The 68,845-nt window shown below is 50.1% G+C and overlaps 3 protein-coding genes across 6 annotated transcripts in view; 2 read left to right on the top strand and 1 right to left on the bottom strand.

The window, feature by feature from the left end:
• Positions 1–4,402, top strand: part of ACER1 (alkaline ceramidase 1) — a 9,639-nt gene extending 5,237 nt beyond the window's left edge. The window contains exons 2-6 of the mRNA XM_041416727.1: positions 1,017–1,131; positions 1,479–1,617; positions 2,617–2,754; positions 3,445–3,582; positions 4,234–4,402. Coding sequence (XP_041272661.1) covers positions 1,017–1,131; positions 1,479–1,617; positions 2,617–2,754; positions 3,445–3,582; positions 4,234–4,402 — 699 coding nt within the window. The remainder of the gene's footprint in view (positions 1–1,016; positions 1,132–1,478; positions 1,618–2,616; positions 2,755–3,444; positions 3,583–4,233) is intronic.
• A 14,034-nt stretch (positions 4,403–18,436) lies between these two features.
• Positions 18,437–50,085, top strand: MLLT1 (MLLT1 super elongation complex subunit). 2 transcript variants are annotated; one of them, XM_041416032.1, is made up of 12 exons: positions 18,437–18,590; positions 22,183–22,363; positions 25,219–25,301; positions 33,988–34,131; positions 35,627–35,752; positions 36,973–37,518; positions 41,600–41,687; positions 42,396–42,507; positions 43,669–43,768; positions 43,950–44,021; positions 45,314–45,385; positions 46,128–50,085. In XM_041416032.1, the coding sequence occupies exons 1-12, from the start codon at positions 18,579–18,581 to the stop codon at positions 46,254–46,256; spliced, it is 1,665 nt and encodes a 554-aa protein (XP_041271966.1). In that variant the 5' UTR covers positions 18,437–18,578; the 3' UTR covers positions 46,257–50,085. The 2 variants fall into 2 exon arrangements, with proteins under 2 accessions (XP_041271966.1, XP_041271957.1); XM_041416023.1 differs by having other exon boundaries at positions 41,591–41,687.
• A 406-nt stretch (positions 50,086–50,491) lies between these two features.
• On the bottom strand, positions 50,492–68,244 carry ACSBG2 (acyl-CoA synthetase bubblegum family member 2). Of its 3 annotated transcripts, none has more exons than XM_041416770.1 (15): positions 68,191–68,244; positions 63,698–63,827; positions 61,587–61,666; positions 60,812–61,056; positions 59,421–59,509; positions 58,769–58,889; positions 58,236–58,316; positions 57,530–57,679; positions 56,862–57,038; positions 56,123–56,304; positions 55,596–55,829; positions 54,811–55,028; positions 53,515–53,654; positions 52,403–52,649; positions 50,492–51,869 (listed from the first exon to the last, which is right to left on the bottom strand). In XM_041416770.1, exons 2-15 carry the CDS (start codon positions 63,796–63,798, stop codon positions 51,757–51,759), a joined length of 2,178 nt encoding a protein of 725 aa, XP_041272704.1. In that variant the 5' UTR covers positions 63,799–63,827; positions 68,191–68,244; the 3' UTR covers positions 50,492–51,756. The 3 variants fall into 3 exon arrangements, with proteins under 3 accessions (XP_041272704.1, XP_041272688.1, XP_041272696.1); XM_041416754.1 differs by lacking the exon at positions 68,191–68,244 and adding an exon at positions 64,103–64,190; XM_041416762.1 differs by lacking the exon at positions 68,191–68,244 and adding an exon at positions 64,103–64,190 and having other exon boundaries at positions 60,812–61,053.
• Between the last annotated feature and the right edge of the window lie 601 nt (positions 68,245–68,845).

Here is a 68,845-nt window from a genome sequence, read left to right as displayed (position 1 = left end):
AGGAAGCTGTGCTTGCCAGTGATATCCCTTCCCTGAGCTTGCAAAGTCAGGTGAAAAAGGCAAGGTAGGAACCCACAGATGGTAATTAAATTAGTTCAGATTTCCCTCCTCTGTGCTGGAGGGTGGAGCAGGCCTGGCCCAGCAGACAGGTCCAGGCTTTGGGCACTCACTGCTCCTCCCCAGTTCCCTTATTTTGCCCATCAGCATCTCCTCTCTCTGAAGCACTGGCACCTTCAGCCACTCCAGTAAGAGCCCCAGCACCATCCCCTCCTCCCCAGCACCATCCCCTGTTCCCCAGACTAATCAAAGTCCACCAAAGAAGGAATTTTGCAGAGTTGGAAACCAGAGCAAAATAATTCCTCTGTGTTCATTTGCCAGGTGTGTTTAGAGAAGGTTTATGACCTCATGTAATTACCAGTGTCCAGAACAGCTCCCCTCCCTAGGCCAGGTGGCTTCACACCTGACACCACAGGATGTCACCTCAGTCCTGCCTGTTCCCACCTACTGATGTCCTGCTCATCCTTCTGCTCTCCACCACACCCACTCCCAGGTCAGGATGTTTTGCTGACCATGACTTGCTGTGCTGGCTGAGCTCCTCACACCCTTCCAACCCCTCACAGGGGAATCACTGCGGGCTGGAAGGGTCAGGAGCCATCCAGGCAGCTCCAGGAGGGTCTGGGTTGACATGAGAGGGACATGGCTACAGACAGAGTTGTTGGAGACACCAGGCAGCTGAAGATAAACCAGCATCACCCAAACGGGACACAGCAGCTCACCCTGGGCTTGCTGGCCCCAGAGGGAGGACAGAGGTGTCTGCAGCCAGTGCTGGCTGCCACAGCAAGAGCTGCCCTTCCAGTTCCAGCCTAGCTCCTGGAGAAACACCTCTGACCTCTCCCTGTGCCAAGAACAATCCCTGCTTCCTGCTGGAGATCAGGATCCTCCTCACACACAGAGATACTCAGGCAGGTGGTGGGATGGGGCTTGCCCAGGAGCTGAGTGTGCCTCTTGTTTTTCAGATCAGCAATGTGAGCTTCTTTGTGCTGTCTCCTGCGCTGCTGTACCTCAACAGGCAGTACTGCCAGAAGAAGGCTGTGCCCCTCTACTTTGTCTCAGGGCTGCTCCTCCTCGTAGGTGGGTGCCAGCATTGTGGGAAAACCAGGCAGGTTGCCAGACTACTCGACATGAGACCTTTGGAGGGTCTCAGTGGCCAAAGCACAGGGAAAACTCGGGTAGGCAACCAAGCAGCCAGGTGTGTTTGAAGCCTGCAGCCCATGGATCCTGCCAGCTGTGGATATGCAGCTTCCAGCCCTGTAATCCCCATGATGTGACTGGACAGACTCAGTCCAGGCCCCTTGAACACCAAAATCCATACCTTGATCTTCAGGAATGGTGGATCTTCAGGAACCGCCCCCAAGAACCTCCTAGGGCAGGTGGGAGCATGGAACTTTGTCATCTCAAGGTGCCCTTGCTCCTTGCAGGTCTCTTCTCCATGTACTTTCACATGACCCTGAGCTACGTGGGACAGCTCTTGGATGAGCTCTCCATCCTCTGGACACTGGCTGTGGCTTATTCCTTCTGGTACCCACAGGCTTACTTCCCCAAGTGCATCAAGACCAGGTATGACCCGAGGGACACGGTGAGGCTCTGAGGGGAGGGATGGGACACTGACACTGAGCTGTAGTGACCCACAGATCTCCCAGTTCCCCTGCAAGGGGTCAGCTCTGAGGTCACTGACGGGCTTTAGGACCAGGCCCTCCTTCTTATGGTACTGACAGAGGAAAAGTCAAAACCCTCCTGTGCCAGGCTCCTCTCAGCTGGAGCTGTTTGTGTCACTGCAGAGGAAACTTTGCATAGAGAATTTCAAAATTAATTAGGAAATTAAACATTCCTGAACACTAACACTCAATTACTCAGGCTGTCAATCTATTCCAGCATCCTCTATCATCCACAGAGAGCTTTCCCTCAAGGCTGAAGGGATTTCCCATAGGACAAGATGGTTACACCCCTCATTTCAAGGAGGGCTGGCTGGGCTGGAGGAGGCCAGCAGAAAGGATGGGGCCACTGGGAGGGCATGAACCAGCAGAAACGGGGACCCAGCAGGGCTTTACTCAGAGGATGTCCCCTCCTGGCAGGAGCCCTCTGAGCCAGCCCAGCTCCTTGCAAAGACCTGCTCCAAGTCTGCTCTTCCCATGCTGAACAGGAGGTCACCAGGAGTTCACAGAGGAGACACAGCTGGGGGAGAGCAAGGGACTTGGGAAGGGATTTGCATGTGAAAGGCCCCTCTGAGCCCTATTGTTGCTCAGGGAGCCCAAACCGGTGTTTGCACAGTCCTGCCTGGCAGCCCTTCCCTGCTCAGAGCTCCCTGCCTGTGCCTCATCCCTGGCACCACCAGGAAAGTGCAGGAGCTGCCTCCTGGGCTGTGCTCCGGGTCTGTCACAGACCCACTGCGGGCTGCTACCTCAGCCTTCCTGCAGGACCCACAGACACAGAGGTCAGCCACATGCAAACATAAGGGAGCTGCTGGAGAAGCTTTGCCCCTCTCAGGACCTTTCCCATCCTTACCCTCCCCTCCTGTGAGTCCTGGGGGCACTGACACTCTCTCCCAATTCCCCTCAGGAGGCATTTCTTCTGGCTGACTGGTATCACCACTGTGATCAGCACCCTGATGTCTTTTGTCAAGCCCACCCTCAATGCCTACGCTCTCAACTGCATTGCCTTCCACCTGCTGTACCTGACCTGGAAGGAGCTCAAGAAGTAAGGAGGGGGCTCAGGGGTTACCTGCAGGTCCAGCTGTGCTCCTGCTGGGCAGTGACTCTGCCCTCAACAGTGAACTGAGCCCAAGTCTTCACCAGCCACCTGTACTTGGGAGGGACCAGGCAGAAGCCCAGTGGGCAGTGGGGTACAAGAAGGGCACCTGGCCCAGGTGGCCGTGTAGAATGGGGACAACCCATAGGACAGTGGTGGAGTCATCATCCCTGGAAGTTTTCAAAAACCCTGTGGATGTGGCATTTGAGAACAGGGTTTTGTGCTGAGCATGCTGGTGGTGGTGGGTTAACAGTTGGACATGATGATCTTAGAGATCTTTTCCAACATTTACAGTTCTATGAGTCCATGATTCTCCCCCTTGGCTGCCATCTCTGCAGCTCCTTCCTCTTTGTGGGGCATTTGGGAACTAGTGTGGGGCTGGGAGAACTCACCAGGGTCTGGAGAGAAAGACAGGAGTGCTTTGGCATTTCCCAGCATCATCCTCACCCCCAGAAATTCAGAAATCCTCTCCCCAGAGCCACACTTCTCCAGTTCCTGTGGAATTCTGAGGAATACTCTCCAGAAGGAGCTTGCTGGGGTTTGCACTGCTGCATATGCAGGCAGGAACCAGCCCTCTTTAAAACTCCCTTTCCTCCCAACACGATTACTCTGCTCCCTGTCCCTTGCTGTGTCTTCCAGGTGCAATGACAAGCGTGTTCACCGGATGGCCGCGGTCATGGTGATGTGGTGGGCACTGGCCATCACCAGCTGGATCAGTGACCGCTGGCTCTGCTGGCTTTGGCAGGCCATCAACTTCCCCTACTTCCACAGCTTCTGGTAAGGGCTCCAGGAACCCCAGCCCAAACATTTCCTGGGCTGAAAAGTCCACAGCAGAGAAAATAGATGAGATGAGACACTCTTTCCCCACCCTCTCCCCCTCTCCTGTCACTTCCTCACTCAGCCCAACGATTCAGCCCTAACCACTGTTTAATGTCCCTCTTCTCCTCCACACCAGCCAAGCACTGTTTTGCAAGTGAAATGGCTCCAGAAGTCCCTTCAGGTGGGCTCTCAAAGGGCTGTGGCTGCTCCCGGGCTGCGGTGTGAAGTACAGCGTCCTAGGGGTTCTTTTAGCAGTCAAACTGAAAGGCAGGGCTTTGCTTGGACCTGACATTTTAGTGCCTGCCCAGGTGGGGCTGCAAGTGCTGCACACTCAGATCCATCCCCACAAAGCACTGGGATGGCTGGGACAGACAATACAGCCAGGAAATGGGGAATGGTTGGAATGAGTGCCCTGTGCCACCCCAGCCCCGCTGCACCAGGAACTGTCCCCGGCCCAGCTCACAGAGCTCTGCCAGGATTTCCCTTTAGGCACAAACCCTGCAGGACACACACTCCCTGCAGCCCTCGTGGGACCTTTGGGGGGCTGCAGCCTCAGAGTGACCATGCCATGACCCTCTGTCCAACACACATTTTTGGTTTCCTTGGCAGGCACGTGCTGATAGCCATGTCCCTGCTGTACTGCTGCCCCCTGGTCATCTACTTCGACGTCAGCTACGAGATGCCCTCATTCAAGCCAAAGCTGGAATACTGGCCCAGTGACTCGTGGCCTGTTGTGGTGCCCTACGTCACCCTGGAGGAGCCCCACAAGCAGTGCTAGAGCTGGGTGCCCTCAGGCCTCCCTGGGGCATGGGGTGTGTGATGCTCACACGGGGAACATCTCGGTTGTGTTCCTCCTGTTCCTCAGGCAGGGGCAGCGTGGTAGTGGAAGGGGCAGGGAGCAGCTGAGGCCTCGTGATGCTGGGCATGAAGCAAGGTGGGAGGCCACAGGTGCCTCGGAAGGCTCTGCTCAGACTGGTGTTCAGGGAGCTGGAGATTTCGTCCAGCAGATCCCCATGAGAGGGGGAGGGACACGGTGCTGCTTCTGTGTCCTCTGTGTTAGTCAAGCACCAGCACCCCTTGCTGACAAGGGCACAGCGGAGAACACTGAAGCCAAACTGGTGACAGCTGGGTTTGTTGGGGCTGCTCTAATTATTATTATTATTAACTCTATTTATTGATGTTTGTGGTCTTACTCAGGACAGCTGTGCATTAAAGCTGTGGACACTGACTTATACTGAAGCCCTTTTTTTTTTCCTCTGAATGCACCACATCCTCTTATCTGCCAGTCACTCCCATAGATAGGGTGGCCAAAGCTCTTTCTGACCCAGGGAGAGCTGTTTATAAAGAGAAATCCTGGGTGAGAGCCATAAAGCGGCTCTGCTGGTCCAGGTCCCAGGGTACCCTGCCCCAGGCTCTTCCCCTTCCTCAAACCCTAGTGCCCCTTTTTCCTCCCCTGCTCTGAGTTTCCAAAGGCCACAAAGGAAACTTGAAGACTCCTCTGCTTTCTGGAAGGGCTGTCTGGGGGTAGGATGAGGCAAGAAGCCAGGATGGTCAAAGCTGGCTGAAGGAGGGGATTGTCCCACTCTGCTCTGCACTGGGGCAGCCTCACCTCCAGGGCTGGGGGCACTTCGGGCACCACACTGTCAGAAGGATCCAAAGCTGTTGGAGAGTGCCCAAAGGAGGGACACGGAGCTGGGGAAGGCTCTGAGGAGCGGCTAAGGGCACTTGGCTCGTTCAGCTGGAGCACAGGAGACTGAGGGGAGGCTCCTCGGGGGCTGCAGCTCCTCCCCAGGGGAGGCAGAGGGGCAGGGGCTGAGCTCTGCTCTGGGATAGGGACAGGAGGCCAGGAAGGGCTGGAGCTGTGCCAGGGCTTGGCATGGAGCTCAGGGAAAGGTTCTTGCCCCCGAGGGTGCTGGCACTGCCCAGGCTGCCCAGGGAATGGTCCCGGCCCCAAGGCTGCCAGAGCTGCAGGAGCGTTTGGACAGCGCTGCCAGGGGTGCTCAGGGGGGGCTTGTTGGGGTGGCTGGGCAGGGACAGGGGCTGGGCTGAGCATCCCTGAGGGTCCCTCCCAGCTCAGGATATTCTGGGATTCTTTGATTCTATGACATTAGATAAAAATGTCATCACCTTTGCAGGAACAAAGAGATGTAGAGCTTCAGAGAAAGACACTGCTGTGCTTTGCAGGTTGTCCCTGCTGTTGCTCTCACAGCCATGGGACACTCTCCTGTTCCCTAAACCTTGCTGCTCACAGTGGCAAGCTGAGCCTTGTGGTGGGTTTGGGTCCTGGCCCAGCCTGCAGGGACTGTCACTGAGGAGCAACAAGGCTGGCAGGTAGCTAAGGTTGGCTCCCTGCAACGCAGCCACACCAAGGTAATGTCACTCCAGGGACCATTTTTGGGCCCTGGCCAGTAAAGCAACAGCAGAAGCACTCTGGATTTTATCTCTGAGGAGAAGGTGATGGGCAGTGCCTTCTTCCACGGCCACGAACGCCTCGTGGCTCCCTCTGCAATGGTCCCCAGGGCCACTAGATGGCAAATTTGGCTCATGAACCCGGAGTAATATTTCTTCCTGGGAGAGGAATGCCTTGCCATGGACTGGACTCCCAGGCCTGGTCCCTCTGTTCTCTCCATCCCCAGCACTGGGGACAGACACCTCTCCTGCAGCACGGCCACCCCTCAGACACCTGCACAAGGCGCAGGGCACTGGGAACTCGCATCTCCAGCCTGTGCATGCCCCCCTCTGCCCGTCCTGGTGCCATCCCGTCTCTTTGCCTCTTTGTCTTCCCTGCGTGCCACCACTCCCACCTCTCCCCTCATCACCCCGTCTCCCTTTCGCTGACCCTCCCTGCCGCTCTCCCCCCTCCTCACCCTTTCCCCGGCCCATCACATTCTTCCCCAGCCTATTAATAACTTCTGGGCAATTGCACCGGGTCCCCGCTGGGCCCGGCCCCGCCGCCGCCGCTGCCCCGCGCAGCCACTGAACGCGCCGGCAGCCAGTTCAAAAGTGCAGCGGGGCTTTCACAGCCCCGAGCCCCGTCAGGGGGTGGAGGAGGCCGCTTCCAAAGAAAAGGCGGCGTTGCCAGGGAGCCCCTGGCACAGGAAAAGGGGGTCACCTTCACCTCCGGCAGGAGCCGCCGAGATGGACAGGCGCCAGCAGCCCCGCGGCTGGAGGTGCTGAGAGCGGCCGGGGGGATGAAGGGCTGGGCCGGGGGCGAGCGGGGCTAATTGGCCACCTCCGGCCACCGAGCCCCGGTGGGATGCTCGGCCCAGTGGCCAAATCCCCCCGTGCAGTATGGAAATAAGGGAGGTGTCCCCGGCGCTGCTGCCGGGAGAACAATGTTGCTGCAGTTGAGTGACTGTAACAGGCCCCGATGACAGCCGGGGCCGCGTTAAAAATGCCTATTCAAGCAGATCAAGACATTGAGAGGCCTCGTGGGGATCTGAAACCCTCGGGGATTTCTGGATGAGGCCAGAAGCTGAATCCCCAGCCCTGGGAACCTGCGGGAAGGAAAAAAAAAAAAAAGAGAGAGAAAAGAAAAGAAACCCACAAAGCAGCTTTAAAAGGGCGGCAGTGCCTGAGGCTGGGCCTCCTGCTTCGAGCAGAGCTGCAGCCTGAGAAAGCAAAGCAGCCCCAAAACCAGCCTGTGACGGTGGTCTGGGCATCCCCAGGGCTGCACAGGGTTATCTGAGGCTGGGTTTGCACCTCCAAAATGTCCCCGAGCTGCTGGGTGTGCTCTGTCCTTCCTGCCAGGGAGCCACGGCTGCTCTGTGTTTTGAAACAGGGAGTGGATATCCCTGCCAGGGAGCCACGGCTGCTCTGTGGGGCTGAGCTGACAAACACCCCTAAAAGCTGTCAGGGGGATGAAGGAATGGCCAGAACAGTGAGTGGGGAACTCCTCAGGGGGTGAGAGGCTGCAGTGGGCGCTTCTCAACACCCTGGGGAGTTGTGAGGGCTCCTTGTGCCCCGGGCCATGTAGGTGTGACAGGTGTGACACCAGCTGAGCAAAGGACAGGAGGACCTACAAAGCCCCGTGCTCAGGGGCCCGGGCTGGGACTGGCCAAAAAGAAACCTCTCCTTAATTTGGCCACATCATGTCCCTGCTTTCGTTCTCCACTGCAGCATAAGCCACAAAAAAAGAGAGGCAAGAGAAGGAGCAGGAATGAGAAAGAGGATGGAGGCTGCTCCTGTCAGCTGATGCCAGATTAAAGAGGTTGGGAAACAACAGCATCAGTTGAGTCTGTTTGGTGCAATTGCAAAACAAATGAAAGAAAAACGTTGATAAGGCACCAGTCCTGCAGCATCAAGGATTAACATTTACCTGTTCTGCTGCACCAGGTACCTCCCGCTGTTTCAGATTCCCAGGATTTGGCTGGCAAACTGGAAACTTTTCAAGGCAGAGTGATTTATCTGTAAAAGATATTGCACATTCAAGGACCAGCATTAATAATGCAAAAGTAATTAATAATAACTCAGTCCCTGCTCTTAACAGTGCCAGGAAAAGAAATTGCTTCACTGGAGTGTCGCTTATGCCTTTTGGAAAAGATCTTTATTTGTAAAGTGTCTCAGAGAGAAAGGACAGGGTAGTTTTGAAACAGGGAGTGGATGTCACAAAGTCCTGGGATTTTCGTGCCAGCCTGGCAATCTTCAGGATTGACTTAGAGTCAGGTGAAATCAACATTGGTTTTATGTTTAGTTTTAATCTCCCATGTCTGCAGTCAAAAGTTTGAAACCATGAACACAAAGGGTGGTGAAACCCTGGAAGGAAAGAGATAAGCTCCAAGAATTATTACTTTTAAAAGTCTTGTCCTTTCAACTCTCAGTGTAACTTTGGAGGTTTGACACAGGATTTCCAGCTTGGGGTCTGGCAGTCCTGTCCCTCCCACGTCACACTGCTGGGAAAGATACTCCCTTTTTTGTTTTTTTTTCTTTCTCATTGTTTTCCCCACATCTTTGCTGTCCACTCTTCTTAGAAGACAAAATGAAGCATAAATGCCAGGATTTCATAGATACTGCTGGCTGTTCTGGACAGGTGGAAGCTATCAGGTGCTGACTAGCTGACAGGGAATATTGTCACTACATTCCAGGGAAAGCTCTGTCACTGTTTTTGCAGGGTGTCGAGGTCCCTGCCTGTGCCCTTCTGTCTGAGCTGCACCCACAGCCAGAGCTGGGTTTGACCAGGGATCACAGAGATGTGGGGAAGGAGAAGCACAGCCATTACCTGGGAAAATAAACCAGCTGACCAAAAAATGAGGTTTTAATCAAAAGATCAAATAATCTCTTCAGCTGTTTCTATAAACCCCTGTGGTTTGGTTCCACTTGGGAAGACATTCTCACTGCTGCTGGCAGGAGAAAAACAAGCAGCTCCCTTCTGTCTGGCAAAGTGGTTTGAATAACTTCAGCTCTCCACTAATGGCTGCTATCAAAATACCTAAAATGGCAGGATTAATTTTTCTGTGCCTTCCCATTACAGCTCGAAACATGGTTTCAATTAGGGTCGGTCTCCACTTTTTTTTTTTTTTTTTTGTTCACTTTCTGTGAACATTCAGTTGCTTCTGTCCCTATTCCTGCAGAGGTTCTTCACAAATGTGTTCAAACATAAAACTGGACTGTACTGAAATGTCACACTTTGCTTCTTTGGCACCAATATTTAACAAAAGGTAAAGATTTACCTGAAATGATGAAATATTCAACATTAAGTTGTGCATGGGGTTATAAATTTCACAATCTGCTGTAGATGCTGCATTTATTTAGATAGGCCTTCAACAAGGGACCAGCTGTCTCAGCTCCCTGAAATGTTTAAGCATATGTTTAATTTTAAGAATATGAATAATTCCATTGATATCAATGGCATTTACACTTAAGAATATATTTTGATGAGCTGGAGCAAGGAATAGTGCCATGTAATGCCAATAAAGTGCAAATTTCAGTATCTCACTAAGTGCTTTCTGGGACCAATTTAAAAATTAATCAATGAAGATCTGTCATGTGAAAACGCAGGAATTAATATATGTGAGATTTTGCTGTTTGCTATCCTAATATTGCCAAGTATTAACATCCACCAGAGCACTGACAAGTGAAATCAACCCCAAATCTGTGAAACAGAGCAAAAATGGCAACAAGTTGCATGTGTTGTTCACCATGAATCATCCTATCAGGCTTCACGATTTGCCCATGTAACATTAAATAACATTTACCATCCTTACAGGCAGACAAAGATATAGATTAATTCTAATTAAGATTTGGAATCAGATGATCTTTAAGGTGCCTTCCAAGCCAAACTCTCTCAGGGATGCACAGGGCGGGATGGTTGGGGTGTGTGCAGGGCCAGGAGCTGGACTCATGATCCTTGTGGGTCTCTTCCAGTTTGAGACATTCTGTAATTCTATTAATCTTAGTGTTTAAAAGATCACAGAGAAAAGGGTCGAAAATAACATTATTTTCCTCTTTCTGCCTCTTACCCACCACAAAATATTTTTACGAGGATCAAATAAAAATTTCCAGGCACAAACACTTCAGCCATTTGGATTTGCCCTCATAATTTTACTCCTCACAAGTTCAACACCCCTGACATTGCCTGTGACCTACAGAGACCTGGGCCGTGCCCCTCTTCCCCTGGGATGGTGTCACCAAATAAATAACTCCATATCCATATGCAAATGATTGCTGTTTTCAAGCTGTTCCCCAGCGACCTCACACCCTGCTCAGACGGTGCAGGAATATGTTTCCCACATATGTCAGATGTTTTGTGACACATTTCACAGGGATTTAAAATAGATCTCCTGGCCTATAAAAATGCCCAGACACCCAAACCAAGCAGCCTGCACCTGCAGTGTTTGCAGAGTGCACTTCCAAAACTGTGTGAAATGGGTCCAAATGGATTGTATCCTTTATCCAGCTCAAATATTGATGGTTTATAACTTTACAAGTGCAGTGAATCCACTCATGGGAGGGTATTACCTGGCTTATTTGATGGCTGAGTAACAAAGGCAAAGAATTTGTTACAGCTTTGCTTCCACAGTGACAGCTCTGAATCCTCCCTGTGTTGGTCAAAACAGTGTTTGTCACATGTGTTTGTCACTTTATATTCCAGCCTGACTCCCTTGAAACTGCACTGGCTGTGCTTTTATGCAACAAAATCCAGCTCCAGGGTGTTTGAGATGTGCCATGCTGCTAAAAAATGGCTTTGCTGCAATCAGGGGCACTCCTGTCTCACAGGTAACGATGGCACTGATAAAGCTGAAGTTTCAGTGGGCTGAATTTCAGCATGGCAGTGCCAGCCAAGTGCCCTGAGTCACAGCACGTTGGCATAGCCCCCACTGCAGCGTGGGGCACTATCTGAGCTGGTATCGTACCTGAGCCAGGTAGAGCAGGGGTCATTTGCATACATTTGCATATGTGGCAACCCCTCCTGCAGTTGCTGTGTAGACAGGTGAAAGCTCTTTTACACCATTCCAGAAAAACAGTTTAGTGGAATCTATTATGGGAGCAGCTGATCCAGAATCCACTAAAAAAAAATCAGAAATTCTTAATAATTTCATACAATCCCAGAATCAGTCCCAATGGTTCAGATCCTTGAGTTCAGCCACCACCATTTAAACCATGTCCCCAGGGGCCACATCCAAAGTTTTTTGAACACTTCCAGCAATGGTGATTTCACCACTGCCCTGGGCAGCCCATTCCAATGCTTTACAATCCTTTCTACAAGGAAATTTCACAATATCCAACATAAACCTCCCCTGGACCAACTTGAGGCTGGGTGGTGATTTCACCACTGCCCTGGGCAGCCCATTCCAATGCTTTACAACCCTTTCTGTGAGGAAATTTTCACAATATCCAACCTAAACCTCCCCTGGAGCAACTTGAGGCTGGTTTTTGTCCTGTCCCTTGTTCCTGGGAGTAGAGCCCAGCCCCTAGATGGCTGCACTCTCCTGTCAGGGAGTTGTGGAGAACCAAAAGGTCGCTCCTGAACCTTCTTTTCTCCAGGCTGAGGCTTGGAATGCCACAGGCTCTGAAAAACAGCTCCAGGAGCTCTGGTTTTGTCTCACAATGTGCTCTGAGTGCACAGAGCATCACACAGCACCAGGCTGGGGACCCACTACCCTTGGAAAACACCAGTGGCTCTCAACGCCACCAGGCTGAATTACTGGGCTTGGAAATAGCAGAAACACCAGTGCCAAGAGGAAAAGGCTCCACACAAGATGAGGAGAGCTCAGGATGCTCAGAAGTAGGGCAAACATGAGTATGCAGCCACTGCATTGCCACCTTAGAGCCCTAGGAAACTCCCATTACTGGGAGGGCCTTGGGAGGGGTCCTGTCTCAGAGTATTTGTAGAATCATGGAATGGTTGGGGTTGGCAGGGACTTTAAAGCCCATCCAGTGCCACCCCTGTCGGGGGCAGGGACACTTTCCACTATCCCAGGTTTCTCCAAGCCCCACCCAACCTGGATTTGGACACTTCCAGGGATAGGGCAGCCACAGCCACAGCCAATACCTACTCACTTTTTGGGCTCTTCAACCCAGAACACAACTCAGAACAGGCTCTTTGGTGCTGGTTAGACTTCTCTACTGATCTCCTTCTGTCATTTCTATTTTTCAAGCTATTTTTTCCCCTCACCTGGAATCTTTCAGTAGTCTGAAGGTCACCCTGCCGAGGGTGACAGTCCCCAGTCACAAGGTGGCCTCTCTCTCACCTTTCAAAGAGTTTGGCAGCCCTGTGCAGAGCAGACACCGATTTCAGCAGGAAATCTCCCTCCCTCCCATTGTGCCACGATTGTGTTTGCTCCAGTGGCCACATGAGGTGCCCGGGCCCGTCTTCTCCAGCTGTCCTTGTGCCAGCAGTTTGTATTCAGCCTGGGACAAATCCAGCTGGTGAAATTCTCCCCGTGGCAGGTCTGGCCAGCTCGGGCAGCACCAGGCTGTTACATCACTTGGCCAAAGCTGACCCTGTGTGCAGAGCACGAGGGGAAGATGGCCTCACCTCAATAGCCAGCGGGGAGGATTGATGGGTGTCACTTCAGCAGCCCATTATAATGCCAAACTCACCTTTGGTGTTAATGAGGCCCCTTCATTAACAGCCTGGAGCAGAGGGGTCAGGGGCTGAATAGTGACAGGCTCCTTTCTCCCCCAGCAAGCTGGTGCTGCTCATTCAGAACTGGGTCACGTTGGCGGGGCAGTTCGAGGACGCTTGTGCTGCCCATGTTGCATCTGCAAGGGACGTGACATGTTTGGGACTATTCATCTGGCTCTTTTCACCAGCACTAAATACCCAGAAAGAATAAAATAAATTCTCATTGTGTTCCCACTTACTAAGAAAATTTTCCCTCTTCCTTCTGGTTCGGAGGGTTATTGTACATTTAAATCCTTCTGCATTTTTCAGTAGCTATAGCATGCTATAATTTAGATTTTCCTCGGGCACAAAAGAACTTAGTTAAGCTAAACTGTATTACAGTGTGGGTTGGGTTTTTTTTACAAAGTCCTTCATTAATAAGGAACTAAAGAATTTCCAAGCTGTCTGTAATTTTTCCCAGATGCAGCTAGTAGTTGCTAGGAGTATCTTCTTGGCAATCAGAGTTTTTGGTTATTAACAATCTGGGCTTTTGCTACACTCCACCAGTGTTAAATATGTTCTGTGAACACTGCAGTGTGGAGTGTGAACTGCAGAAGGGGAAGGCAGACACCAGGCAAAAAAAAATCATTTTTCAGAAGAATAAACACTGCTGGGGTTCACAGCTGATTGAAACAAGCACAGGATTCCCTGCAGGGATCCCAGTGTTGATTAACAAACCAGGAGCCAGCGTGGCTGCAGCCCTCACTCATAGCTTCTCCCTGTCACCCTGAGGTGACCCTGTGCCAGACACAGATCAGAGCAGCACCCAGGTCCCCCCAGAGGAACCAAATCCTCCCTCAGCTTCAGGTTCAGGACATTTTCAGAGGCTGCACACAAGGATGTGGTGCTGTGGTTGGCAAAGCCTTGGTCCACACCAGGAGAAAGATCTCTGCCCCTTCTTACTTAGATATCGCCAATTCTGGGTTCCAGCTGCACATTTGCTCATCCTGGGAACACCACAGGGCACTTGGCTCATGGGGTGTGCTTTGCAGAAGTGGGTGAAGGCCACTGTAATCATTTTGCAGCTGTCAGAGAAGGCAGTGAAGTCACTGACATCCAGAACCTGAGGATCTTTCCTCAAGCATGTTGCACATGGGCAAGAAGTGGAAGAGTGAATTTTCTCAGAGAAACCCTGCTCAAATGCGAGGTTTGTGTCCTAATCTTTAAATCCTTTAGAGCTATTACAAGATGATAATTTTCCTGCACTGCCTGATTCTTTCCGTGCTGGAATCAGCCTTGCTTGTTCCCTGGCTGGTGTCCAAGCCACTCAGAGCCCAGTCCGACCACAGAAGTCGTGGTCTTCAGTGCAAGAGTGGAAGCAGGGAAGACTGCAACTAAATTAATAATGAGAAAATAATAATGAATGATGAAAAACAGTGAAACACACTTGTTTCTCCAGAGACAGGAAGGGCAAGCCACAAGCACAGACATATGAAACCATGACAGGGACTTGCAGTCAATGTACAGTTGATGTACAGCCCACCTCGCAGTGATGGATGCTAAACCTACAGGAAAGAACTTTTGGAAAAATGAGCACTTCAGGCATCTTGGGCTGCATGAGGATGATCTGGAGGGGCTGCTGGGGATGGTGGGGGCTGTGTGTGAACAGGTCAGTGCTGTGTTCCTGCAGAGAAAAGGAGGCAGGAGAGGGAAGAGGTGCCTCAAGGGGCAGTTTTGTCTGCAGTTGCCTGCTGCTCAGATCATCCCAAGAGCTGGGGTGGGCTCTGCCAGTCTGGTGGCTGGGGAGACACCTGAGCATGGGCTGCTCTGTCAGGACTTCACCCGCTGCAGCACCAGGACTCACCTGACCTCAACGCCCCAGCTGCTGCCTCTGCTCACTCTCCCCAGGAACAGCCACGTTCAAGCATCCGAGTGCGCACAGGCAGCAGAGAGAAAGAACGTGTTGTCCTTTCCCAGGGCTGGAACCTGGGAAAACGCCCCCGAAATCTTTCCCATCCCTGGCCAAGGCAGGGATAAGTGCAGTGCAAAGTCTTTTTTCCACTTTATTTTCCATCATCCCAAACTCTCACGGGAGAGAACCAGCCCTTGGCATGGTCCCCTACCATGGGCCAAGCCAGATTAAACACACACCTTTCAGTCTGAGACAAGGATCTTTGAGGCAAGACTCTGGAAAGAAAAATAAAATAAAAAAAAAACCCCAAACAAAAATGAAGGAGAGCTGTCGTGTCTCATTTGCATATTTGAATATGCAAATGAGGACTGTTTCTTATCCATTGGCACTGGCCCTACTGTAGATGGCAGCAGCACAGCGGATCTCTGCCAGCATCCAGTGCCACAAAGAAAGACGCTAATTGGATTTGCAGACGCTTATTGCAAAGCCCAGAAGTTGCTGGAATAGGTATAAAGAACCAGGAGCTCAGCCCACGGCTGCCTCGGGTGCGAAGGCACTCGGCTGACAGCTCGTTAGCTTGAGATCTCCCTGCAAAATTAGGAGTTTGGAGAAGCCTGGATGGCTGCTGGCTCCGGCATCCCCAGCACCCAAAACTCCCCAAGAGCCTGAGCTTGAAAAGAAAATCAGGGTAGGTTTGATCAGTGGTTGTGCTGGAAACAGTTCAGGCTGGGAACTGCTAGCAGAGGAAAGGCTGGTTCTAGGAATTTCTCTCCTTGAGTGTTTTCACAGTTGAATGTAAAGAGCCACCCCAGCACATTTTAAATTAATCCGTTCACGCCACTGCATCAAATATCCTGAGCTGGAAGGGATCCACAGGGATCAGCAAAGTCCAGCTCCAAACTGCTTGTCCCAGCAGGGAGTGCTTGGAGCACCAGGTGGTGCTCACCCCAAATGGGACACCCCAAATTGTTCAGGAAAAATGTGATTTCATGCCCAGTTATTGGACTGCCAGAGTGCATGTGGAAGCTGAGGCACCTGGCTCTGGGTTTCCCATCTTGGAAGTGTCCAAGTTCTTGCTCTGATCCTGCCACTGAAAGCTGGAGGTGTGACCCGTGTCCAAACCAGAAGTGGGATGGAAGCTGTGTCCTGCACTGGGAGAGCACAAAAACAACAATTAACACCAGGCTGGGCAAAAATAAAAGCATGGGAAATTTGCCATTGAGGGAAATTAAAACAAAAAGCAAATTCTAACGATGTCTCAGAGGAAGAAACAGGGAATTTTTCAAGAAAAAGTTCAGAGTCTAGTGTGTCTGAACAATATCTCTTCCATAAGGTGGAAATTCAGCAGAGCAAGAGCAATCTTGGGAAAGACGAAGACATTCCCAGGAAATATTCAGCCCTGGGAGCACATAACCACCAGGACTGTGATGAGGCTGTGAGTGAATAGCCAAGATGGGGAGGTAGAAAATAAAAAGATTTAGACCCGAGAGTCACGTGCATGGGAATAATGTCCACAATTAAAGATATCAATGAGAACTCCCAGAGAAAGAGGCCCTTTCTCAGTGGAGAAGAAAAGGGACTGTCCAAGGAGATGTCTCTTGGGACTGCATCAGACAGAAACATGGAAAATTAAAACCGGAGCACTTAAAGGAACACAAATCAGGCTCTTTTTTGTTGTTGTTGTTGTTAACTGAAGCGATGAAGCATTTTGCTTCGCTAATATCCTCTATCAGGTTGATGAGGTAAAGTGGCTCTTTAGAACGATTTGGGAGCCGATTAATCCTCGCCTGTGGCGATCAGGCAGCGACACACAGAGTTATTGGCTAACACGGGGGTTTTTCTGCTGCCTCGCAGAGATCAACAAACTATTTCAAACAAGAAAGTTGCACGGAGAAAAATTCTGAGAGGCTTTGCTCGGAAACAGTCACCAATCGCACTTGTAAACATTTTGTTGAGTTATTTTAGGGCTGGCAAAATTGAGAGCTATAACTTGTCACTTAAAATTCTAAAAACAAAAAAAAAAAAAAAAAAGGATAAAACTCTGCCCGGGAGGGAGAAAGAGGAGGGAGAGGGGGAAGGAAGGCGGGAAGGGGAAGGGAACTGCAGAGGAATGAGGGACAAAGGGGAGAAATGAGGGAAGGGAAGGGGAAATGGGAACTGAGAGGAAATGCAGGAGGCTGAGGGGAAGAATGAGGGGAAGAATGAGGGGGAAAAAGAGAGAAAATGAGGGGAAAATGAGCAAGAGTGAGAGGAAAAAGGAGAGAAACTGAGGGCAGAATGAGGGAGAGTGAGGGGAAAAAGGAGAGAAATGGAGGGGAGAATGAGGGACAGTGAGGGGCAAAGTGGAAACTGAGGGGCAAAATGAAGGGGTCTGAGGGGAAAAAATGAGGGGAATGACAGAGTCTGAGAGGAAAATGGAAACTGAGAGGAAATGTGTGAGATTGAGGGGAGAAATGAGGAAGACTGAGAGGCAAAATCTGGGAGACTGAGGGGAAAAAGAATTAGCAAGACCACAGGGAAAAGGAGATAAATGGAGAGAAAAGAGGGAGACTTGGGGAAAAATATGTGAGACAAGGGGAAAATGGAAATTTAAGAGGAAATGTGGGAGATTGTGGGGGGAATGAAAGAAAATGAGGGGGAAAATGAGAAAAATTGAGGAAAAATGAGAGTGGAGGAAAAGGAAAGAAGCTGAAAGAAAATGAGATTGAGGGAGAAAATGAGAGAAAACATGGGATACTGCAGGGTAAATAGAAACTGAGGGGGACATGAGGGAAACTGAGGAGAAAAGGAGAGATAATGAGTGGGGAATGAGAGAAACTGAAAGAAAATGAGGGAGACCAAGTGAAAAAGAGTGTAAGAGGGAAAGGAGCAAAACAGAAAGAAAAAGGAGGAACACCAAGAGTAAAATGGAAACTGAAAGAAAATGTGGGAGATTGATGGGAGAAATGAGGGAGACTGAGAGGAAAAGGAAATAAATGGAAAGAAAATGAGAGTGTGGGCAATTGAAATGAGAGAGAGCAAAGGAAAGATGAGGGAGAACAAGGGAGAATAAAGCAGTGAGGAAAACGGGGGGGGAACGAGAGCAAATGAGAGAAACTGAGGGGAATCGAGAGATAGGCAGGAGGAAAAGGGGAGCGCTGAAGGAAAATGAAAGACAACGAGGGGAAAACTGAGACGGGGGAACGTGAGGGAGAGACGGAGAGAAAAAAGGCGCAAGAAGGAGCGGAGAACGAGGCGAGCCCTGCTCGGCCATCCCGGGCTACCCAGCCCGCCGCAAAACCTGCGGCTTCCCTCGTTTCCCCTTGTTCCCACCTCATTTGTGTCGGGAATTAACACACCGTCGGGGAAACGTGGGCCGAGGGCGGGATGGGAGGAGAAGGGGCGGGATGGCGCGGCCGGCAGCGCACGGCGAGGCCCACACGCCTGGTCCCTGTGTTGGCTGTGCACTAAGAGGAACATCGCGGGGAACAGAAGCGGGGACAGCACCGGGACAGCGGCCGGAGCTGAGCGGCCGCCACATCGCCCCTCACGGGGCTGGGGGGGCGGCCGGACCCCGCTCCCGCCCCCCGCCTGACCCACAGCGCCAGCCCCGCCCACGGGACCGCCCACTCCGCAGCCCGCCCGCCTCTCATTGGTGAATACTCCTGTCCATCACGGACAGGAGGGCGGGGCCGCGCCCCGCGGCGTGCGGCGCGCGGGCATTGGCGGCGCGCGGGGGCCGCTGTGGCGCTGAGGCGGTTTCCGGTTCCGCGGGGCGGGCGCGGGGCTGGCGCTGCCTGTGAGTGACACACAATGAGGCGGGCGGCGGGGCCGTGAGGGGCCGCGACCGAGCAGGCGGCGGCCGAGGCGGGGGTGGGGGGGACGGACAGAGCGGCTTCGCTCGTGGACTGAGCGGGGGAAGAGATTCTCTCCCCCCCCGCCCCGCCGACCGGGCAGCGAAACCGCCGCGGCGGCGGGAGCGAGCGAGCGGGGCCCGCGGCGCTGCTGTGCCCAGCCATGGACAATCAGGTGAGGGGAGCGGCCGCGCCGCGCTGCCGGAGGGGTGGGGCGGTGCCGCCCCCCCCTCAGAATGGGGGGCACGTAGGGGAGGGACCCCCGGGAAGGGACCCTGAATGGGGGGGCCGCCCCTGTCCTCGGGAAGGGGGAGCTGGGCGGCATCGCCCCCCTTTGGGGGGACATATCTGCTCCTCACACCCTCTTTGGGGGCACACCTCCTCCCAACCCCTCATATTGGTGGGGTACATGTCCTCCCCACACCCTTTAAGGGGGACACCTCCTCCCCGTTCTCTATGGGGGGGCACACCTCCTCCCCAGTTGCTTTTGGGGGGCACATCTACTAGTCAGTCCCATTTGGGGGGCACACGTCCTCCTACCCACACCCTGGTGCGGGGGCACATCTCCTTTCCAATCCCGTTTGGGCGGCACACGTCCTCCTCACAGCCCTTTGTGGGGGTACACCTCCTCCCTACAAGCCCCATTTAGGGGGCACGTCTCCTTTTCACACCGTTTTGGGGGAGGCAGATCCCCTCAATCCAGTTTGGGAGGGGTCACACCTCCTTCCCACCCCCAATTTGGGGAGCGTGCACGCCTTTCTTCCTACTCTCCTTTTGGGGGGACACATCTCCTTAACCCCATTTGGGGGGCACACCTCTTCCTTCCCCCACCTTTTGCATAGGCACACCTCCTCCCCCATCCCATTTGGGGGGGGGGCCACACCTCCTCCCCACTCCCCCATTTGGGGGACACACCTCCTCCACACCCCCCATTTGGGGGGTACATCATCTTCCCAGTCCCATTTGGGGGGCACATCCCACCCTTCATTTGATGGGGACTCCTCCTTCCCACCCCGCATTTAGGGGTCACACCCCCTCCCTAATCCCATTGAGGGGGGACACCTCCCCACACCCTTCTGGGGGGGTTTCAGCCCTCTCCCCTCCGTGGGCGGCCGCCGCAGCCTCACCCGCGGCGGGGGGTGTGAGCAGCATTTCCCGCAAATTCCTGCCTGGGATTATTGCCGGGGAGGGACGTGCCAGGGGGCGACCCCCAGCCCCCGAGCCGCGCCCGGAAGGGTTAATGCCACCGGGAAGGGTTAATGCCACCCGGAGAGTCCCTGCAGGCCAGGGGGGTCCCGGGATGCGTGCGGGATGTTTACCTGAGGTGATGTGGATGGGGAGCCTTTTGTGTGCGGGGAGCGGGTAACAGGTACCTCCCGGGCTGAGGTTCGGAACGAGCCCCGCTATCCCGGATAATCACCCGCAGGAGCGGGAATGGGAGCTGCTGATGGCTTTCAGGCAATTAGCACATCAAACAAAAACCAGAGCAGCCTTCAGAATGTTTATTGAGAAGTTGAAAGCAGGCTCCTTTGTATTATTACAAATTGTTTGAATAGGATCCTGATTTCCCTTTGTTGAGAGACACGCTTGGGAAAAAAGGAAAAAACCCTCCATTTTCAGCGGAGCAACTTTGGATGCTGGTTATGTTGGGAGATCTTATTTTCAAATGTGTTTCAACTTCTGGCTTAATTCACAGCGATTGTTAATTGGAGCAGGGTGTGAGGAGTGCAGCAAGTACAACTTTCACTCTCAGTTAAACAGTTCTCTTTTATGTTTAATTTCGGTCTCTTCCACACAGCCCCATCTGGTTCTCAGCTCCAATTTCTCAGCCGTTTCAACTCGGAAAGGCAGATTTTGTAGCCTGACAGTCATTTGCACTTCTCAGGAGAGGGGTAGTAACTGGCAACAGTAGCAGGATTTAAAGGGTAATTACGGAATCGATAACGTGAGGCTGCGGCACAGACTGGCTCAGGGGATGTGAACACTGTGGGAAGCATCCCAGATAAAGCAGGCCTGCAGGCACACTCCAATGTGAGCTGAGGATTTCGGCAGGCTGCTCCATAATGCTTTTGCAGCGTTGGAGGGATTGCTGTGCTGGGAGAGAAGCACACCTTGCCTTTCTTCTCAGCCCTTAATGCGACATGAAAGAGCAGCCGGCCCTGGGCCTTGGTTCTTAGTGCAGGAGCGAGGTGGAGCTGCTGTAGATAAGCCTTAAGAACAGGAAAAAATGGCCTGCCAAGAGAACTTGCAGAGGAAGGTATCCCAAAGAAATGCTGTAGCAATAATGGTGAAGGAATTAATGAGATGAGTTTGTCCCCGAGCCTTAGGATTGATGCGTTGGGTGGCTGGAGGTATTTTGCTGTGAAGATTTAAGCTGCCTGAAAGAGTGTGTTAAGGCTTATGGTTGAAATTGGAACTGGACTGCAATTTGGGAGGTCAGGCTTTGATGCCTGGTGCTCTGCAGACCTCCTGTGAGAGCTTTTTACAAAGACAAGAAGGCTGAGATGGAGTCACTTGTGCTTTTTCAGCAAGTATTCACCACGTTCTGGAAAAAATCTCGGGTTGGAGATGCAAAGTGGTTTTTAAGCATTAATTGTGAACACACTCCTTGCTGCAGTGTGTCAGGGAGAAAATAAGGATGATACTTTCCCTAAACATTTGTCTGGAGCTCAGGAAGCTTTCTCTTTCCCTGCTCATTGTCTAACATGCCCTTGGTTTGGCTCCAGGTCAACATGTAATATAGGTAATGACAAATAATGCTGCCTCTCCCAATGGTAATTGGGACTTGCTAGGAAGTGCAAGACACTTATTTTCAAGCCTGAAGTGAAGAATGGGGTAGGGACTAAAACCAGCCCCTTTTTCTATGAGCCTCCTGGTGCTGAAGCTGGATTTTGGTAGGTTTAGTTTGGAATCACTAATGCTGCTCAGTTTTGTGTAACAAATCTGCACAAAAGTTGGGTACCTTGAGTGTTTTTCTCTGTCTACAAATGTGGCTCTAAAGATTTCCTTGATTTATTTTGTGTCTGATTTCCATTTGCCTTTTCTCTGTTACATCTGTTTAATTCATTTCCTTTCTCCTGGCTGTGAAGTCTGCAATACTAGGTGGATTTTCACCATTAACTTCATTTCGTTTTTAAGGCACTTAATAGGATTTTTCTGCTTTGAGCCTGACATGGAATACACCTTCTCTGTTACTCAGAGGTTGGAGTAGGATTTAGGAGTGCAAATCAGAATTAGGTCAGTTTAGTGTTGGACATTGTACAGGCAGATATGTTAACTTGGTCTTTGAAAGTGAGATAATAAAATATATTTAGAACCATACAGGAAACATAATTTTCGTCTGGTGAGTGATATATTCTAGAGAATATCATAAACCACCAATTCATGATCTGATTTTTCCTGTTTCAAGATGAGTTTTCTGTCAGTGCTGTGAATTCTGTAAGCTGTGAACATCAAGTTCTGTCTCTGACACTTTCTAGAAATAAAGATTCCTCAATTAGGACTTTGCTGACAATTTAACTGATAAGTGAGGCAGAGAAACCGATCCCTCTTTTAGAGCTGCTTTCTCTGCAATGTGAATATTAGGAAGAAAACAGGTATGAAATGGTGCTGGGAGCTTTTTGTGTGGCACTTTGCCGTCCATAACCGCGGTTTGCCGTCTGAGGCCGATCCCCACGTGGGGGCCGTTGTGTTCCCTGGCGGATGCGGTGTCCTCGGCACGGTGTTGTGTTCTCTCTGCTGACGCTCCCGCCTCTGTCCCCACGCAGTGCACGGTGCAGGTGAAGCTGGAGCTGGGGCACCGGGCCCAGCTGCGCAAGAAGCCGACCACGGAGGGGTTCACCCATGACTGGATGGTGTTCGTGCGGGGCCCCGAGCAGTGCGACATCCAGCACTTCGTGGAGCGCGTCGTCTTCCGGCTGCACGAGAGCTTCCCGAAACCCAAGCGAGGTCAGAGGGGCTGGGCACGGTTTATCTCTGTGAAAGAGCATTTTGCAAGTCGAGGTTGCGTTGAACTGTCGCTTTTCTGTGAAATATCTCCTTAAAGAGGAGAGAAATATCCATTGCGTGCGCTCCAGCTTTAACCTTTCCCCACTGTGTTTGAGGAAGGTCAGGGAGAATGGGACCTTTCTTCTGCTGAAAGGGCAGGAGGTGAGCTGCTTTCTCATCTTATTTAAGCATTAGTATGTGCAGGTTCTCGAGACACAAGTGACAGCAGAAGATAATTCATGTTACACAATGGGAAAGATGGGTTTGATTTGTTAGAATTCACCAGCAAAAGCTGTAAGCACATGAGAGATGCTCTAATACTGAGCTCAGATGTGTACTGGGTATGGAGAGTTTCGCAGATTCTTGCAATTTCTAGTCTCAGATGCCAGTTTAGGTAGCCTTAGCCCAGCAGAAATCAATGCTGCCATGGGGTGATGGTGTCTTTGTTGTACATTCCCCCTGCAAGCCCAGTGCAGTCATTGTGGTTGGGTTGGAGTGTTATTTTCTGACTTCGTTTTTTGTCTCTTTAGCAAAATGAACCTTATTCTTGGCATGGGCCAGCAGGAGCTCATGAGGTTGAGGTGGAGGAGCAGGAATTGCCCTTCTCAGGGGCAGTGCAGTTACCTCTGTGTAGGATTGTGTAACTGGAGCTGCAGCATTAGTGCTTTGAGAAATACAAGCTGCCCCTGAGAATTGTTGTAATGTGCATTTTTGGGAAATACTGCTTCAGGAGCAGGACACTCAGGATGCCTCAGGACAATCTGTGACATTGGGTATTTGTGGGAGTCCACAGTGGAAAGGAACTGAGAGGTGCTCACATTCACAAGGGTGTGATTCTGGTCTGTGTGTTGATAAAATCTCCTTCAAACTGTATGACAAGCAGGTGCAGGACTGAGCTGAAAGCTAATTTATAGAATAAAAATACAATTTGTGGGTTACGTTCTTGTCTTCTAGTGTAATTAATTTATTACAAATAACTGTGTTGGAATAGTACATAGAATCCTGGAGTGCTTTGGATTGGAAGGACCCTTAAAGCCCATCCTATTCCACCCCTGCCATGGCGGGGACACCTCCCACTGTCCCAGGCTGCTCCCAGCCCTGTCCAGCCTGGCCTTGGGCACTGCCAGGGATCCAGGGGCAGCCACAGCTGCTCTGCCCACCCTGTGCCAGGGCCTCACTGCCCTCCCAGGGAAGAATTCCTTCCCAATATTCCATCCATCCCTGCCCTCTGGCAATACAAGACCATGGCCTTTGCTCAGGCAGTGCTGTATCATCTGCCTTTTCAGGGGTATTTTCTCCCAGTCCCTGGATTTTTCATGCTTCCTTGAGCTTGTTCCTAATGCCACAAAGTGTGCCTTTGACCAAGGCATGTCTGGGTTGTACCTCAGTACTGTGGCAAATGCCTCTCCTAGTCCTGAGTTTAATTGGAAGGGTTTTTTCAGATGGTGCCCTCTTGGAGCAGACCCTGGTGCTGAAGGTGGGCTCGTGCTGCTGGCAGATTGCTCTTGGAGCCCTTGGAATTTGTCAGAATAGAGTGGCAGAGGAACAAAGGCTGCTTGGCAGATAGGCTTAAGATTCCTGCTGCCATATTGGCACTGCTCTTTGGTTTGGGATTTTTCCCTCTAAATGACAGGGTTCTTATATGAAATTCAAGTTAAAGCAAGTCTAGAGGTTTTTGTTATTTTTAGTGATGCCCTTTTTTCTCAGTTGCATTTGGAGTGCTGCTTTCCAGCGCCTTAATGATGGTAGAAGTGCTTAGAGCTGGGAGGGGATAATACAGCTACATTAAAGAAAAATAATTTGTGTGCTTTTAGGTTTGATGTACTCTTTCCTAATCATATTAATTACTTGGAATTCTTAAGAGAAACTCAAAAGATTTGCACTGAATTCCTCTAATTACCTAATTGACTTTATTTACATATATTGTAGTGCATAAATTATATGCAAGTGCATCCGGTTCCTGAGAGGGAGAATATCTGTGTGGGTCTCATGTTTCTCCTGGCAGCTGCTGTGTGCTGCTACATCATAGCCAAAGAAATGATCCTGGAATCCTTCAAATTGGATATCCTGGAATGGATAATAGGAAGGATTCAGGAGCATGAACCCACACCAGATAGCGGGACAGGGGGAACTGAGGCAGGGACATGCAGATTAATTTCTGAGAAGCAATTAACTTTTCTAATTGCTGTTTCTGCACTAAGCAGCTCTGACCTTAACAGCAAACTGGTTCACCTTCCTCCTCGTGTTTCCTTGTGTGTGAAATAAATAGCAGCGCTCACCTGCCCTTCAGGTTTGTTCACCTGTGGGGGAAGCAGCAGCCTGGAGCGTGGCCGTTACCCAGCTGTGAGCGTGGAGGAGTGCAGGGGAGCGTTTCAAGGAAAAAATCATCACCTGCTTGTGTGTGGTAGTGTTTTGATTCAGAAATAGGGCATCAAAGTAAAGTTTACCTTTCTGTGCTGTTCCACCTTTTGGATCTTGGCCTTTCCTTGCCAGGCACTTGGAACTGATAGTTTGCATTGTTGTGGGCCTGCCCAGAAATGTAATTGTATCTCGGTGCACAGGAGGGGAAGGATCTCACTGAGGCTCGGGCCTGCAGTGTTTTATGTTTCCACTCCATGGGAGGAGCCAAGAACAGATTTCATGTTCTTAGCTAAGCCTGTGGCCACCATCTTATTCTGTGTGGGTTTTTACACAAAGGTCAGTGCTTTAACTGTGCCCTGAGTCGTCAAGAGGCCCAGCTCTCCTCTTGCAGCTCCTTCTTGCCTCTGATAAAGTTGTGCTGAATTCCAAGCTCACATTTATTTGTTCTCTTTCAGTGTGCAAGGAGCCCCCCTACAAGGTGGAGGAGTCTGGCTACGCTGGCTTCATTATGCCCATTGAAGTGCACTTCAAAAACAAGGTAGAATCTGATTTCTGGTCTTTTAATTGTTTTGAGCTGTGCCAGAGCCTGAAACTGCCTGACAGAAAGACTCTAAATTATGTGACTGTTTTATGTGTGTGTTTTTTATTAGTCTAATAAATAGAATTTAACTGGGAGTTGGAAGCTCCTGCCAGACTTCAAAAGAAAGCTTTTGGCAGAAATGGAATTGGATAGAAAGGTGATACCAGGACAGTGGATGGTCCTGGAGATTCTGAGCAGAGATTGTGCCACTTGTAGCTTCTTCAGCATGGAGGCTATTAAAGCAATTTAAAATATTTTATGTACATATGGAAGTAAATAAACATAAAACACTGATGCTATAAATATTTGTAAACACTGTGTTGATTCTCAAAATATTAAAAAATCTGCTTTTGAATTTGCAAGCTTATTAAATTTAACTGTATAGGTATGAAATCTGCAGAGGCCCAAGACAAACATTTGCATGTGTAGCACAAGTATTTAGAGCTGTCTTAAAGATATCCTTGTTCTTACTCAGTGCTCTTCCAGAAAGAAAACACTAAATATTTTAAGTCTTAAGATGCGTTGCCAGCAAGTATATGAAAGTTAAAATTTGGATTTATTGCTTGCTTTAAGTCTACCACAGAGGTCACATGCTGTAGGTTATGAAAACAGGGAATTGGGCACTTGTGTTCATATTACCTCAGTTTCAGTTAAATTGTTTTGTTAAACATGAATAATGGATGTTTCTGGGTTTGATTACTGCTTAAATCATAAAATAAAAACTAATGTTTTGCTTATGATCCCTAAGAGGGAACTGAGATAAACTAAACCAAAAATGTTGAGCCACATCCCTGTAATCTGTGCTCTCCCACCCCCTCAGTTCTCTGAGCACCAGCCCTTACCCCAGGTGTGTTGACAGCAGACCACATGTAACAGCCTCATTCTATTTAGCTTCCCGTCCTCCTTTCCCTGTCCCTCCCACAAACATCTGTCTGCTCTTCCCTTCTGTCCCCACTCCAGCCCAGGATGCTCTCCTGGCAGTGTCACTCTGAATAATCAGCATTTTGGGCTGGGTTCTTGGCCTACCACATTGCCCTGACCCCACTTTATGGGTTGGAGGAATCAGCCATATAATGGAACTGAGCCACAGAAGACTGAGTGCCCTCCTAAACCTGGGAATGTTTTGCCCACAAGTTGGTTTTTGGGTGGGTAAGGTAAACCAAAAGGCTAGGAAGAAGAATGGCAGGCAGGGGCTGGGGGGTGAATGTTGTTGATAAAAGCAGCTTTTTGGGCAAACACTGGAAATTATGACTTGAGTGCAACAAAAACACCTCAAAAGCTTGAAAGTAGTTCTACTTCTCATGGCTTTTCTGAGGTTTTGGATGGGAACCAGTAAAATTCTCCATCTGCACTGTGTTGGCTTAAGTCAGGTTGAAGATCCTTTAGACTCCTGACCAAAAAATGTGAACTTCTCCAGGCTGATTCCTTAAAAGTGGAATCTCTAATGCCTAGGGGGGGTGAACTGTGTTTTAGTTCTACCCTTTCCTTTTATTTTCTCTTCCTTTCTTCACCCAGCCATTCCCCACTCTTCCCTTTTCCCTGCAGCTCTCCAATGGTTTCTTTCACAAATCCTCAGATCTCCCTCATTTCTGTGTCTCTTCAGAGGTGCTCACATTTTCTGTGGCTGCCATCTGCATTCCTGTGTTTTCTTCTCCCTCTGTCCCTCATATTCTTGTGTTCCTCATGGAATATGGAGCTGGCAGCTTTTCTGCCTAGAACTTGCTTTCACACCCACTGGGGTCATCACTCCTCATTGTTTCTCCACGCACGTGACTGCAGAGTTGTTCCCCAGCACTGAGCAGAGAGGTGGCTTTTATAAATAAGGGAAATAGGTGGGCTCTGTTCTCCCTGGAAACAATGGAAGGAGCTGTTAATTTAGGAGAAGGCTCTTTGTTTCTGACATTTTGGTCTTCAGAATCATGACAAATAAATAGGAGAACAGGTTGAGTTGCAGAATTGTTTTCAAATCTACAGATCTTCAAAACACTCATTTTTGCCCTGTTTTTTTTAGCTGCATGTTTTCTGGAGAAGTTCTTTTCCATTTTTAAGCTGATTAACAAATTGCTAATTAAGGAGTTTCAGGCAGCACCTCTCATTATTTAATTGGGCCAAGGGGTAATTGAGGGAAAAGGTTCCATCTTCCAGCACATCATTGGAACAAAGATGTGTTTTCAGATTTAGCCATGAACTGACTTAGGATTGCAGGGAGCTCAGAAGCTGCTGCTGAGGGGCTGAGCAGGGACAGGAGGCCAGGAAGGGCTGGAGCTGTGCCAGGGCTTGGCATGGAGCTCAGGGAAAGGTTCTTGCCCCCGAGGGTGCTGGCACTGCCCAGGCTGCCCAGGGAATGGTCCCGGCCCCAAGGCTGCCAGAGCTGCAGGAGCTCTCAGGGGTGCTCAGGGTGGGCTTGTTGGGGTGGCTGGGCAGGCACAGGGGCTGGGCTGAGCATCCCTGAGGATCCTTTCCAACTCAGGATATTCAGTTGGGCTCCTCTGTCCACCTCTGCCCTGTGATGATGCCATCTGGGAATTTTAAGAGCTCAGATAATTTTCAGTGAGTGGAGTTGAAGGAAATGTAAGAGGTAAATACTTCTGCAAGGACAGGAATGCAAAGACTTGGGTATAAAGTAAAAAGTAAAAAGATAGGGAAAGGGGAGGAGGAGGAATGGCAAAGGTTTAGGATACAGTCTCTGTTCTCCTGATGTAAAGAAGATGGTGTTAAAACACCAAATAAAGTCTTCTTTACTTCAAGACCTTGTTCTCCCTCTGATCTGTGTAAACCTGTTGACACTGGTGGGGATCAGCTGGTGTGAGTACAGCAGATATTGTGAATTGATTACAGCATTTGGGACTCATCCTTGAGTAATTCTGTTCAGGTAGGTGGTATGGATTGGTTCTGGGATTGGGGTGAAAAGGCTCTTTGGAGGTGACTGGGCAGGGGAGCTGGGTGGGTTTTGAGGCCATATGTTCCTCACAATCTGACACATTTTTGTTGATGTGTGTCCTCAGCTGAAACTAGACTTGCAGAGGCTTTGGGATTTGTTTATTGATGCATGTTGAGCTTTGTGAAGGTGAGAAGAGAAAGGATTTAAAGAGGGAGTGAGCCAGTCTGTGGAGATTGATCTTTGCCATGGTTGGCTGAAATGGGTTTTTTTCCACAGTTTAAGCCTCCTTTCTTAGCCATTTCCTTTCCCTGTTCTGATTTGTTACTGGGATGACAAATGCTGGCTGTCAGAGCCTGTGTGCTCTTTGCTTTGGCTAAAGAAATACCAACCTGTGCTCTGGGAAGGAACAGCTTTACTAAGAACTGTTTTAATTAACTTCATCGGGGATTTTTTAAGCAACTTGGCATAAAATTGCCCATTGACTCTTTGTGTTGGAGTCCCTTTTTGTTATCATTGTGTGTGTTTGGAGCAGCAGTCTCGATGCTCTTGGTGCCTTTTTGTCAGATGGGGAAGCGTCAGCAGAGTGTGAAAAAGGTGTAAGAGCCTGTTCTCATCCTCTGTGAACATTACTGGGCTTTATTTGTCCTTCTGCTGCAATCCAGCTCCTCCATGAGTAGTGCTTTCTCAGCGCTGGTATTTGAATTGCAGAATATAAATTGTGAATATTGCAGGGAGCCTGGGCAGCTGGGGGCTCTGAGCAGCCACAGCACTTGTGTTCTCCTTTAACACTGGCAGAGCCTTTGCTGCTGTAACTGATCCTGAAAAACAAATGGCAGGGGCTCAGCAGGTTGATTGATAAAGCTTTTGGAAGTCGAGTTGGCTAATGACAGCAGATCATTTGGACTGGAAATGTTAGTGTGCTATTTTTGTTTTGAAATCCTTTGTGTTCCTGTAACGAGGGCTGCTGTGAGTGGCTTCTGGTGCTCCAATCGATACAAACCCGGTACAACAAATGCGTTGCTGTTTTTCTCCTGCTCTTCCCCTTCCCTCTCCCCCTCAATTTCAACAGTCTGGAGGCTTTTTTTCATTGTTGTCTCCAAATAAATCTCTTCTAGTGGTACACGTTGTAATCTGGAGGCTGTAATACAGGTCTGGCTTTGGTATTCATTCCCTGTGACATTTTTTGCATCCTAATCAAATTAGATCAATCCTCCCCACAAAGCTAAAGGTCTAGTAGATTTTCATGTTATTCTGATATAAGGCAGATGATATTAATGCAACATGGATAAGATGTTGTATTAAAGTCTCTTTAATGATGCTACCTCCTAATTTTAGTGCTAGAGATAAAAGCCTTCCAGGATTTACATAATGGATACATGGAACTTGGGCTTTTCCTATTAGTGAGAAGGAGATAAGCAAAGAAAGCAGAGAAATTAGTTTGATTTTTCCAGTGAGGTTCAAAAGAAAAATAAGCATATTTTACCCCTTCTGCAACCTATGTAGAAGTGATGTAGAAAACAAATAGAGAAATATTGGGAAAGGGGAGAATTATTTGTGTATCAGAGTAGGAACTCAGTGGAGACGTTGTAGGTGGGCTGCACATATGGCAGGGAGGTGAAACGGGATCAGCTACAACTGGTGTCAGGACTGTGCCATCAGGAAGGGATTGGCCTGGGAAATGCTCCTGGGGAAGGCTGGGGCAAGTGTTGGCCAGGGAAGTACTTCTAAGGAAGGTTGAAGAGCCTGTGTTTGCATGAGACATTTGATTTTACTGAAATTGCCACTTTGGGCAGGATGTGCACAGGTTTGAGGAAAGGAGGAGTAGCTTCAGCCTGTTGGAATTTACTCATTGTTGCTGAAAATTGGGCAAGGAGGAGTGAAACTTGCCCTTTTGTGTGCCCTTTGAGGGAAACATTTTAGGTCTGTCCTTTACCATCTTCCTTCCCAAACCTGAAGCAATTCCTTTTGTCCTGCTGCTGTTGTCCAGGGAATTTTTGCTTTTACCTTTTCCTGTCCGAAATTAGGATGGATTATCAATCTACCCATTCTTTTATCTGAGCAGGGCCAAACCCTGGGCTCTGTGTGTTTGAGTAGCCATTCAGTGTGGCACATCCATGGGCACCTCCAGACGCTGAAAATACGTATATATGTATTTCTAGATATATTTGCAGTGTGTGGCAAGGCTGTGTTTGCAAAGACAGAAGCTTTATCAGCCATGCCAGCTTCATACCATGTATTTGTAAGAGTTAGTAGATTATTAAGTGCTTGTCTTGGAGTAGTGAGTAGATAAAGATATGTATTTACAATAATCTATATTATTTATACTCAAATAATTATTGTACTCATTATATATATATATATATGTAATAAAAATATATTAGGAAAATCTGATTTTCCAGCAAAGTAATAAACATCTCATGGAGGAAAGTCCTAAATGCTTAACCCTAGAGAATTTCCCAAAAGATAAGGGTGATTAATGGATTCCTGAGTGTAACATAAGGCTGATTATTTCAAAATCTGAATATTGGGCTATTCCCTTTCCAATGCCCTGTTTGGGAGCTGCTCCAGGACCAGTCAGACAGGTTGGACCAGCCTGGGAAGGGGTTTCATTTCTCCAGACGTTCCGGATAAATGGCTCTGTCAGGCTGGATCTATAGCAAAAGGGAAGTGGTGTTAGATGTTATAGTTATTGAATAACCATGAGCCTGCTTCCTTGGTGTGCTAGATTTTTATAGATAATTTTGTTTTATGGCTTTCTAAAAGTGATTTATGAGCTTTATGCGCACGCTACCAGTGAAATTCTTTTGATTTGTGTTAAGTGGCAAAGGGCACACCCTGCCTTAAAAACAAGACAAGGAAATTTTAACAAAAGACTTTTAAAAATTCCTTCTCTTACGAAAAGTGCCAAAAGAACTTTAACCCATTACTTCAGAACTCAAAGGAAAAATAAAGCAGCTTCAGAGCTCATAACAGCTCAGTGGCAGGCGGTGCAGACAGGAAGCAGTAAAAATAAAAGCTAATGTACCCAGCTCAGGAGATTGGAGGTGGAATAGGGGGATTCACTGGATGAAGGGAAGTTTACAGCAGCTGCAAATAAAAGCCCTGGCTTTGTGGTGCTCACTTGGAGTTTACTTCTCTGGCATCCTGGGACTTAAGAGGCAGATGCAAAGTGAGGTTCTGAGGTGCCTTGCTGAGACATCCCTGCACCAGCTTAACCATTGCATGGCCAAATGAGTCACTGAATTTGAATCTGAACAATTCACATCTGCCAGTTAGAAATGGATATGAACCCTTTTTTAAAGCTTTTCTTGGATGTAGGGCCCTTTAGAAAAGCTTATAGTCTTGGGAGCAGCAAAGTCTCTTCCCTTGTCAGTTTTTCTGATTGACATCAAGGAATGTCAGAAGGTGGAATTCTCTAAGAGCAAAGCTTGGCTTGTGTGTGTGTAGTTGTTGCTGAAGCATGAGTACATGAAGGGTGTGTAGGATTGTCTGAACCAAAGTTTGGAGGGTGAGAAAGAACCTGCTGTGAGTTGCAGCAGGATGTGTGGATCCCAACATGTTATTGAGAAAGGCTTTGAAGTGTGGCACTGTGGACTCAGCCTGGCTTTTCATTTAAAGTTAGAGGATGGGTAGGTCTGGGTCAATTGAGAGAGATTTTCCTTGGGTTTCTCCCCCCCTTCTTCCCCTTGATGGTTGTTTGGGGGGAAGAACCTTTTAGGGAGGACCGGATGGATTAAGCTTTGGAGTGGCCTGAGCTGTAATCATTAGCTGGGCAGTGAGGGCAGTAAAGGAAAGAATGTTTATTTGCAGCTTTTTGCTTTGAGAGTTTTGTGGTGGTTCTTTTAGGAGTGCTGTAATCTCAGCTATTCACTGGGGGGGCGGGGGGCTCCTTATGGCCTGGGGGATACAAAGGAGATTTTAATGATCAGAGCGCTCTGCTGGGGCTCATTCCCAGGCTAGTTGTGATCTCTGAACTGGAGGAATATCACATTAAAAATCTGCCTTAATTCTACAAAAATTCAACAGACGTATGATAAATATTTTGGTGCTTGTGAAAAAATAGCCAAAAATGGGATACCCAAGGTGAGAGGGAAAGGGATCTTGCTGCCTCTCTCCTGCTTGGAAAGCAAATGGGCAAATGACAAAGCAGAGCTGGTAATGGGATGGCAAAACATCTCCTGACCAAAGCCTGCTATTGCTGATAGAGCCAAGACTATTTACCAGGGAAAATAATCAGTAAACCAGGGAAAGCATTTTAGAAGCCATTATTAGGCCACATTTGGATTTCTATTCATCCTTCATTTCAGTTTATTAGGCTTTGAGGGACCCTGTGCAGCTGCTGTTTGAACTGCAGCAAGCGCACACGCAGAGCTCGCTAATGATTCAGTTAATGAGAACAGGCATGGAAAACAAGCAAATGACAGGGCAGTGTATTTTGCAAGATTTTTCTTTTTCCTCCCATGTATCTGTTTTAGTGAACTCCTTTCAGTAGCATGTGGGTTCTTCAGGACTTTCCCAAAAGAGGGTCTGAATACCTGGTGTTGGCAGCGCGTTAATCTGAGACTCTCCTCTGTGTCTGTTGATGCCTGCCCCTGTTTTAGGGTGAGGATCCAAGACCTCAACTCCTAGATGAGCTCAGGGTACTGATTTTGATGTAAACCAGGTGTAGCTACCACCCTTTGCATTGTTAGAGGTGTAGTTTGTCCAAGGAATGGCCTCTGCAGCAAACAGCAGGAACCAGGGTGGTCTGAAACTGTTTCAACCTATTTTCAGCAAATCTAATGGCTGGGGCTGGGAGCCTGCAGTGCCTGTTCCCATCCAACAATGCCACTGCACCAGGAAATGGAGCTGCTGGAAGGGAATTCTGGAAAAGACTGCTGTGCAGCTGCTCGGTGCTGCACAGGGAATGAGGCACGTGGGATGCATTCATGGAAATGCGCAGGGCACTGCCGGCCTCGCTGGGCTTCCCAGCAGAGCCTCTCTTGCCACAGTGAATTTCCAGCTTGGAAATGCAAACTGCAACAAACACCAGGCGGTGTCCTGTGGATATTTGTAATACACAAGAAGAGTATTTGCAGTTTTGGGGGTGGGGGGAGAAAAGAGGGGGATTTCTTCCATTCTGTGCTGCAAACGCAGCAGGTGGAACAGAGGCAGTGAGGCGCAGATGATCCCCCACCACTCATACAAACTCTGGATTGCTTGGGTGAAAGTGCCCTTGGAAAGTTCAAAAGCCTGGGATATCTTCCCATTCAGCCCCTGCAATATGCATATTGAAAAGGATTTTACAAACCAAGCCATCCTTTTCCCATTGCCTTTAATCTTTTCTCGGTGCCTGCAGAGATCCTGGGAGTTCAGAAGTTGTTCCTTCTCTCAAAAAGGATTATGCTTTTCTTAATATTGATACACAGAGTTGCTTCCCAAAGGAGATAGGATCTGAATTTTGGTGAAAACAGTAGTGCATAAAGCTTGTGAATCTGCTTTTCTGGGGAGACTTGAACAGCTTTAAGCAGGCAATTTTCAGTCAAAATCTGTGTCCATGCATTGCTTTTGCAGTGAGAAGCCTCATGCCTGAGTTACTGATGAACAATGTTAACCTCAAGCACAAACAGTTTAATTTCCAGCTCTCTGATCTCATGGTGAAAAACTCCATGAATGCAACACTTGGTGGTTTATTTGGGATTTTCAGGAGTGACTGTTCGCATCCCCAGACTTAGTGTGCTTGCCAAGCTTCTTCCAGTTTCCCAAAGCCTTTCTTGTTTTTAGGAGGAGCCCAAAAAGGTTTGTTTCACATATGACCTGTTCCTAAATCTGGAGGGGAACCCACCTGTGAACCACCTTCGTTGTGAGAAACTGACTTTCAACAACCCCACCAAGGAATTCAGGCGCAAACTCATCAGGGCTGGAGGGGTAAGTGCCCAATTTGGGATCCTAAAAGGAGTGGGCTTGTTTTGCTCTGAGGTTTCTTTAAGGCCAGCAGGCTCCAAACAGTTTTCTACATTCACTTAAAAGATGACCCAGCCAGTTTTGACTCGTGGTTATAGGGCTGCAGCACTTGCAGCAGAGCAAATCCTTTGTTGGTGTGTGATTGGTGACACTTCTTTTGTCAATTTAAATGTGAGCATTAATACCAAAGCAGAAAACCCCTCTGGAAAGTGGGATCTGCTGTGGATGTTGCCTGGTGCCAGGAGCTGGGTCAGTACAGAAGAGCTCAAGAAAAGAGAGAAGCTTTCAAACCATTCTTTATTAATATTTTTTAAACTTAATAGTTAGTGCTTCCTGATCAATAAATGACCTCTAAACCTGGCATCAGCTACTTATGGCTTAGATAATAAAATAATGAAAAATTGGACAATATAGAGTGAAAATAGATGTGGGAGGGGGAAATAGATACTCTCTAGAAGGCCCAGTGAAGTATGGGTTGCTACAGGAGCTGAACCCTTCCATCTGGGAAGGTAATGAGTAGTGATAGACTAAAGGATGGTCCTCAAATAACTGCAGGATCTGGGCAAATCAGTCCAAACCACAAAGTACAAGAAGTTTTTAATGAGCCACAGGATGTCACGGCCAGGTTGGACAGGGGTTGGAGCAACCTGGGATAGTGGGAAGTGTCCCTGCCCGTGGCAGGGGTGGAATAAGATGAGCTTTAAGGTCCTTTCCAATCCAGTTCACTCGGTGATTTTAGTTCCACTGTGTGCCAGTATTTTCCTGTATTGGGCAGAGAGAGGAAGGTGCTCATTTCAGGCCTGGGATGGCTGGAACATCATCTGTTCTCTAGGATTTTCACAGTATGATATTTTAGTCCTTGTGTACTGAGGTGTTTCAGCTGTTAATCACTTTTGATGCCTTTTCTCTGGTGGCAGTTTTCCACAGAATTATCCTGACGATGTAGGGAAGGTAAGAAGGGAATTGTTCCATGGAGCTCAGTGTTTGCTGTTAAGATTTTGTGAAGGGAGAGACCCAAGCCCTGTTTTTTTCCTTTTTCCCCTGAAACAGTGAATTCAGCTTTTCATAAACCAAGGAAATCTTGCTCATTCCTTCCAGATTTCTCTCCCTACTCTTTTTCAGGGGAAGAGCATTTGCAGCAGAACACACAGTTCTTGTCCAGAGCTTTATTGCCTGCCTGTGCTCAGAATATTGGCATTCCCTTTGGGAAAGACACTCGATATTGCATTGCTGCCTTTCAGTTTTGTGGCTTTAATATTCTGTATTTGAGGAGTTGCCTTGAAACTGAGCATTCCATAGACAATATCTTTTTATGGCCTTTAAGCAGGCGAAGAAAAAAACATTGAAAAGATGAATAATAGTGTGTTAATTGAGCAAGTGGCTTAACATAATCATGTGTTAATAGTTAATAGTCCGTGAGACTTTGTGCAGACATAATTTCCCTCCTCTTTATTCCCAGGTAATGGTGATGCCAGAAGGAGCAGAGACTGTTTCAAGGCCAAGTCCCGATTATCCGATGCTGCCCACGATACCTCTCTCTGCCTTCTCTGATCCCAAGAAGACCAAACCCTCCCACGGGTCAAAGGTCAGTGCAGCACATGTTTGGGTCAGCCTGAGGTGAGGGAGTCTTTCAGGCCGGGCTGCTGAGAGCTTGTTCAGCAGCTGTTCCTGGCTGCTGCTAATTCTGAACCTCCTTGTACTCTGCAGTTCAGTAGTTAATGGTCTGGAACTTCCCAGCCTCTAGGAGGCTTTTTTATGATCTGATAGACTTCTCTCCAGGGAAGTTTTGAAAAGAAAATTAAATGTGCCAGACTGGGAATTTTTGGTGAATCGTATCGTCCTTAAAGGCGGATGAAAACCTCTCTGATTGTTCTGGTTGTGTCCCCGATGCTGAGGATGGATTCTGGGGCTCTCTCACTCTCTGGCATGCCCAGCTGCGCTCCGAGGCCCTGCACCTCTTGGCTGGAAGGCTGACTGGACAGTCAGGGCAGTGACTGTCCTCTGTCCTCAGGGCAGTGCTGGAGAGAACATCAAACACGCTTCACTTGCTCCAGCGGGTGCTTTCCAGACTGGATGTTTGTGTCCAGCAGTAGCCAGCTCCTGAGACTTCCAAAGAGCCTCAAGTTTTTTTCTTTTTTTTCCCTTATGTACTGAAGTTATTTTTGTATAATCCTACATGGGGGAAACAATCCCCAAGCAATGTGTTTTGGAGCAGATTACATGCACTGTATCAGCCTGAACAGTCACAGGTATTAACAGCAATTCATTTCCCAGTGTAATTCAATTCTGATAGCCATGTTCTTCAGGGCTCTAAACACTCTGGCACTTCAGTTATGCCTTCTCATGTTATGAAACAGAGTGAAGATGACTTACCTGTTAGTGGCTGATTTAATTTTGGTCAGGAATTAAGCACTGGAAAATACAGCAGAGAAATAAAGGGCTCTGAGATGAGCTCTGGTGAAAATTGCCAGTTGCTAAAGAGACAGCATTCTCCTGCTTCCCCTTCTCCAGGGTACCCTGAGAACTGCATCTGGTGAGGTTAAACCTGAATTAAACATCTGTAGATGTTTCTAAACCTTTGACAGACCCTGGAAAGGAGCATAACATGTTTCCTAAATGTTGAAGTGCCCACTGCCAGTTTGTGTGCAGCAGCTTGAGGGAAGTGTGGATGTTTACCTGGGCATGTGGGGGTGGGTTTCTGCACAGAACAAACGCTGCCGTGTGATTTATGAGGATGTGTTTTATCATTCTGTGCAGAGCTGCAGTTTCATACCCAGCTTGCATGTTTCTGTTGCTGAATTTTAGGATACAAACAAGGAAAGTAGCAAAGCATCCAAGCCACATAAAGTAACCAAGGAGCACAGGGAGAGGCCCAGGAAAGACTCTGAGAGCAAAAACTCCTCCAAAGACCTTGAGAGAGAACAGAACAAGCCTTTGAAGGACTCCTCCAGAAAACCAACTGAGAACAAACTGCCTAAGGAGGAGAAGGCACCTCCAAAAGCTGCTTTCAAGGAACCAAAACTGGCCGTGAAGGAGACCAAACTGGAGAACACCTCTCCAAAGGGAGGGCCGCAGCCGGAGTTAAAGTCTTCCAGCAAGAGGCCCTCCAATGTGGAGTCACCAAAGCCTAGTGCCAAAAAACAAAAAAAGAGTAGCTCCAAAGGGGTAAAGAATATCCTGGGGACATCTCCCAGAACCTCGTCTTCCTCATATCCAGAGAAGAAACAAACCAAGGAGAAGATGAATGCCAAAGTGGAAAAGGTAAAATCTGAGAGCGAGGCCAAGGAGATCAAAAAGCCTGTGGAAATGGAGGAGTCAAACTCAGAGGATGAAACTTCTTTCAAGTCAGAGGTGAGTAGGGATTTATTCTTTACCAGAGTGTGGAAGGATGATGTTAAATCCCTGCCTGAAAAAGATGTTAAAAATAATCTCTCAGAGAAGACAGAGCAGCAAATTGGTAAATACTTAGCCTGGGTTGCATCTCAAATAAAATTCTTCTTTGAAATTCCAGTCAATATTAAAAGTTCCTCCTGTGTGATTTAGCTCCTGTTTCAGATACAAATTTATTGAGGTTTATCTGCAGGCAGTTACCTAAAAGTCAGAGTTTAAGGTTATGGTCCCTCATTCATCCCTTGCAGTGACAGCTACAGAGCTACAAGAGATACAGAGAGACTTTCTGCCTGCTCATGATGTTAGTGTTTTAGAATGTGATCTTATTTCAGAAAAGAAGGAAATCATCTCAGTTTTGGTAATGAAAAAACCCAGTATTAAAATGTAAATAAAGCCCCTCTTCCTGCCATGGCCTGTAAGAAATGTGCCATTGGCTGAAGCTCAAAATACAACCACATGCCACTAAATCTAAATAAGTTGTGTTGTGAAACATAAAACAAATTATGTTCTTGTACTACTATTTTTAAAAGCTGTCTAAATATTTTTTTTCCTTTTTACAACTGAGAACATTCCTCATCCTCTGTTTTCTAAAAAGTGTTTTCCAAAAGAAGGCAAAAAAATGCAAGAAGGAACAGACAAATCCAAACTCTTGCTACTTTTCACTTGTATATTTGTTATAAAGAAACCATATATCTTGTAATAGGGTTCACAGGATAATGTCATGAGAATTCTGGAACTGGTTCCTCCTGACCACTTTAAGAAGGGTTTATTTTATTAAGATTAATTTTCTAGGGACAGTTTGTATTATGATTTAATCAGCACTGTGATACAACAAATATTGATGTGTTTGTCAGGAAGGATTTTTTTTTCTGCAGCACTCCTAGTAGAAGAGTTTATTGGGCAAGTGTTAATTCCACTCTGCAGAGAAGTCACATCCCTGGAAGAGTCCAAGGCCAGGCTGGATGGGGCTTGGAGCACCCTGGGATGGTGGAAGGTGTCCCTGCCCATGGCTGGGGGTGGCACAAGATGAGCTTTAAGGTCCCTTCCCACCCAAACCATTCTGGGATTTTATGACTTTGCTTCCCAGCTGGATAAATTTTCACATTAGGCATTAAGAAGAGGCAGTTCCTCTCTCTTATCCTTTTACAAAAGTGGAGCAGTGCTCAGCAAGCCCCACATTTCAGTTCCAGATGTACAGCTCTCCCTGCAAACCTGTGACTGTGCAGATCCCCGAGTGTCCTTTACTGTCCCTGAGGCGTCCCCATTCCCTCTGGTCCCAGCAGTGTGAGCTGATGGTGCTGCCAGGCTGTCCCTGGGGCCACAGGGGGGCTCAGCATCTGCTGCAGCCTGTCCTGCCCAGTGTCCTGGCTGGCCCAGCTCCTGCTGGCTGCTGGGGACACTCCGTGTGACAGACAGGGAGCGGTGGCAGCCCCTGTGGAACCTGAGCCCCAGGGCACAGAGTGGCTGGCTGCAGCAGCCGGGCTCTGGAGTGTCTGCACCCTGGGGCATGTCCCTGCTCCCAGCACTGCCGGTTGCTGCCCCAGGGTTTCTCCTGGCACTGCTGAGTGTGGAGCCGGTGGGAGCCACATCCCTGAGTGAGGGAGCAGCTGGGGGTGGACCAGGGCCCGGAAACTCTTAAATCAGCTCTGTGCTGCAGCCAGGGGATTGTGCAACAGCTCCGGGCTGCAGCTCCACGGTGGCTCCCAGCTGACATCTTTGCAGGCTGCTGTGGAGAGGAGCAGCCCTGCTGCCATTTGTGCTCCTGGCCTGGGAGCTCAGAGGGGGACACTGCACAGTTTCTCCTGCTGTTTCAGCTCCTGCTAGAAATCTTTTGGGGTTTTTTAACTTTTTTTTTTCCTTGCCCCATCAAGTCCAGTTCCCTGAACTGGCCTCATGCTTGGCTGCCTCAGTGCTGACAAAAGGGGGAGGCAGGGATGGGAGGCAGTGCAGCTTTTTGCCTTAGTCACATCCCCAGTGGCAGTCACTGAGCACACGGAGCGTGTCCATCTGCATCCTCCTCCTCTCAAAGAGCTGATGGTGTTAATGACAAAGGGAGATGGGTTATCTCCAACAACTGCTGCTTAGCTCCTGTTAAGTTAATTCTAAGGGATTTTTAAGGGAAGACCTGCAGATCACCAGGCATGAGGGATGTAGGATTGGAGCTGTGGGTCAGATGCGAGAGCTGTGCTCTGTTAGCTTGAAAAAATTCATAAAATCCCACAGTGGTTTGGGTTGGAAAGAGACCTTAAATATCATTCACTTTTATCCCCTGCCATGGCAGGGACACCTTCCACTGTCCCAGGCTGCTCCAGGCCTCATCCAGCCTGGCCTCCCAGAGATCCAGGGGCAGCCACAGCTCCTTTGGACAACCTGCTCTCTCTGCTCTCCACTTCCATGTTGGAATTTCCATAAACAGCCAGGGCTGCTGCAGTGTGCCAACAGACCTGATATTGGAACTGTTAAATTATTCTCCTTTGCTTCTGAACCCTTCCCAAGGGTTGTAATACCATTTTTTTGACACGTTTTCCCCCTTCTTACAGTGAAATAATGAAAATCTTACCAATACTTGGTTGACAGTGTGACCAGCAGGACCAGGACAGGGATTGGGTCTCTTTGTGCCTGTCTCAAGTTTTTTATAGTATTAACCCTTCCTGTGCCAAATTATTTATCAGTGAATATGTGTGATTTTTCAGCATCAGGATTTGGCAGCAGCAGTAGTAAGTGGATTCCTAGGAACGAAACAGTGAAACTGAAATGCTGATTTCCAGGGAATTACTTTTAAAAAGGCAAGATATTACAGTGCTTTGAGAATCTTTAAACTAGAACCCCCCTGAGTACCAAAAAACCCATTTTAAGGGATTTTAGGAGCTGCTGGGGGGCAGAGGGAGTTGCTGTGGCCTCTTCTGCCCTCTGGCGGTTCCCAAGGCTATTGCAGGTGATTGCTGCCGGTATCGGATTTACCATTAAAATTTCCCAATCTTACCTAAATTTCCTTCCTGGTTGCTGCTGTTACCACTAGTTCATTTACTGTTTAGTCACTCTTAGTGCTCAGGATATTCCTGTTATTTCTGCCAAGTGCTGACACACGAGTTGGGGTCACAAGGGTTGAGTTGGTCTCTGTTATGTTTTCACACTTAAGTGGAGATAGTACAGTGGATCACTCAAACTGGTGTAGAAACAACTGGGTTTATGATATAATAATAATAATTTAGAGTTAATTTTGGAGTCATGTGAGCTGGTTGGGGTAGACATCTCCATGTCTGTGAGGAAAGGGTAGAGAACTGGGATTGTTCATTGGAGAAGTGTTGGGGTGACCTCATTGTGGCCTTCCAGTGCCTGAAAGAGCCAGCAGGAAAAATAAACTGATTATAAGGAATGGAGGACACAGGGAATGGCTTCCCACTGGCTGAGGGCAGGGTTAGATGGAATATTGGGAAGGAATTGTTCCCTGGCAGGGTGGGCAGGCCCTGGCACAGGGTGCCCAGAGCAGCTGTGGCTGCCCCTGGATCCCTGGCAGTGCCCAAGGCCAGGCTGGACATTGGGGTTTGGAGTGACCTGGCATAGTGTTTTGGATTAAATCATCTTTAAGGTCCTTTCCAACCCAAACCACTCATTGACTCTGTGATGCCATGGTCAGTGATCAATCTGAGGTTCAAGGGAACCTTGGTGGGTACAATAAATACAATTTTTAAGAGATTTGGGTAGTTGTGGGTTCTGTGCTGCTCATCTGTCACACTTCAAAGTAAGGGTTTTAATTTAAATGTGTTTCAGATGCTCCATATCATCATTTGGGGGGTTTGAACCTCGTGGTGTGAAGGGGTTTGATGTTGCTCCCAGGAGTGCTGAGCTATATCCTGCCAGACTTCCATAAATGTTGTTTTTATTCACCTCACTTTTTGTTTTTTTCTGTAACCCCAAGAACTGTATTCAGTGATGGGTGATGCTGTAGATGCTCCTTCCTCACAGTGCTTTGTGCTCTGGTTTTCTGGATTAGAAAGATTAAGATTCTTTTTCTTTTGTTTCCCTTTTATGGGGGGTTAAGTCTGTCCAGTCCAGCCCTTCCAACTCCAGCTCCAGCTCCGACTCCAGCTCTGACTCTGATTTCGAGCCATCTCAGAACCACAGTCAAGGTGTGTTGCAAGAAGAGTTTGTTAAAACCTTCCTTGTGTAACCTTAAAATGCTCGAGAGAATTAAATGTGCTTTTCCAGCACTATAGTAATACAGTTTCTTGCATGCAGCCATGTGTTGGAGTTGTGATGCTTCAGCAAGAAAAGGCAATAATGTTATAACATCATGAACAAGTATTTTTCTTCTCTTGGCAGCTAATTTATGAGTAGGGAATCCCTCTGGATTTGGTTCTTTCCCTTTTGGCTTTGGTTTCTGCCTCAGTTTATGAATGTGTTGCTGCTGCCTGATCTGTAGAATCACCAGAACAGTTCTCCTCCAGTCTCATCTATGTTTTATTAAAAATTATAAATGTGCCATTCATCACTTTGCCAGTGTGTAACAGCTCCTTTCTCAGATCCTTCCACTGATAACCCAGAGAGGGAAACTGGCAACAGTAAATGTTCCAAGTGCAGCAAATGCTGTGCTGCTCCTGTCTCCAGTGACATTTAAATCAGCCCCACAGGCATGAAAAATGTCCTTTTGTTCTCGTTTGGGAAGGGAGGGGGAGGCTTTGGGAGGGGAGGGAGTTGTAAAGTTTGTCAGCTCTGCTTTAGCTCCGAGCCTGCACAGGGTGTCCTTTCCCAGTGCCACCTCCCAGGGGTCAGGCCGTGGCTGGGTGGAGCCGTGCTGGTTGTGTCCTGGTGCTGAGCTCCCTTCTCCATCTGCCCAGGCCCCCTGCGCTCCATGGTGGAGGATCTGCAGTCGGAGGAGTCGGACGATGACGACAGCTCCTCGGGAGAGGAGGCAGCAGTCAAAGCAAACCCCGTCAGCCGGGATTCCAGGTGGTAACAAATCCAGAGCAGGGGGGTTGGGTGGCTCTTTGCCCTCTGCATTTGGCATTTCTGGGTGCTCTCCCTTTGGAGGGAGGAATCAAAAGGTCAGGGCTCTGTGTGGGAGGGGAGGAAGGGCAGATGTGTGGGGTCACTCAGCACAGGGTGGGGACACAGAGGTGGTGACAGCAGGGTTGGCTGCAGAGCACAAAGAGGGGAAGGCACTGGGAGGTGCTGAGCTGAGCTGGCAAGTGTCAGTGACTGAGCCCCTTCAGTCACCTAATTGTGACCCTCAGATCTCTGCAGAGCTGCTGGAGTGTGACACCTTTGATCTGCAGAGCTTAGGGATCTGTGGGGGCAGGCAGAGTGTGCTGCTCTGGCTGCCTGGGGCTGACAGGGCTCAGGACTCACTCTCTGCCCTCCCTGTGTTGGCTGCTCCACTCCTCTGGACTCAGTGACAGCTGTTTCCTGCTCCAAGCCCTGGAAAGAGTTGAACTTCACCTGCTTCCCTCAGGAAATGCTGTTACTGCCCAAACCTGGAGTCTCAGTGAATACTTGAACCCAAATGCTTGGCCCAGAGAGCAGCTGCACACTGGAAATGCTGGTGGTGGTTACCAAAACAAACAAATATCCATTTTGCACCTATCATCAAGGAAACAATAATGGAGGGACTTAGAAGGGTATTTTTGTAGACCTTTAGGGGATAACCAGTTTAGTTCACCACAGGTAGGATACCTGCCATATCTATAGGGCCAAAGGAGAATGAAAATAAATAGGAAATCTTAGAGGTTACACCAGCAGCAGCACAAAATGCTTTTTTTGCTTGTGGAGGTGTCAGTGAGCCTCTCATGCAGGTACTTTGTAACACTGGGAGGAATTCCTGAACAGCTGCTGTTTGTGAAAGGAAGTGGTGCTTTGTTGTTGTAGGGGGCTGTGGATGCCAGAGTTGAACTGCTGCCTGTAATGTGTCACCTTAAGCTCCCTGCTCTGGGAGTGCAGGGTGACATCAACTGGGAAAAAAGGGATTCTTGGAATCTCCAGTGACCTGTTCTCCCAGCCAGTGCAGTAGTCTGTGATAAAGAAGATTTCACTCAGCTCTGTGTGGCTCAGCTGGCAGCTGGTGATGGGTTTGCTGCTGCTGGTGATGCTCATTCTCTGCTGGTGGTTTTTCAGACTAAGCCTCAGTGACAGTGACAGTGACAACAGCGCCGACTCGTGCCCGCCCAGCCGGGAGCCACCTCCTGGGCAGAAGCTGCCCCCAGCAAACAACAAGGTATGAAATCCCTGCTTCCCACCTCCCCTGCTTCCTGCCTTGGAAATTCTTAGATGCACCACATTTTCCCCATTCCTGTCCTCAGCTGACAGGTGATTCCTCCCTTTCCAGCGCTCTGGTGTGACACCCCCATGTTTCCTGAGCTAATTTTGGTCCTGTTGTTGGTTTCTTTTCCCCTCAGGCATCTGGAAGGAAAAGCCCAGAGTCTTGTAACAAGCCAGAGAAGATCCTGAAGAAGGGAACGTATGACAAGGTGTGTCCTGTGGAGAGGGATCTTTCACAAGGGCCTGGAGTGCCAGGATACAGGGAATGGCTCCCACTGCCACAGGGCAGGGATGGATGGGATCTTGGGCAGGAATTGTTCCCCAGCAGGGTGGGCAGGCCCTGGATCCCTGGCAGTGCCCGAGGCCAGGCTGGATGGGGCTTGGAGCAGCCTAGGACAGTGGAAGGTGTCCCTGCCATGGCAGGGGTGGCACTGGATGAGCTTTGAGGTCCCTTCCCACCGAAACCATCCCAGGATTCTGTGATTGAGGAGCTGAGTGTCACAGGGTGGTTGGGCCTCAATGTGCACAAAAGCACCTGAATCAGCCCAGCTTGTTCATTGTTCTGTCTCAGCAGGGTAAAAGCTTGAGTTTAACAAAAAGCAGATGTTGAAAGGACAGATTTTGAGAGTGGCACTGCAGAAATTGTGTACATTAAATATCTGGAGCCCCAGGTGGTGGCCATAGGCAAAATGCTGAAATTGTTTTATTTGTTTGCCCTTTGTCTGAACCAATGGCCTGGTCACTGCTGCAGTGCTGGGGCACTTCATTAAAAAGCAGTTTCATCTGACTTTGATCTTCTAAATTAAAGATTATTTGATGCTCTGCTTTGCAGGTTTAGTTGGAACCTTTGTTCAAAGAAATTCCCTTCTTCCTTGCCTCCAGGAAGGGCAGAGCAGTGTCCATTCTGTGATTCCCTGATTCTGTGAATCAGTTTTGCTGATACAGACCTGTTGCTGGCTGCCTGAGAAAACCTAAAATTAGGAAAAAAACAAACCACTCTTACCTAAGAAAAATCAACATGTTGAGCCTGTTGTGGTTTAGGTAAAACTACTTGGGAGTACAGGGCACTCCAAGAATTTTTCCTTACCTAAATGCAGATCATTGCTCAGTAGATTGATGGGGTTTTGGTCACTGATGCACATGATGTTTTCAGGTAATTTGGAATTAATTAGGAGAACCCATTGGTGAAGAGCTCACACTGAGGGTCACCAAGGTGGACTTCACCTCACTGAGGTCCTTAAAGGTTCTGCCCAGTTCTTGGAGCTGGTTACAGCTGTGGGTATCATTAAATTAAAAAAAAAAAAAAAAAAAAAAAAGGCCTTCAGAGCACGTGTATTTAAGGGAAGACCTTGGTGCCCCAGTACTTGAGAAGGAGGAGGAGGCAGCAAAGTGTTGGGAAGACTTAGGAATGTCTGAAAGGGCCTCAAGTTCTTCTGATCCTCACTGGGGAAGTCCCTTTGGCAGCCTTGAGATGCTCCACGTGTCCCTGTTTGTGTTGCAGGCCTACACGGATGAGCTGGTGGAGCTCCACAGGCGGCTCATGGCACTACGGGAGCGCAACGTGCTCCAGCAGGTACAGACCCTGTCCCTGCTGTCCCTGCTGTCCCCGGGATCTGGGTGTCCAGGGGCTCAGCCAGGCCCTTCCATGGAGCTTCTGCTTTGCTTTGAAAGCAAAAATACAGAGTAAAAAAGAAAATCAGCTGTGCATGCAATGTTTTCTTGGAAATGGTACAGGAGTGTGGTGTGGGCATCTTCCTTCTGCCATCCCGGTAGCAATCCCAAAGTTGGGACCTCATGGTCTGACTGGCAGCTTGGTCTGACTGACAGCTTCCTCCTGGGAAGAGCTGGAGGGGCAGGGGCTGAGCTCTGCTCTGGGACAGGGACAGGAGGCCAGGAAGGGCTGGAGCTGTGCCAGGGCTTGGCATGGAGCTCAGGGAAAGGTTCTTGCCCCCGAGGGTGCTGGCACTGCCCAGGCTGCCCAGGGAATGGTCCCGGCCCCAAGGCTGCCAGAGCTGCAGGAGCATTTGGACAGGGGTGCTCAGGGTGGGCTTGTTGGGGTGGCTGGGCAGGGACAGGGGCTGGGCTGAGCATCCCTGAGGGTCCCTCCCAGCTCAGGATATTCTGTTATTTTATGATTAAAAAGAAACATGCCCACATCACTGTCCAGACTGAGCTAGTCAGGCAGGCAGTAGGAGCTGGTTTGCTTTTTTGGGGAGAGGATTCCCTTCCTGTTGTGAGCCCCTCCAAGGGGTGGGAAAGCCTGGCTGGGCTCTGTACCCTCTGTGCTGTACTTATGTCCATCCCTCTGTCTCCAGATCGTGAATCTCATTGAGGAAACCGGGCATTTCAACGTCACCAACACAACCTTTGACTTTGACCTCTTCTCCCTGGATGAGACGACCGTCCGCAAGCTGCAGAGCTACCTGGAGGCCGTGGCCACATGACGCTGGGCCTGGGAAGCTGGCTCTGCTCTTCAACCAGAGATCCCCTCCACTGGTACCAGGAAACCACCCCATGGAACTAGGCCTTCTTATCCTCCTGCCTCACCCGAAGAAGCACTGCCTTAGAGAACAGCCATGCTCTAGGAATGCTCAGCCAGCTGCACTTTTCTTGTAGGCTTCAAACCAGCGCCCGCCTTGCTGAGCCTGTCCCCCCCAGCTTTGTGGGCCAGGCCCTGAGCAGAGCAGGCGTGCTGCACTTAGGCTGCACAGCGCGACCTTTTTGGTTTCCCTTTGAGCAACTGTGTTTCAAGAGCACATTTTCCAGGCATCTCTGAGCTCTGAAGAAGCGTGGATGCTGTTCCCTTCCCCTGGAGCTCGGGACCAGCCTGTGGAGAGCTCCAGAACCAGAGCCCTCCCGCTCTGCCCCGCGCTGTGTGGGTGACGGCGGCTTTGACAGAGCTGGCCGGGACACTGGGGACACAGGAGGCTCCCCGGGCTCCTGCTGCAGAGGAGAGGGGCTGCATTCCAGCTCCATTCCAGCTGGGATCACCCACTGGTTTGGTGGCCTGGCTCCCAGTGGGGACAGGACCCTCAGCTCCCTGCAGTGACACTCTGTGCTCGGTGAGGAGGCCTCTGGAACCTGCTGTCTCCTGCTGGGGTTTGGAGATGTCTTGTTTGTTGATCTGAGCTCCTAAACAAAGTCCCACTCCTTTCAGTCTGCTTTAACTGTAATAGGACTCCAAAACTGTAAGCTGTATATTTTATATATATATATTATATATATGTATGTACTGTATGTATAAGAAGGGCCTAGTTGGGTCTTATGATCTTAAGGGTGTGTTTTTCTGTTGTTTTTTTATGGCTCTGGCAGGGGAAGGCGCTTAATAAGATTTGACTCGTTTGTTTAATGCCTCTTGTGGACAATTTGTAGTGTAAGGAAGCTGGACAGCAACCTCCAGGCATCCCGTGCTCCAGAAGGGGCTCACCCGTCGTCTTTCCATTTGTCAGTGTTTGATAACTTTGCCAAAACATGTGATTGGTTTTGTTCTGTGTTCTCAAAGAGGAATCTCCTTACAGTGGCCCCTATAGTAGTGGCTGTACTTTGGGAAAACCAAAACAAGGGAGAACTTAAATCTTTGGACATGCCTGGGAGATGCTGATGTAAAACACAAAGTGGAGTTGGGTTTGTTCCCTCCTCCCTCTCCCACCCCGCTGCCTGTGCAGGAAAAGGCAGGAAACAGAAACACTAATGCAGCCCCTTCCCTAGACTTCTAGTTAAACTAGTATTGACCTCCAAGTGTTGTCCAGGTGGGCATGGGCAAATCCCAGCACCTCCCTCCAAGCTGGGTTACACTCCTGGTCCCTAAATTCAGTATTTGCCCAGGAATTGCCCGTTTTTCCAAGGGCCGTGGGAAGCTTTTGCCAAATGTCCGTGGGGCACAGGCGGCGTGGGAGCAGCGGTGCTGGGGAGCCCCTCTGCTCAGGGAGGGTTGCACCGCTCCAGGTTTGCTGTCCCTTGTTTTGGGTTCCCCCTTTCTTTATCATGGAAATGTTGCAACTAATCAACTGAAGTGGCAATATGATGATAAGCTTGTTTGAGTTGGGTCATGTTGACCCGATTCCCATTAATTTTGTCCTTGTACCACCTTTCATGTGTCGTGTGTGTGTGTATATATATATATATATATGTGTGTGTATATATATATATATATGGAAGTTCAAGCTCATGCCGGGTGCAAACCCTGTCACGCCAGTGATCTCAGCTTTTTCTTTCTTGCTGGACGATGCCAGGGCTGGACAGAAAGGCCAGAGAAGGTGGAGGGCAGAGGGGGAGGTGGCAGCAGGACACCCACACTGGAGGTCACAGCCCGTGGGTGGGTACTGCAAGCCCTCGTGTCTCTGTGGGGCTGTGCCAGGGGGAGGCAGCTCTGTGCCCGCACTGGGCACCCTGGGGTGGGGCTGGTGGCACTGTCCCCTCCCCAGAGCAGCGGGGCTGGCCAGGCTGAGGCCCAGCTCCCTCCAAGTCTTTGCTGCCCTCTCCTCCCACAGCTCTGGTCCCAGCACTTCCAGACTGTCACAGCTCCAGAGCTGCCCCTCAAGGGACTGCAGGTGCCACCCCCCTCCTGCCCCTGGCAGCACCCGTGGTCACAGCTCCCAGCCAGTCCCAGAACACCCATGGGAGGCTGCTCCTGAGCCTGCCATGGCATCGTCCTGTCCTGGAAGTGACTTTGTTGGTAAGTCTGCTGAGCATTGATAGGGATTTTGTTTGGTTTTTATAAGAAGTATTTTACACATGGATTTTTTTAGACTGTTTATATTCCCCCTGAAAACCCGAGGTAGGATTGTTCCCCAGCAATAGTTCCTCTCCATTGTGTGCACATGCTGATTTGTTACTAAAAGGTTTTTGCAAGTACTTAGTTGTTCTGCAGAGTTGATGTTTTTTGGGGTATGTGGTAGCGTCGGGGAGCACAGGAGGGGTGACTGCAAACAAAGAATGGTCACATTTGGGCCTCATCTTGTGTCCCCTTGCAGTTCCCTGTGTAGATTCCCTCTAGGCTGGCTGAACGCTGTTCTGAACATGCCGTGTACAGGTTTTTGTGGATAAAGTGTTTGTTCTTGTGTCACTCTTGAGAGCATGGATGGATTATTGTACTCTAGGAAGGAGGGGGCAGTGCTGCCGTGGGCATTGCTTCAGGTCCTCGAGGATGTGTAGTAGCTTGCGTTGTTAAAAAAAGGAAGAAAAAAAAAAAGATTCCCAAATTGACTTGTAGCCATAATGGTTTTTCCAAGGAAAATGGACAGGACTCTGTTCCTTTTCCGTGTCCTTCGTGGTGCTGCTGGCACAGACAGGTGCTGGGCAGCCCCAGAGCTTCCCGAGTTGCTGAGTTGGATTCGTGTTGGAGGTGGGGTCAGGATTCGGCTCCTCCATCCTCAGCTCGGAGGGCCAGCAGGGCCAGGAGCGTTTCCCTGGCTCTGCTCTGCCATGTGTTAAGCCTTGAGGCTTTGATTACTGACATGTATTATTACAAAAGTTTAATGAAGAGAGGAGAGGAAGGTTGGCTGGCAGCAAAGCCCGGCTTTTGGGCGTTTGGGCCACGGCGGGAGCGAGGCTGGCTGAGGTCAGGCTGGATCCATGGAAGTGCAATGACTCTGCCACCTGTGGGATCGTGGAGTGTGGTGGGAGCATCAGAACGAGCCAAGCAGTTGATGCAACAATCCAGAAACAGTTTTTTTGTCAGATCTTGGACCGTGTTTGATGGTGAGAGAGGTTGAGTCGTCCCTCACGGAGGGGCCTCTCCACGAGCAGAGCCCAGAGCGGCTCCAGTTCCAGTTTTCCATTGGGGATGTGCTGGAGCCGGCTCTGCTCGCGTGGGGCTCCTCCCTGCTGGCCCAGGGTGATGCTGTGACTCCCCTGGTGCACCTGCACAGGTGTTCATCAGTGCTCAGAGGACCCAGATGGGTGCTGCTTTCCTGGGGCGCGGAATAGCCATCAAAAACTGACAAGATGAGTTTGCACTCCTAAAGAAAAATGTAAGTACTTCAACTTCTAGAGAATTTTTAATTGTATTTCTGCCTAGAGCTGAGGTATTAAATACCTCAGCACCTGAGGATTTTAAAAGTTGTGTTGGGAGAAAAGTTCTTCACTCAGCTGGAAGAAATGCAGCTGAGCCAAGACTAACTGCAAGATTAAAAAGAAAAAAACACAAAAAAACTCATGTTTGTAATACGTTACAGGATTGTTTGTCCTGAATTTTAAACTTTTTGTTAAATTTGTGGAACTATGGAGGAATTTTCTAGAAAAAGTGAAATAAAGTAAGATGGAAAAGTAAAACTTGGAAGTGTTTTTCAGTTGTGTTGTTTCTCCAGGGATGGCACTGTGCCTTTCCCAAAACCTCCCCTCATGGCACAGGTAACAGCATCGGGCCTGGGAGGGGAAAAGCCAAGGCAAAGGGAATTGCTGTAAGCATGGGGTGGCTCCAGTGTCCCGTAACCCATCAGGGCTCTCTGTTCAGGTGAGGGTCCCTGCCCGTGGAGCAGGGCTTAGCCTGGGGCAGCTCCCATGGGATTTGAGGGGTTCCCACTGCTCCCTTGGCACAAGGGCACAGCCCTGGCCCTGGCACTGTCCCTCCCCTGTCCCGGGCTGCCCAGGGAGCAGCTCCAGCCCCGGCTCAGCTCTCCCTGCCTGAGGCAAACCCACCCCAGCCCCGGGCCTGCTCCATCCCAGGAACGAGTGAGAGTTAAGAGACACAAACAGAGTTTATTACACTTGGACACAGCAATTCCAGCCAGCTCAGCACTGGCACAGGGGGAGCTGCAGTTCCAGCAGTGCATTCCCCACCCTTCCACCGGGCACTGGAATTCCACTGACCCAGCGCAGAGACAGTTCTGGATTTAACCCCCCTGAGCCCACCCTGCTGTGACACCAGCACTGAGCTGCCCCCACCTCCTCCCAGAGCTCTTCCTTTCCATGGGAAATGGAACTGGGAGTCAGAGCTGGGCTGCTCTGCCGTGCTCAGGTGAGGGTTTGTGTGTGCAGTGAGCCATTCACAGGCACTCCTTCACCTGCTGGCACTGCACAGCCTGGGAAAAGCCCTGCAGAGAGCACCAGGAGCTGCAGTTCGGGACTCTGTGTCCTCCAGTCGGTGAGTCCAGCATGGAGACCTTCACAGCTCTGGGCTGGTTGGTCACAGACCCTCAGGAGAACCAGCCTGGGCTCTCAGCACCATCTCCCCAAGCACAGCTACAGAGCCTCAGCCTGACCACCCTCCACTCTGGAACTCCCCATTTCAGACACTACAACATTCCTGGATTGTAAAACACAGATTCACACATTGTACACAGCCTTATAAATAATCCCTGGAGTAAATCACTTCTCAGAATACCAGCCATGGATACAACTTCAACAATACAATTTATGGCTTCATTACAACTCATAAAGGTAAAACAAACTCAAAATATTGCACAGACAAGCCCAGTTCATGTGAGGTTCCACCTCCACTGCTGTGTGTAGTCACATGGCATTTGTCATCTCAGACAGGAATAGTTTGTGGGGAAGGAGATTTAAAATTATATGGATGCCATCAGCATGCAGGGAAACGTGCAGCAGGGAGTGAGGACACTGCTGGAAAATGAAATCTGCCTTTCTCCCTTAGCAGAAAAAGGGCAGCTCCTGATTTGCAGCTCCTGCTTTACATTCATCTCAGGAAAAGAAAACTTTGGTTAGAACGTAACATGTCACACGGATTTAAGGTAAACATTGTATCGCCCTTATAAAAATGGAAATAAAAAATACAAAGTTGAGACATTTGGGATATCTCAGCAAGGGACACAAGACACAGGAGAACATGGGCAGGACCACGCTCACCACACTGCAGGGCAGGACAGGGACTGCAAAGCGACGCCGAGGGGCTGCCTGAAGGCTGAGCTTCTTTATTTCATCAGGATCCAGGGAATCCTTCCTGGGCAGCTGGGAGTGTCCTCGGGGATGGTTTCAGTGCAGGCTCTATGGCCGGGTCGAGGGCTCCCCCAAGGGGATGTCGGTGTCCGTGTAAAAGCGAGCGATTTGGTCCCGGTACTTCTGAACCACCACCGGCCTCTTCAGCTTCATGGTGGGGCCTGTGGGGAGCCAGCACAGGGTAAATGGGGAGAGCAGCACTGGGAGCACCCAGCAGGGCTGGAGGGGAGAGGCAGAACACAGGAACCTGTGCTAAACTTCTCTTTGAGTTTAATGGAATCTCCCTGTCCTGTGAGCCAAAGCAGCACCCAGAGGGTGCTGGCACTGCCCAGGATCCCCAGGGAATGGTCCCAGGGCTTCCAGAGCTCCAGGAGATCTCAGGGATGCGCAGGGTGGGATTCTTGGGGTGTCTGTGCAGGGACAGGGGCTGGGCTGAGCATCCCTGGGGGTCACTTCCAGCTCAGGAGGTTCCATAACTCTACAAGAGGCATCACAGCACAAGGGTAAGTGCTGCTCCACTCAGTGCTGCTGGGCAGAAGTGGGAATTCACCCCAGTTCATCCCACCCCAAACTGCCTCATGGAAAAGCCACAGTGAGGAAAGGCTGGGGGCAGCTCTGTGCATTGGGGGTCGTGGTTGTGTTGTGTTCAATACCAGGGAAGGGGGCAAACCCCAGACCCCCCCCCACCACTCACCAAGCTCTCCACCAAAAATGGAGAAGTCCTTCTCCAACAGGGTCCACTTCTGAACTTTCTGGGCATTGGACACAGCTCCCTCATTGACAGCAGAGATCCCTTTCTGGATGGCAGTGTAGATGGCCTTGTCTTTGCTGCTGATGATTTCTGAGACCTTGGTGGCCTTGCTGCCCAGCTTCTGACAGAATTCCAGAGCTTCTGGAGAGAGGTCATCTCCGGGCTCGCCCGTTTCTGCATTCACCACGCACTGCAGGACAGCCACAACAGGAAACTGAGCAGGGCTGAGCACCCGAGGCCCTCTGCACCAAGGAGCCTCCAGCCCTGGATGCTGCAGTTCCTGGGGTCCCTTCCCCACCCCAACCCAGCAGCCCCTCGGCTCTCTTCCAACCCCTGGCTGCCAATGGAAAACTGGGACAAACCAGAGATAAAGCCCCTCAGGTCTCTGCCTGCTCAGGAGCCAGCAGGGTACAGAGCTCATCTGCCAAATTCTTCCTGTGCTATCCAAAGTTAATCACTGTTTTCCAGACCTTTTCTGGAGCACAATTTACTTCCCTTCACTGTGCAGCAGCAGTCTTGGAGTCACACACAGCACTCAGGCGTGACAAGTGCAGCAGGGCCACCCCCAGGGCCACCTCCAGGGCCTGGCTCAGCTCTCCTGCCCCAGGCCAAGGCTGTTGGCCTTGATCTCACTGAGGAGCAATTCCCACTCTGACAGTCAGCACAGACCACCACGGATGTGTCCTGCTGGAGTTTAAAGCCAGAGTCTGACAAAGAAATCCCTGACAGCTTTTTACCTCCCACACTACTCTGGAGAGACTGAAACAGGTGAGGAGAGCAGAAGCGTTTTCTTCTCAAGCCTTTTGGGTCTTTTCCTTCTGTTTCTTCCTGCCCTCTGTGGCACAGAAAAAGCTGCCCTGAACAACAGCAGGGCCTGATGGTCTGAGCAAGTGACAACTCTTTGCTTTCAGCTGCTCTTGGCAGCCCAGCTACAACCAATTGTGCTCTGGGCTCTTGCCTCCACAAGACACTAAAAATGTGTAACAACTCTTCCTCCCTGGAATTAATCAGATTCAGCAGCACAGGTGGTGGATCCCCATCCTGTTTGCCATTACCTTTAGTGTCAGGAGCATAGAAAGGAATTTGGCTTTGTCTCCAACCAACATGGCGTTGCTGATGATGGGAACAGCACTCTTGACAGCATCCTCAATTGGAATAGGAGGAATGTTCTCACCTCCTGCAGTGATGATGAGCTCTGGAAAACAATCAAATCCTGATTAATGCTTGGAGCTTCTCCCCTTCCCACAATCTGCAACAACTCAACTGCTCCTTTGTGTCTGCTGGATCAAAGAGTGAGTCTGTGTCAGCAGAGCTGGAGAAGGCAGAACACCAGGACTGGGAAAGTCACAGGGGGACCATCCCCAAAAGTGCCCCAAAATGTGGGGATGTGGCACTTGGGAATGAGGTTCAGTGATGGCCCTGGGGGTGCTGTACTCAGTGATCTTAAAGGGCTTTTCCAGCCCCAGTGCTGATCCCATGACTGCAGCAGGCCTGGAGAGAGGAGCTGCTCACACAGAGCCCAGCCTTGGTGCTCCAGGGGTGTTTGCAGCCTGGCAGTGCAGGTGAGCCCCTTGGCACAGACCTGGGCCTCCAAGATTCCTAAGTTGGCACCCAAAATATGGAAATTGAAGTGAAAGGAGGTCCCTGTGTGCTGCAGAGCAGAGGGGAGCCCCCCTGCTCAATCTCCTGTTCCTCAGAGCTGCCCTCACATGAGCACCTCTCCCTCTTGAGGGCTGAGGGCTTGAGTGATGTTGGTTTTGTCTGCAGTTGCTCAAACTCTGTCCCAAGAGCCACATTGCTGCAAGGCACTTGCACAACAGTGTTAAGCTGCTGTTTTCCTTGGAGGTCACCCAGCAAAGCTCCTGAAACTGAGGGAGCTGCTGGTAAAACAAGCCCACAAAGCACTGACTGCACTGGTGCTGAAATCAGAGGGCTTCTCCCTCACTCTACAAACACACCCTGGCTCCAGAGCCTGCCTCTCTCCTCCCACCACAGGGCAGGACACCCTGCAGCCACATTCAAGTGGAAACTCCAGGAGGAGAAGGATTTGAATATTATTCTGTGCAAGTCACAACCACACAACCAGCAGAGTGTCCCCTGTACCAGAGGAGGTTTAAGTTGAATATTGGGAAAAATTTCTTCACTGTTCAGCATTGGAACAGGCTACCCAGGGCAGTAGTGGAGTCCCCTCCATCCCTGGAGGGATTTAAAAGATGGGGCAACTGAGGACATGGGTTATGGTGGCCTTGGCAGTGCTGAGGGAACAGTTGGGCTCCATGGGGTCTTTCCCAACATCAACAACTCACTGGTTCCATAGCACTGCATCAAGATAAAGCCAGGGGATGTGTTACCTTTAATTCTGCCTGTGATGAAGAGGAATCCATCCTTGTCATGCTTGCCCAGGTCCCCTGAGTGCAGCCAGCCATCCTCATCGATGGCTTCTTTGGTTTTGTCCTCCATGTTCAGGTAGCCCATGAAGATGTGCCTTCCTGAGAAGCAGATCTCCCCAATGCCATCCTTGTCTGGTTGATGGATCAGGGTGTGGCACCCTGCCAGCTCCTTCCCACAGCTGAAACAGAGCAAGGATTCATTTATTTTAAACTGAATTCAAGCTGAAGTTACAGCAGCACCTCTCAAGCTGAAGGGTTTGAACAAAGCCCAGCAGCTTTTTAGCACAACAGCTCCAGCAAAGAGCTTTAATGGCATCTGCTCTTGTAAGGGCAGCTGCAGAAAGAGTTGTTATTGCAGAGATCAGTGCTCACACACCTGCTGGTTTGCACTCATTGTTCTCAACACCTGAGCTTTGAATGAGCAGATTTATGTCCTTGGCAGCAAACTTTCACTGTGCAGACTGAACAAGCTGTTCAAAGACACCCTGCACCCTTTAGTCATTTGCCATTGAAGCCAAGGGAAGGTTGGAGTTACCAACTTTTCCTTCATCCCACCAGCCCCTCACTTCTTCCTCAGCTCCACAGAACCCTGTAATTTCACATATCCCTGCTGATGCTGCCCTTGGCAGATCTCTTCACCTGTGACATGGCTCCCCAGTGACCTTTTAGTGGCAGCAATGCTCTGGGGATGAGCTGCAGCAGGAGAGATGGATGTGCCCCCCCTCTGCTCCCAGGAAGGCGCTCACCTGCCGAGCCTGAAGGCGTGAGGTAGGGAGACTGTGTGAGGCCCAGAGCTCTCACTCATCCCATAGAGCTCCAGCACGAGAATGTTCAGGCTCAGAAAGAATTCCAGGGTCTCTCTGGTGATGGGAGCAGCCCCCGTGTAGCACTTGGTGCAGCGGTCCAGCCCGATGGCCTTGCGCACCTTCCTGTACACCAGCTGCCTGGCCAGGCGGAAATTCACCGGCTCCTCGGAGCACCTGCACCAGGAGAATGGCACACTTAACTCCTCCCTTCCTTCCTTTTATCTTCATCCTGCTTCAGTTCATAAAAAATATAGAACTCCTCCCCTCCTTCCTTTTATCTTCATCCTGCTTCAGTTCGTTCAGTAAAATAATGGATTATTTCCCCCTCCAGCCCTTGCTGCTCCTCCTCAGGTCCAAGCAACACTGGCCTGTCACAGGATATAATCCTGGATGGAATAAAATCCCTGATCTGACAGAAAAGTTCTCCTAAAACTCATCAGCATCCCTGAAATGTAGCTCATAATTACCCATTCATCCTCTTGAGGTTGGTCTGCAGCCCCACTCCCTTGGCCCACATTGCCACTCTCCTTCGGAGTGCGGAGGCTTTCATGCCCACAGATTTCATTTTCTCTTCCATTTTTTCCCAGACACGAGGAACTCCCAAAAAAGCAGTTGGCCTCACTTCTCGCAGGGTCTCCACCAAGCTGCCCTGAGAGAAGCAGGATTTAATGCAGTTTTTAGAAGTGATTCACTGCAGACTTCAGGTCAGTACTGGTCACTAGCAAAAACTTGGGAGTCTGCCATCAGTTTTGAGGAATTGTTTGTTTTTTGCAGCACCACCAAGAGAAGGGAACCCCTGAGGCATTCCAGTGGGAAATGGGAAGGGAACAAGGGTCGATGCTTTCAGTGCCAGCATTGACACAAGAATCCTTTAGTCAGGACTCAGGTTTAGCTGGGGCCATGGTGCAATGTGGGCAGAGCAAACACAAGGCTGTTGCTCAACCAGTTCTTCATGTGGCACCAGGTGTCAGGTAAGAACTCAGCAGATCCCGGTTCTGAAGTGCTGGGTCAGCTTCTCCCAGTTTGTGACTGAATCAAAAGGTGAAGGTCAGGCTCCAGTCAAACCAACAGGGGCAGATGGTCAGTGGGAAAAGTAAACCCAGTCAGGAAAGCTGACAGAACCACAAGATATCACAGCCTTGTTTCAAGCACCCACCCCAGCTCAAGCAGGTGGATGAGTATAAGTTTATTATCTTATTTTTTTACCTTCAATGCATCTGGTTGGGCAAAGTAAACTTGCACTCCGAGGGCCATGGCTGCCCAAATATCACACATTTGTGCAGCAATGTGGCTGAGGGGCAGGTAGCTGACCACCTCCTCTTGCCTGTTGTGGGCATCACTCAGCATGATGGAGCGCGCGGCCACCACCGCTGTCCACGTCAGCTGCAACAGGAACCCACAGGAGCTTCAGAGCAGGGACAGCACAGAACACACAAGGCACAACACAGCTACAGCATCCTGGGATCTCAACAGCAGCACTTGGCTCGTTCAGCTGGAGCACAGGAGACTGAGGGGAAGCTCCTCGGGGGCTGCAGCTCCTCCCCAGGGGAGGCAGAGGGGCAGGGGCTGAGCTCTGCTCTGGGACAGGGACAGGAGGCCAGCAAGGGCTGGAGCTGTGCCAGGGCTTGGCATGGAGCTCAGGGAAAGGTTCTTGCCCCCAAGGGTGCTGGCACTGCCCAGGCTGCCCAGGGAATGGTCCCGGCCCCAAGGCTGCCAGAGCTGCAGGAGCGTTTGGACAGCGCTGCCAGGGGTGCTCAGGGTGGGCTTGTTGGGGTGGCTGGGCAGGGACAGGGGCTGGGCTGGGGATCCCTGGGGGTCCCTCCCAGCTCAGGATGTTCTCCCTCAGCACCCCTGGGGTGGCACTGGGCACTCACGTTGTCGTGGCTGAGCATGACGCCCTTGGGCTGCCCCGTGGTGCCCGAGGTGTAGATGAGGGTGCAGCACTGGTTGGGTTTCTGGGACGCGATGATCTCGTGGAGCTGCGAGTCCGGCACGTCCCTGCCCAGCTCCATGAACTCCCTCCACTGCAGAGAACAGAAGAGCTCAGTCCTTTTGTAAGGTATCACCCACAGGAAAAATGGAACTCTTTGCTACAGACCAAGAGAATGAAGCTGTTCTCCCTGTCTAGACATCTGGAAGAGGCTGTAAACCCACATTGTCACCCCACAGTGTTTCCTGGCTGACACAGGGAGAAGCAGAAAGGAGACAGATCCACCCCCAGCAGCTTTACAGCTCTGTAGCAACTCCCTGGAATAACTGTGGGGCCCAAGGTGTCTGCCAAAGGTCAGCAGCCCCCTTACAACACGGATTATCCAGGTTGCACAACAGCAACAGCAGACACAACAACAGCAGACACCTCCTGCCCACCACAGCCAACACCAGCTCAGGGGATCACAGTCACACAACCCCAGGCTGGTTTGGCTTGGAAGGGACCTTAAAGATCATCTCACTCCAAGGCCCTGCCATGGACAGGGATGTCACCCACTACATGTTCAAGGCCCCAGGGCAGGTGACAGGTACTTGCAGCCACCAGCTGAACACAGCCAGCACTTAGAAGCCGTGAAGAAGCCCAGGACTTACCGAGTACAGATTTGGTCTCTTCTCTTTGATCTCCTCCCCATACTGGACAATGCCCTTCAGATGAGGTAGTCTGTGTTCAATCTGTGTTAAGAAGGGAGATTTGTGAGAAAGGGCAAATGCTGCTTGTCCCTTTTAGACCCCTGTAACCCCACTTAGCACGCTCCTCAGATTCACCACTTTATGTGAAGCCAAGAGAATCCCATCTGTGCTCCTGAAAGAATGGGTTTGCCTCACTAGAAACAGTCATAATTTGAGCTGGGATGGTGCCAGACAACCTAGAGGATGCTCAGTTGCTCATTTTGGCTTCTTCTATTTTAAGCCCAAGGCTTTTAAGAAGTGAAAGCACCACTTAACCTCTTGTGAGACACAGTGCCAGTGACAGCTCAACTGGCTGGAGCAGGGAGCACACAAGCAATTCACCTCTGCTCTCAGACCCAGCACTCCCCTCAGGTAATGCCCTCCCACAGCATTTTACCCTCCCACATCTGTCAACAGGTTGCTGTAACCCCCAGCCATCTAAAACACATAATTACTTCTAAGATTTTCTGCAGCTGTTTATGGTTTTCCACCACTATAATGTTGGCACTGCAGTTCTCTGCTACGTAATGACAGGCCTCAGGAGAGTTTGTAGTGTAGATCCCAACAGCAAATCCCCTGGAAAAGGGAAAAAAAAGAATAGAAAAGCAAAACAGAATTAGAGGACAAGCAGAGCTGCTGGCAAATTTCAGAGAAAAAACTTTAAGAACAATATCCCATAAAATGACAACAAAAAGGGGAGAGCTTAATTCCAAGAGGAAAGATTCTGTTCTGGGGCATGGGAAATGTCAAGAGTGGTGCAAGGGACCAAAATATCTCATGTGGAAGGCAGATATCACAATCCAGCCATGGGATTCTGTGGTATTTCCTTAATCACTGTGTACATAAGAATGCTTTTAGATTAACCTACTGGTCATCCTATTTTGAGAGAAGCAGCTGGCTGAAAGAAAGTATTTTAATTTTGTCTCATTAATTAATTATGAAATAGTTCAGCTTCTATCTACCTTAAATCCAAATCTAAGCAATTGGGTTTGGGGTGTTTTTTGTTTGCTTTACTGGGGTTTTAATCAAAACCTGCTTCTCATGTGAATACTGCAGTCACTCTCTGCCTGCCAAAGCAAAATGCATGGCAAGAAACAAGAGTCTTACCCTGCAAGGATGGCTCCAATGTCAGCAATGAACCACTCAGCAGAATTAAATCCCAGGATGCCCACTCCATGGAAACGCTCCAGCCCCAGCTGTAAACAAGAGATGGCATTACAGCAGCCTGCCTTCTCCTCTGGACAAAGCTCAGGCATTATTTGCAGATCTCTGCTGGGAGCACAGCACTGAGGGAAGAGTTCATGTTCTTACACTGAATAACTCCCCAGGAGCCAGGATGGAACCAGTGAAAGTTTCACAGCACTGTCCCACTGTAAGTGGGCAGGAAAACAGGGATTTGCTGAGGTCTGCCCTTGGAAAGACAGGCTCACTTGAATTCACTCACAGGAACATAAACCTGCAGCCCAGGGAGTTACCAGTTCCCCTTGGGCTGGGAGTGAGGAGGTGAGAGGTGAAGTCAGACAACACCTCCTGGGACATTTGGTACAAGCTGGGAATGACAGATATCAATAACTCCAGAGCAACAAACTCCAGTGGCAGTCACACTTGGATATGAAATTCCAGCTCTTGGAGTCCCAGTCTTTAACTCCCTCAGACAGACTCTGGTTTTGTCCCAGAGTGGAAGATCCCACCACAGGAGTAAAACCAGGCTGGCCTTATCTTGAAGAGATAAGATTTGATCCCAACAGTAAAAACAGGTGCTGTTTGTTTCTGTCTCCAAGTCTCCTAATCCCAGCAGTACAATCAAAAGGCTGGGCCATGTGGGACACTTAAGCCTGCTTTGTAAGCATCCCTTTTTTTCTTAGAAAGATGAACGTTTCCAAGCCTCTGGAGGGGCAGTGTCCAGGTTTGCCATACACCTCAAACATCTCACTTGAAATGTTGTCTTACGTGCTTTTTTTCTTGGTTAAATGTGAAAGCAACTGTCAAAAAAATTAAATACCAAGGTATCCATAGCATGTTCAGGTATTTCCCTGTCACTGTAAGATTCATCTGCACTCAAGGAATTTGCAGATTTAAGATAGACTTGACTGCAGCCATTCCAGCACTTAAATGATTGAACATTAAGCTTGACTTGTTTTGTTTTGACATAGTGTTTCATTTGTTTTTGTTTTTTTTTTTTGACACAGTGGTAGGAAGAGAGAGAACAAGTTTTAATTTAAAAGAAGACAGATTTACATCAGATATTGGCCAGGAATTGTTCCCTGTGAGGGTGGGCAGGCCCTGGCACAGGGTGCCCAGAGCAGCTGTGGCTGCCCCTGGATCCCTGGCAGTGCCCAAGGCCAGGCTGGGCAGGGCTGGGAGCAGCCTGGGACAGTGGGAGGTGTCCCTGCCATGGCAGGGGGGGCACTGGATGGGCTTTAAGGTCCCTTCCAACCTAAACCATGCTGTTTTCAGGATTCTATGAATATGCCAAAGAGAACTCAACAAACTCTTACCTTCAGAAAGCTTTTGGCTGCTTTCCAGCACTCATCATAGTACATCTTATACGTCATCTTTATCCACCTGCCATCTTTTTTGGATGCCAGGGCATAATAGTCACTGTACTTGTTGACACTTTCCTGAAAGAGCTGGTGCACAGTCTTTGGGGCCTCACTGCCAGGACCCTGCTCTTCCATCCTCAGCTTGACCTCCCCATCACAACGTGTTGTCCACACACAGGAGCCAGGAGAGGAGAAGGCTGCTTTGAAAGGAAAGTGTTCAGCATCTTAGATTTACAAATTTCCTGCTGCCATAACAGCAATACAAATACAAGTCTCAAGCACATGAAAGCAAATGTTGCTACACCCTCTCCCACATCCCTTTGTTGACCCTTTCTTCATGGCAATTTTGCCATGTGAGCCCCAGTATTTTAGACTAGAAGCCTCAATATTCTCCACTTACATCCCCTCTAACCTGCTCTGCTGCCCTAAGGCTCTTGTACTGGTAAGGTGAAAGTTTCCTGCATCTTATACTCAGCTATTTTTAATTTTTTTGTCTTTTAAGGAGGACTGAAAGCAGGACACTGGTACCTGGTAGATGAGCACCAGGCACTGACTCTGCTTATTTAACCCTTGAAGCACAGCTGTGCTTTAAAGTCTGAGTTCCAGGCACTTCTGCACAACCCATCCTGCAACCTGAGCTGCTTCTTCCATTGTCATGGTTTGACAAATCCCTCTCTCATTGCAATAATAATTTCAGGAACCCCACGGTCCCCAGACTTCATCCACTCACCTTTGGGACCGAGTGAGTTCACCTGGTATCTCTCCATCTTGGAATCTTCCCCTGGCTCGCTGTTGTGTGGCTCAGCAGTTCTGCAAGGCAAAAGGAATTATCCCTGGATGAGAACACTGAGGGCTGCCTGCCACAGGCAGGTTTGCTCCATCCCTTAATGTCACTCAGTCCTTGGACGTCAGAGTGGTTCCTGATGTTCTGCAGGTGACTTTATTAATTCACTGCCCTGCACGGCCCCAGCAATGGAACAGCTCACTCCAAGTGTTCAAGCTCTGCCTGTGCTGGTTTTGAACACAAGTGTTGTCCTAATTGCAGCTTTCATTGCAGACAAGCTGCAGAAGAATGCATAAACATTATCCTAAAAACAGCCATCATTTAATTCCTAGAGGCTGCTCCAGGTGTCTGGAATAAAGAGTCTGCAGCTGGGAGGAGGAGGAGAAGGGGGGCAGGAAGGGACACTTGGATCTGGAACTCATCTCCTGTTTGCAATATGTGAGTCCAACAACAGGGGCGGCCCTGGGGACACTCTGGAGTCACCCATGGGAAAACCCACAGAGATTTCCTGCAAAAGAGCAGGAAATTGATTTAACAGGAAGTCTTGTGCTTAGGTATTCCTATTAAAACCAGGGCTCCCACCAGACGCTTGGGAAGAAACAGAAACAGGCTCATCCCTGTGTGCTTCAGCCACTCCTCCCAGCTGAGCTGTCCTTTCACTTCCAGCCCTGCAGAAGCTGGTGAAGCACCACTTGCCTGCTTGCAAAACTGTTCTTACTCCATCCCTTTCCAAGCTGGACTGTCTCACAGCCCTAATGAGGAGGGTGAGGGATAATCAAGGCTTGTGTCCTGAGGGATAATCACGGCTCATGTCCCACTTGAGAGCAGGAGCTGGAAGCCAGACCCAGTGAGATTTGGGAATCCCACCCTCCAAGCAGGCAGCGTGTTCCCTGCCCTGGGCAATGCTCTGCCAGGACCATTGATGTCTGAGTTTTAGCTGAGTTAAGGTTTCACTGCAGAGACCCAAACTTTCCATCCTGCCTGGCCCTACCAGGCCCTTTGCCTCAGCCCATCACTCAGGTGTTGTTCCTCCAGGCTGGTGTTTTCCCTTCTCAACAGCAGCACCTGCAGCACCAAGCCCAGGCTCTTCCAGAAGGGTCCTGACATCACAATAACCCCAAACACTGGAGGAGCAGCTCTGGACAGAAAGGAGCCCTGACTCTGCCCATCACATCCCACTGCACACAGGTGAGAGCTCCTCTGGGCTCACACAAACTCCTCAGCCTGAGCCAGGCAGGGCTCCCACCAAGTTCCACCTTTTACTTCCTTTCTACCAGGCCAGAGACAAGACAACCAGCACAGGCACTGTGTGAATTTCAGCGTAAGGGGAAATCTCTTCCCTGTAATCTACATGCATTCTGAATTTCTAGGGAACACACAGCTATGACTGCTTTGGCCATGAGGAGGTTCAAGGCCCAGGGAAGATCTGAGATGGCTGATCACGTGTCCTGCTCTAAAGCAGAACTGCTTCTCTGAACTAATCTGCAAGCCAGCAACCAGGGCTGAGTAAATAATTTCTTTATTTTCCCCAAGGGGATTATGAGACGTTCCCACCTCCATACTCCCTCCTCATTATTGAGAACATTTTTCAGCACAAATTAATCCTCAGTTGCAATAGTTCTGCACCATTTCTCCACCAGCTTTTATGATCAAAGCATGCAAATGACCCAGTAATATGAGCAGAAAAGCCCCAACTATTTCCCTCACAGTCAATCAAGTCATCTTTCTCTCCCCCTTACGACATGTAGTTCAATGCAGCCCCAAAAAATTCAGGTAAAGATGTTTTAGTTAGCTAGATCCCATTATGCTGTGGTGAGATATAGACCCTAATCTGCTCTTTAGTCTGTAAATCTAAGCAGCCTCTTACCAGCAGGAGTTTGAGATCAGTGTAGGTACTGCACATGAGCTGCTCTCTGCGGAGGCAGGGCTCTTCCAAAATCGTTTTCATTAATCAAAGTAAGCATGGTAGAATACAATTTTATGTACAGCTCACAACAGAGTAAATAAAATCCTAAATAGACAAATAAATCCCAAATGAAATCCTAAATTAGACCAACCTGGGTGAAGAGTTGAGCAGCACATCTTCCCCTGCCACCTCACAGCTCCCTTGAAGAGCTGAATTGCAATAAGCCACGGAGACTGGTTCTGCAAGTGCCATCCTGGCGTCTGACTCACACAGCACTGTCCCTGCGAAAACAGGTTGGAAAAATTAAAATACAGCCACACGTCACAGCAAAGCAGCTCCACTGACGTGAGCGAGGCAACCCCAAAGAGGCACCGCTCGAGCCTGCTGCATTTGCACCAAATAACAGGAAATTCTGACAGTGGGCATTGCAAAACCCCGCAGCAGAACCAGACACCCACAGCTCCCCGAGAGCACCACGAGCCGAACCATTTCAATTCCACGCTCCCTTTTGCCCCAAAAGCTGGGCTCGCAGCCCCCGCCATCCCTCCAGCCTCACCGCGCATCGCCGCTCCCGCAGCCTCCCCTCCGCAGCCGCTCCGCACCGGCGCCGAGCCCGACGTGTAATATCCTTTATTTTTAAACTAGCGCCCAGGAGGCAGATCTGGAGCATCTTATGTCATGTGCTGCTGCCTCGCAATTGGAAGCGGCTCGTCACCCCACACCGCCGCCTCTTAAGGAGGCTCTGGCCCCACGCCTGCCCGCAGCCTCGGCACACCGGGGATTTCGGCTCCCTCCGGGGGGACACAGCCCCGGCACACCTCACATTGAGCCTGTTCGTATCAAAATAAGCGTTTTGCAGCTGGGGTTTTTTTGGGTTTTTTTTTTTTTGGGGGGGGGGGGTGGGTTGTGGTTCCCACGCTGCTTTCAGCACTTTGTCTTGGGGGATTTCATCGCCTAAACCAAGTGTTTTCTAAACGCTGATTTTATTTAATGTTTACACTCGTCAAAAGCCTTTGGTGCTTATGAGTCGCCAGGCTGAGCTTTAATTGTTTCAAGGGATTTCAAGCTGATTGGAGATGAATCCCATTATCCTTGATCTCTCTAAGAAGTGGATTTTAGGCTGCTATTTTGTACCTGCATTAGACAGACACATTTAAATCGTGTGATGCGAGGGGCATGTTCGCCTCCATGAGGAAGAGGAAAGTCTTTTTATGAAAAAGTCTTTTATGTCATAAATCCGACCCAGCACGCTGCAGCCTCCTGCCTTTACCGGGAGGGGAAAACCACGCCAGGCACGGCTCAGGGACATCCCCCTTTCCGCTTACTCATCTGCACAAGGACACGTTGCCGCTCACGCCACGCTCCGCTACAGCCCGCGAGTCACCGCGCCAAAAATAGTTTAATTCACGAGCAGCGAGAGGGGGATGTCTGCAAAAAACCCAGCTCTGAAGCGCCCGGATAACTGGCAGGCGCTGCCGCACACCCGTCGTGGGCTGGAACACCAGACAGGCTCATTGGCAGGGGGAGAAGATGGTGTTGGAGCTGCAGCCCCGTGCTCGGAGCAGCCACTCGGACCTGCCCTGCCCGGAGCTGCTCCCCTGCCCAGCCCGGAGTCGTTCCCCTGCCCTGCCCGGAGCTGCTCCCCTGCCCGGCCCGGAGCTCGTTCCCCTGCCCGGCCCGGAGCTCGTTCCCCTGCCCTGCCCGGAGCAGCCCAAACCCACCCGCGGTGCCACCCGAGCTGTCCCCACGGCCTCTCTTGCTCAAGGAAAACCTAAGAGGAGCCCAGGAGGGACGGATGGCAGCAGCTGCCCTCACTCCTGACCCCCTTTCACAATGCTGCTCCCACTTTCCCTCCCAGCACCCCACAACGAGGGGTTCAGGGCACCCCTGAGGGCAGCTTTGGCCTCTGCACTAATTACAGCGTTTCTCTTGCCAACTGTGCCTTAGTGCAGCAATGAAGTTTCAAGGGAAAGGGTGAGGTGTCCTCACTCCTGCTGCCAGGGAATTGTGGCATCCCAGAGTGGTTTTGGTGGGAAGGGACTTCAAAGCCCATCCAGTGCCAGCCCTGCCATGGCAGGGACACCTCCCACCATCCCAGGCTGCTCCCAGCCCTGTCCAGCCTGGCCTTGGGCACTGCCAGGGATCCAGGGGCAGCCCCAGCTGCTCTGGGCACCCTGTGCCAGGGCCTGCCCACCCTGCCAAGGAAGTACTTCCCACTAATACCTGATCTATCCCTGCCCTCTGGCAGCAGAAGCCATTCCCTGTGTCCTGGCACTCCAGCCCTTTCCAGACAGTCTCTCTCTGTCTCTCATTTTCTTTCAGGCTCCCTTCAGGTCCTGGAATGCCACAGTAAGATCACCCCAAGCTTGAACAATCGCAGTTCTCTCATCCTTCCCTCACAGCAGAGGTGTTCCATCCCGCTCAGTTTCATTTCCATGGTAGGCTTCCTGCATCACCTTCAGGCACCCAAGAGGGAAAAGCTCTTCCCAGTGGAGCCCCACCCGGAATTCTGCTCTCACTGTGCACCACCCGGGGTACACTCACACATGAACTGAAGTGCAATCCGTGCAGCTTCCCAAACCAGACATGCATTTTATCCAACAAGTTCAGCTTAGAAGCAAACATTCCCCAATGTATGCAGACCCTCCCTAGCTTTGCTCAGCCCTGCAGCTCGGGCCTTCCCTCCCTGATGCCGGGTTACAAACACAGCCGCTGGTAAACACACACGTTCCAGGGTTAGGACGGAATGATCTTCAAGGTCCTTTCCAAGCCAAGCCATTCCGCGGTTCACCAGAGCCAGGTGTAGCTCCTGGATACCAAATGCTCCCACCCCACGCTGTTCCCTGAGGTGAGCACACCATGATGTGCCATTGTTCAGGAACATGGAGGACACACTCCCAAACAAAAAACCTGCGGGAAGAATCCTCCCTTTTAATTAAGCCTGTCTGACATCTTAAATCATTTAAATAAAAACGCGTTCTGCTTTGAGGGAGCACCTGACCCAGAAGAACTAGAAATGGGGTGTTTCTTTGGAACCACTTCGCTGACAAACCAAAATAAACGTCTGAGAAAAGTGCAAACTTGTGACAGTGAAGGGGGTAGGAGTGGAGTTTCCATTTCCAATAGGCTTTGGACACACCTTTACCTAAAGCACACACAGAGCTTCAACAACACCAATTCAAATTCAAATTACCGAGCACGTTATCAGCCACTTGACATTTTCCAGCACGGCCCCACTCGGCTTCCTGTGGCGGATTTCTTTTAACCGGTAAAGGCACCACATCCGCTCTGCTCCTGTCCAGAGCAGCTCCAGGCAATTGCCACATCACCATCAAAACCGAAACTTGGGCCTTTTTGTTCCTTCAAAGAGTCACTAAGTGAGGAAACAAAAGCTGAGCAACTCACACTTCTTCCTCTTAGATAAACCCAGTTTTTAGGAGAGGCGGTGATAAAAGCTTCCTGAGCACTAAAGGTTTTGTCACTGACCCCAGGTTGGGCAGTTGCCCCATGCTGGAGTGCAGAAAACAGGAAGAAAAGCAACTTCAGCCTCTGTTAGGATGAAGAGTGACTGTCACGAGTGCAGACAGGCGCCCGACTCCACCGCAGCACCTTCAGAGCTGAGCTTTGAGCCGCAGCAATCTGCCCCCTGACCATCGCTTGGTCAGCAGACACCACAGAACTCTCCACGGCAGGCTGCTTGCCTCTCCAGGGCAGCGGGATGTTTGTTTCAGGTCAATTCCCAGCACCGGGACTCACCCAGTCGAGCTCTCTTCCCTGAGCTGCTGCTTCCCCACACATCTGCACAGCGGGGAAAGGCCCAGCAGGAAAGCTCAGGGCTGTATTTTCTGTGTTCCTGTACTCCTATAAATTCCCTGTATTTTCTGTATTCCTGTGCTCCTGCCGGCTCCCACACGTGGCTTTGTGTCCCCTGGGAGCCGGCACAGGAGCGTCCCGAGCACTGCGGTCACTCAGGGCAGCTCAAACTTCCAGATCACCTCACGGAGCATCCCAAACTTCCAGATCACCTCACGGAGCATCCCAAAGCCACCTCTTGGAGCATTCCCATCTCTCAGGACATCTCAGAGCATCCCCAAACGCTCAGGTAACCTCGTGGAGCATCCCCGATCCCTCAGGTCACCTCACAGAGCTTTCACAACTCCCAGGTCACCTCGTGGAGCATCCCAAACTCTCAGGTCACCTCACAGAGCATTCCCACCTCTCAGAACATCTCAGAGCATCCCAAACTCTCAGGTCACCTCAGAGGATCCCAAGTTCTCAGTCAGGGCCCCTCACGGTCCCTCACGATGGGCTCCCGGACAGCACAGGGGAAGGGACATCCCTTCTCCTCAGACTACCTCCTGCCCTGACCGGCGGCTGGGGGAAACTCCCCCTCCAACCCACCCTGCGCTCATTTAACCAAAACCAACAAGAATTTCCCCCCTCGCTGTCCGCACGCCCACCCACAAACGGGACATCACCAGAAGCATTTGCCGGGAGGGTGAGCCCCACAGCGAAACCCCCGCGCTGGGCGGACACCCCCCACACACCAGGAGTCGCTGGGGACGCCCAGAGGGGCTGTGTGGAGCCGGGACCCCCGTCCCTCCCTCAGCCCCGGCCGGGTCGGGCTTTAGGACCGCGCGTTACCTCCGGGCCCGGCGGGAGCGCGCGCCGCCCCTCAGCAGCTCCCGCGCGCCGCCGGGCGGCGCCTTTAACGCCCTCGTGCTGGGGGGCGTGACCAAACATCTATGCTCCGCCCACTCCGTCCTTTTGAAACATCCCATTGGGCAATATGGTGGTGGGCAGAGACGGAGCCACGCCCCCTGCTCTGGGGAGAGACGCATCGCCGTGCGATTGGAGGAGGTGGTTGTCAATAACACCCAGGCCACGCCCCATCCCCGGCAGGGGTTACCCGCGGTCAGTGCCCGCCGCGGTGTCTGGGACACCGGGAATGGGCTGTGCCCGACACCGGGATCGGGCTGTGCCCAACACCAGGATCGGGCTGTGCCCAACACCGGGATCGGGCTGTGCTCAACACCGGGATCGGGGTGTGCCCAACACCGGGAATGGGCTGTGCCCGACACCGGGATCGGGCTGTGCCCAACACCGGGATCGGGCTGTGCCCAACACCGGGAATGGGCTGTGCCCGACACCGGGATCGGGCTGTGCCCGACACCGGGAATGGGCTGTGCCCAACACAGGGATCGGGCTGTGCCCGACACCGGGATCGGGGTGTGCCGGGCACCGGGATCGGGCTGTGCCAAACACCGGGAATGGGCTGTGCCCAACACCGGGATCGGGC

The sequence above is a fragment of the Onychostruthus taczanowskii genome, unplaced genomic scaffold, assembly GCF_017590055.1.
Source record: "Onychostruthus taczanowskii isolate IOZ18803 unplaced genomic scaffold, ASM1759005v1 scaffold106, whole genome shotgun sequence".
NCBI classification, from domain to species: domain Eukaryota; kingdom Metazoa; phylum Chordata; class Aves; order Passeriformes; family Passeridae; genus Onychostruthus; species Onychostruthus taczanowskii.
Note: the sequence above shows the minus strand (reverse complement) of the source record. Positions and strands in the feature narration are given on the sequence as shown.

What these genes read in the sequence shown, in the direction of transcription:
- MLLT1 (XM_041416023.1), top strand. An exon ending in CTTCCCGAAACCCAAGCGAG is followed by an intron (nt 22,364 to 25,218) that starts GTCAGAGGGGCT and finishes GTTCTCTTTCAG; the next exon opens with TGTGCAAGGAGCCCCCCTAC. An exon ending in AACTCATCAGGGCTGGAGGG is followed by an intron (nt 34,132 to 35,626) that starts GTAAGTGCCCAA and finishes CTTTATTCCCAG; the next exon opens with GTAATGGTGATGCCAGAAGG.
- ACSBG2 (XM_041416754.1), bottom strand. An exon ending in CCCAACCAGATGCATTGAAG is followed by an intron (nt 56,305 to 56,861) that starts GTAAAAAAATAA and finishes TGCTTCTCTCAG; the next exon opens with GGCAGCTTGGTGGAGACCCT. An exon ending in CACGCCTTCAGGCTCGGCAG is followed by an intron (nt 55,029 to 55,595) that starts GTGAGCGCCTTC and finishes GCTCTGTTTCAG; the next exon opens with CTGTGGGAAGGAGCTGGCAG.